Below are 66,624 nucleotides of genomic sequence, written 5' to 3' on the forward strand. Positions count from 1 at the left end.
GCAACATTACGAGTCGATAATAAAGAGATATTAGACCATCTGCTGGATGCGTCTATTAAGACCATGAAGTATCTAAATGGTCCACATGGTGGATGAATTGGTCCACATATGTCACCTTGAATTCTTTCAAGAAACATTGGTGTTTCTTTATCGACTTTTAATGGCGAAGGCCTTGTAATTAATTTTCCAAGAGAACAAGATGTACATTGAGGCATTTTATCTATTTTGTGGATCTTTTGACCTTTCAGTGGATGCCCATGTGTATTTTCAATGATCCTTTTCATCATTGTGGATCCTGGATGGCCTAATCTGTCATGCCATAAGTTTATGATACCAGAATCGCAACAATTTTCTTTGACTGCCATATGTGCTTGAGGCACATTTATATATGTATAATGCAAACCAGAATGGAGCATTGGCAATTTTTCCAATATTTGATCTTTGCTTATGATATGCAAATATTTTTCATTACTAACAGTCCTTGACTGAGTATCATATCCATTATGATATATGTTCCTGAAACTCAACAAATTTCTTGTTGATTTTGGGGAAAATAAAGCATTTTCTATTTTGAGCTTTGTGCCATTTGGTAATGCTAAATTAGCTTTTCCCACTCCTTCTATCAAGTTTGTAGGACCTGATATTGTATTGATGATCCCTTTTGTTGGTTTCAGTTCATAAAAATATTTTTTAGATCTAAGTATAGTATGCGTGGCTCCACTATCCGCTATACATATATCTTCTTCATTTGTTTGATCTTGTGCTCCGGTGATTTTCATTTTAAATCTTGAAAAATATTAAGAGAAAAAAAATAAGTGTATAACGAAGACATATGATATTTTAATAAGAACTTTAATTGAAACACAAGTAGTACATGGAAGAGAAACTACATAATTAAAGATAATGAGAACACACTTAATAATTGCATCTAATTATAGTAGTCAAGCAACTTTGTTTCAAAGTTCCATCCCAAAGTCTTCAACGCTCAGCTCAGCATTGATATTATTAAAGTTATCAACATGGTTCACTTCTTTCTCTTTTCCTTTTAGAGAGGCTTGGTACAGTTCACACAGATGTGGAGCTGTGCGACAAGCCTTTGCCCAGTGGTTTGTACTTCCACATCTAAAACATGAAGTGCCATTGTTTTCGGACCTACTAGCTTCATTCCATTTATTTTGGTGGTTGGAATTGGTATTGTGTGGGACATGATAACTATTGGCTCTCTGGTTACGACCACGGCCACGACCACGACCGTAAGAGTTATTGTTCCATTTGAATGGATGCTTACGATCATTAAAATGCCTTTTGTCAAAATGACCACGTCCACGTCCACGGCCTCGTCCTCGACTTTGTTCCCATTTATGATCAGAATTTTTATGAGAACTTTTGTGAGCAACATGTGCTTCTGGTATTGCTAATGAACCCGTGGGACGAGATTGATGATTTTTCATCAATAATTCATTATTTTTCTCGGCTACAAGGAGTAATGCATTTAGATCAGAGTATCTCTTAAAATTCTGCAAACGATAATGTGTTTGCAAGTTTATATTTGATGCATGAAACGTGGAGAAAGTTTTCTCTAACTTTTCTTCCTCTGTTACGGGATACCCACAAAATTCTAGCTTTGAACAAATTCGGTATAAAGCAGAGGTGTAATCATTTACCCTCTTAAAATCTTGGAACCTAAGACTGTTCCATTCATCTCTAGAAGTAGGAAGTAAAACTTCCTTTAGATGACCGAATCTGCTTTTAAATCTTTCCATATCATATATGGGTTATCATAATTAAAATATTCATGCTGTAGCAATTCATCAATATGTTTATGGATGAAAACATCAGCTCTTGCTTTATCCTGGTCAGAGCAATCATTGTATTCTTGGATTGCGTCTAACACATCCATAGATTTTAAATGTCTTTTGACATTTGCTGTCCAAGACATATAATTTTCTCCAGAAATGTTGAGTGCTGGGAATTCGAGTTTTGCTATATTTGACATTTTGTTGCTAAACATAATAGAGCAAATAATAAGATAAATATTAGAATCCATATATATCAATCAACAATGAGATACAATACATTGGTAGAGCTATAAACATATAAAAGATAAAGAACATGCCAAACTCTTCAGATGGGAGATTAAAAATTAGAATGAGAAGTAGTATAAGCATTATAGTGACCAACATCAAAACCGGGTGAATCATTTTGAGAATTTTATCTTGGATAAATTTAATAAGAAGAATGTTTGTTGTAAATGAAATGGGGTTAATGATTGGTTATTTATAGTGGAGGTTTATAACCCATTTATAACGGTTATATTACCGTTTATAACGGTAATATTACCGTTTGTGTGTGTGTATATATATAATATATAATATTAATTATTTTAAAGTAAGATAATAATTAAGATATTAAATACAGTTTATTTTATAAAATATATATAATTAGTATGCACAATAATAAGAATAGAATTGTTAGTGTAAGTAAATCTAACTTCTAAATGAGATATTAGTGTGCATATATAAATAAAAGTTAGAATAGTTATCAAATTTTAATAACAATGTTTATACACATTATTGCTATTACTCAGTATATTAGTTAGTATATGTATATGCATAGATATATATCTAATGTACATAATTAAAGAAGTGTTTATGATGCTTATGTAGATACCTTTGTGTCTATTACCTTTCTTGGTTAGGATATAAGCGGCTCGTGCTGATAACGTGTTATAATTTTAAGAATTAACACAAGATTAGTGCTAAAACTTGAGAACTTTAGAAAATTTAGTAAAGAGAGAAAGTAGTGAAATGTATCACTTATGAATTTGTATGTATGAGGTGCATCTTCTCCTTTACATTGAGCTAGTATTTATACTACAAAAGATTAACCTTTTCTCTAGACAAGATTAACTATTTGATGGTCATGTAGTATGGGACATTATCAATAAGTTTGACAAAGAGCTCATCCACTTGCTTAGTAGATCTAGATGGGTAAATCTTGATCTTGAATAATAGATATTCATAACAAAAATAAAAATATTATTTTTCCCAAGAAACACATTGAATCTATGCTTAGACTTGGTCTATTTCCATCATCCAAAAGAGAAAAAGAAGTTTATGAGAAACCATACCTTTCATTCATATCACTTTCACCAACAAAGAAAAAAGAAACCCTCTTTCTCTCTCTACTCTCTCTCTAGTTCTCTTTCAGACAAGTAACTTCCGGCGGATAAGACCACCGATCTGGGCCCCCAAATTATTCATCTTTTTTTCATCTTAATCACTCAAAACACATCAATCTTGACAAATTTTGATCAATCTTGCATTACCCATTTGTTAAAACCTGATAAAGTTTCAATATTTGGATAAAAAATGTCTTCTTCTTCAACTTCAACTTCTTCACAACCCACCAAACCCCCAATCTTGAAGAAACCCATAACCCCACAACCCTCAAATTCAAAACCCTTTTGGGTTCTTAAACACAGAACCCCAAACCTGCAACACTTGTACACAATTGGTAGAAAATTAGGGCAAGGGCAGTTTGGTACAACCCATCTATGCACAGAGAAATCAACAGGTGTTGCATATGCATGTAAGTCTATTCCTAAGAAGAAACTGATCTGCAGGGAGGATTATGAGGATGTGTTGAAGGAGATTCAGATAATGCACCATTTGTCTGAACACAATAATGTGGTGAGGATTAAAGGGACTTATGAAGATGCTTTGTATGTGCATATTGTCATGGAGTTGTGTGCTGGTGGTGAGTTGTTTGATAGGATTGTGCAGAAGGGGCATTATAGTGAAAGGGAGGCTGCAAAGTTGATTAAGACAATTGTTGGTGTGGTTGAGGCTTGTCATTCTTTGGGTGTTGTGCATAGGGATCTTAAGCCTGAAAACTTCTTGTTTTCAACCACTCATGAAGATGCTACACTTAAAGCCACTGATTTTGGGTTGTCTGTGTTCTACAAACCAGGTTTATTTTATTTATTTATTTTTATATATTTTCTTTTACTAAAGTTTGGATTTTTATTTATTGGGTTAATTGATGTTTTAATTCATCTTTTTTGACATATGATGAGTTGTATTTGTTATTTAGATGTAAATGTGTAATGATATGTTTTGGTGGTTAGAAATATGGGAAATTTAGATTTTGGGTTGCCTGTGTTCTACAAACCAGGTTTTTTTTTGTTTTTTTTTAATAAAGTTTGGATTTTTATTTATTTGGTTGTTTGATGTTTTAAATGCCTTAATAATCTCATATGGGTTCATCTCATCTTTATATGTTTTGGTTGTAGATTGTTTTTTCTGTTCTTGGATCATATATATGATGTGTTGTTGTGTGTGATATGATTCATCTTTTTTATTTTTTATTTTTTTTATTTTAACATGTGATGAGTTGCATTTGTTATTTAGATATAAATGTGTAATGATATGCATTAGTTGTTAGAAATATAGGAAAAAAATTGAATTTTGGGTTGTCTGTATTCTACAAACCAGGTTTGATTTCTGGTATTTTTTAGTAATGTTTGGATTTTTATTTCTTGGGTTGTTTGATGTTTTAAATACCTAAATATATAAACTCATGTGGGTTCATCTCATCTTTATATGTTTTGGGGTTTAGTATGTTTTGGTTTTAGATTGTCTTTTCTGTTCTTGGATCATTTATGATGTGTTGTTGTGTGTGATATAATTTATCATTTTTTTAACATATGATGAGTTGTATTGGTATTTTAGATGTAAATGTGTAATGATATGCATTAGTGGTTGGAAATATAGCAATTTTAGATTTTGGGTTGTCTGTGTCCTACTGTCCTACAAACCATGTTTGATTTCTTGATATTTTTATTAATAAAGTTTGGATTTTTTTTTCTTGGGTTATCTGATGTTATAAATACCTAAATAATTTCATGTGGGTTCATCTCATCTCTATATGTTTTGGGGTTTTGTATGTTTTGGATTTAGGTTGTCTTTTCTGTCTTGAGTCATTTTTAAACCACCCTTCTTTATGAATTATTTGTTACTGTGGGTGATATAATTCATTAATTCTGAGTTTTATTTTGTTTAATTGAATCTTGTAATATAGATGTAAATATGTAAAAAATGTGCAGCACACTTTCATCTCATTGGTTGAGTAAATATGAATGAAAATGCATTTAATTTTCTGTGCTGTTCTTGTTGTATCTTTAATTTCATATTTTGCTAGAAATAGGTGACATTGATATATCTTACTTTAAAATGCAAAAATTGAAGAAGTAATTGCACTTTGTACGTGTAATGGTACTTCTTCCTGAATAATATGATGATTTCTACTTTTTTTTAATAACCTGTATTCTTCAAGTTCTTCTTGATCTTGTAATTCTTGTGAATTCTTTCTAAGAACCATGCTTATTATAATCATGTTTTTGTTCCAAACTTAGGTGAAACGTTTCGGGATGTTGTGGGGAGCCCTTATTATGTTGCACCCGAGGTTTTACGCAAGCATTACGGGCCTGAATCTGATGTTTGGAGCGCAGGGGTTATTCTGTACATTTTACTGAGTGGTGTTCCTCCCTTTTGGGCTGGTATATTTCTAATCTTTGCTATAATTTGTAGGCTTGTAAACAAACCGAATGTTCAGAGAACCGTTCTGCATGAAGTTCCTTTATTTAATAAACGGACGAGCATGGAAATTTTTTTTTGTTCTATTGGTTAAACGAACGAATGAAACATGTCTCGTCTGTTCATGAGCGTATGTTCGTTTACGCTTGCTTATTTTCATTTGTTTACGTTCTTTACTTTAATTTTTATAAGTTCATTTGTTCATATAATTATAATTTCTTTTGGTCCATTACAACTTAGTCTTGTCCTATGAAAATAAAATATCACCCATTACAATTTAGTGTAGTTTTACGCCCTGCTTGCGGTGCGCGCATATAATGTATATACGTGTGAACCCTCGGGTGGGCAAAAGTAAAATTGCACTAATATTGACGTTATTTTACTAATCTCGTGAAAATAACGTTAAAAGTGGCGGAAGGTTAATCAGGCATCATGTGGTGGCGTTGATAGCCGAAAGACTAAGGGCACATGCACCAATCAGCCGGTGTCCCGATGATTGAGTGCTATGTGCCTTATGTCCAAGGCTTGATGCAAAACTACTATCGAGCCGGGGGTCTCACCGGAAGCAGCCTCTCTATCCCTATGGGATAGAGGTAAGGCTGTCTACATCTTACCCTCCTCAGACCCTACCATAGCATTGCTATTGGTGGGATATACTGAGTACGATGATGATGATGATGATGACAATTTAGTGTAGTTTTATTATTTTTTAGGCCTAATAAATTGATGCTCTCATTTACTTTTAATTGGTATTCACTCGATTATGTTTGTTCATCGTTGTTCAGTTAGTCCATTCGTTTGTGTTCATTTACATCCGTGAACCGTTCGTTTATGCTATTAACAAACAAACATGAATACCTCGTTTGTTTAATCGTTTCTTCTTTTTTTTAAACATAATTCGTTTAATTTAGTAAATTATAATCTTTTTTTTAAACACGTGATTTTATCTACAGAAACTGAAATGGGCATCTTCCGTCAGATACTACAAGCAAAACTAGATTTTGAATCGGAGCCATGGCCTGCAATCACAGACAGTGCTAAAGATCTTATAAGGAAAATGCTTGATAGAAACCCTAAGAAAAGGCTTACTGCTCATGAAGTTCTATGTGAGTAACCTTGGCTCCTAAAAAGTTATAAAAAAAGTCATTTATATCGATAATATTGATATTCTTTTTTGAACAGGCCATCCGTGGATCGTTGATGACAAAATGGCACCCGATAAGCCTGTTGATTCTGCAGTATTGTCACGCTTGAAACAGTTTTCTGCAATGAACAAGCTCAAGAAGATGGCTTTGCGGGTAAGCTTCTTTTCATGTTTTGGTAAAGTAGTTAGATTTAAGATCTTGTTTAACTTTCTTTGAGAACTGATTGGTTTCACAGTCGGGTTCAGGTTCTCTCTTTTTTTAAAAAAAAAGATAAATTGTGGAAAATGATAGGATTCCGTGGTCCATTTGGTATGATAGGTTGAAGTGGGATATATTTTGATGGGCCAAAAGGATTCGGAGTGTTTCCCTAAAGTTCCCTTTTTAGATAAAGTTGCTTAGTTGCTGATACATTATATAAATTATCATATATGTTTCTTTTCAAAATGATAAAGACTACAAGGCCCTATTGGTATGATGGGTCGAAATGGATAACGTGCCAAAAAGATCTAGGCCAATTGATATAAAAGGGAATCTGTTATAGATTCATTAAAATTGTGGGTCTTTTTTGTTAAAATTTGTTAGTTATGATTATAAAAATATATTATTTAATAGTGATCCGATGATGTTAAATATAAAACACTTGAGAATGCAACGGAATATTTCTTATATTGTTTGAATCACTTCCTTTTTACTAAGTTTGTTAATAGTATTTTACATATTAATACTTTTTGGCCCGCAGTAAAACTACGCATTATGACATGTTATGGTAAACAAGTTGGAAGTATCGCTGACTCAGTATAATTATGCACAGGTGATTGCGGAAAGGCTTTCAGAAGAAGAAATTGGTGGATTGAAGGAGTTATTCAAAATGATAGATACAGACAACAGTGGTTCAATTACTTTTGATGAACTGAAAGATGGTCTGAAACGAGTCGGTTCAGAACTTATGGAGTCAGAGATAAAGGACTTGATGGAGGCAGTAAGTGCATATTATTAGAGATCTTTGATGTTTTAAATGACTGGAAATCTTTGACTTCTATCTTTGACCTTGCAGGCGGATATTGACAACAGTGGAACAATCGACTACGGTGAATTCATTGCTGCAACTGTACACTTGAACAAACTGGAGAGAGAAGAGAACCTCTTGTCCGCATTTTCATTCTTTGACAAAGATGGAAGCGGTTACATTACAATTGATGAGCTCCAACAAGCGTGCCAAGAAATGGGATTAGGTGATGTTCGTCTCGATGAAACAATCAAGGAAATCGACCAAGATAATGTAAGTTTTAATTCACCAGTTTTCTTGATTTCATTCACAAGGTTAAAATAGTAATTTGTCACCCTGAACACTTATCAATTGACAATGTTTATAATTTGCTAAAAAACGATTAACTCATTCTGAAACTATAAATGATAAAAAAATTATTCTCGGGTCGTTTCAATCTGTTTTGACCTAAAACCTAACCTCATTTAGTTTTTTTTTCTTTACTATTATTTATATGCGACAGTTTTAATCAATTTACTTAGTTATGATTCAATTTTGGTTGTGTTTTATCTTGGTTTAATTAAGAAATATTGCTAAAGAGGATGCCTCCCAAATGGGTTAAATATGGGTCAACGGTTCAAAGGTGTATACTTAATGCATACACCCTCTTATTTTATTTTATTCAAAACAAAAAAAATTGTATCATATTATACTAAAGTCACTATAGAGTATCTAATAAGGTGAAATTGCACAAAAATGGATTTTTGCCATATTTTAGTTAAAAAAAATTTGGAAAATATGTTTATATTTTTTAAAATTTATTACAATAAACTAACAATAATTTATTTTTTTTATTTTTTATGTTTTTTGTAGTTTGCCCTTTTATATAATCACTTCTTAAAAACATGAAACTTATAAAAAGTCCTAAAATTCACGCAAAAAACGAATGGGTCAACACAATCCAACCCGTACTAAGAAAAACGAATGACTCATTACAAAACTCAATTTTGCCACCTTACTTTGACCGGTCGATGTATTATTAATATAATATAATAACCCAAATTGACATAAATTAAACATGTTTGATGCAGGATGGACAGATTGATTATGGGGAATTTGCTGCGATGATGAGGAAGGGTAACGGTGGAATCGGGAGGCGAACAATGAGGAGCAATCTAAATCTGGGTGAAGCGTTGGGAGTCATACCGCCGCCGACTGAAGAAAAAAGTCCCTAACAAATTCATATTATTACTAATCAATCAGTCAGTTGGATGATGTTGGTTTTGGTCAGATTGAAGAACTAACTATGGATTTAAACTTATATATTAAGCCTTTGACTTTGAACTATGACTTGGTCTTTTTTGGTTTTGGCTGCTGCACTGTTTTGTCACTTTGTGTTCATATTTATTTTTTTTATAAGATGGAGGGTCAACGGTCAACTGTTTTTAAAGTCTAAATTAGGGTGTCATTATAGTGTGTTGTGTTATTTTTTTTTTTTAAAGATGGAGGGTCAACGGTCAACTGTTTTTAAAGTCACAATTAGGATGTCATTATTGTCAACATAAGATGGTTTGACATATTATCCGCCTCTTTAACATAAGAGAGTTGAGTCGTAAGTAGTTGTTTAAGCTCGAGCTCTTATACTAAATATATTTCAACGGGGACTTAAACATCTTGGCTTGGTTTTTAAGCTTTTAGCAAGCCAATTTCAGATTTCGAGTTGCTCATTGTTTACACCCCTAAGTTGGGTTGACGTGGTAGACTTGCCACCTTTTTTTTGGAGTTTAAAATATTATCAAGTTTGATTGTCTAAATATTGTACTTTAAAAATGTTTAATCTATTTGACCCATTTTCTTTTTTAGATAATATTTTTTAAATTATATATGATCATTTATTACCAAATAATATGCATGAGTATGACTTGTCTTGGAACTTATTCTATCCTCACACATTGATTGAAATAAACAACTTGATTATTTGTGATGGATAATGTTACTTTGGTCTCCAATATCTCATTTCATGTCACACAAGTGCACAACCACTTGTTATCCAATGAGCAATAAAATAATGACAAGTGACATGAGTGTGTATTGATAATTTGCTTATTAACCACAACAAGTATATTTATTCGCGTGTTTCATCCGAGCATGTTAAATATATTACATGCTCACTAGCTACTTTGCATTACGGTGGGCATGAAATTAAATTATATTTTTTCCTCACTTTCTTATAAAATCTCCCCTTCTATCTTTCTTTAAAAATTCTACAATTTCTTTTCCTTTCTCAAACTCTAAAATACGGAAATTAAATTATACTCTTCCCCTTATTATATTTTTCTCTCATTCCTTCATTTATTAAAATCGGGAGGAGAAGGACAGGGAGAGGGAGAGAGAGGTTGAGTTGGTCAATATGATATGATTGATATCTGATGTCTCTAAAGTTACCTAAGTTTTAATAAAAATATAGGTTCGGGTTTGATTTTACAATTATATTTTTGGATTCATTATTTATTACAAATGATAAAAATAGATCAAATAATACATTACAATATTGAGAAGTTACTGAAATTAAAAGTTGATAAGAATCTTGAGACAATCTTGTTTCTTCAATATCTCGAAGGCTTCTTTTATGTTTTCCAATTTTACTTCATGTGTTAAAAGCTTATCCACCTCTAGCTCCTGACAAAATGCAAACGTAAACTAAGTTATAAGAATGATTCATATTTTTAAAACTTAATAAAAGTATGACAAGCAAGGAATTAAACACTAGGATTAGAATAACATTGTAGGGGCTGCTTGGCAATCTTGTGTTAAGTCAATAACAGGTCTAACTGATTAAAAGTTAGCCTCTAAATCATTCAGCATGTTTCTAAAACATAACCGTTAAGATGCTTCATGGCCGATTCATGTTACTATTATAATAATGGAATTGTGTATGTGTGTCACCTTATTAATACATTTGTCGAGTATAATAGGGAGATCAGAATGGGTTTTGACACCACCCATTACCGAACCCTTCAAAGTCAGCCCCCTCATTAAGGCCCTGGTTCTTATGGCCCAACTCGAATCAGGCCCAGCTCCAATTGCTACAGTTGTACCTATTCCCTACCATTATAGTTACATTTGTTAAATAAATTTATAGAGGTAATTAAGAAACAATCAAAATTAATAAGCTTTGGTTGTGTTTAGTGAGTGTACAATTTTAGAAGCCTCAAGGGCTTCATTCAACAAGGATGTGACTCCGGAGCACTCGAAGGAGTAGTCGACACCTAGCCCATTTGTCATATCTTTCACCAAATCCGAGACTGGTCTGCCAGGATGGTTTTGAGGGTTGATGAAATCCATCATCCCAAAAACCTCTCCTATAGCTGCTTTCTTTTCGTTTATGTCAATTCCTATTATCGTCGACGCCCCTTGCATTTGTGCTCCTTTTATTACCTAAAACATGACATAACAAAAACTTGTTTTTACAAAATAAAAGATTGTACAATTATAATATTAAAGTATATGTACCCCAAGACCAACAACCCCAAGGCCAAAAACCGCAACGGAAGAACCCTTAGAGACCGCGGCTTCCTTCCATGGTGCACCAAGGCCAGTTGTAAAGCCACACGAGAGAAAACTGGCTTGGGGAAGAGGCATCCTAGGGTCAACCTTGATCACATAGTTGACATCAATGACCGTGTACTCGGACCATGTGGAGCAACTAAAGTGATGGTACAAGGTTTCCCCAGTCGATGCAACCGACATTCTTGATGTGCCATCACGCATGAGACCATTAAAGCGAATAGGGTAAACATGACAAATATTAGTCTTTCCCGATTTGCAATTCAAGCATTCACCACATTCACCTAGGTAGAGTGGCATCACCACGTCCCCGGGTTTGACCCGTGTCCCCACGCCTTCTCCTATGCTCTCGACCATCCTGCACCGAGTGGCCCAACCATGTTACATATTAATTCAGAATAGCTAGCCGATTCGTTGTTAGCATATACAAGATACATACCCGACACCTTCATGTCCAGGAATACGTGGAAACAATGACTGCAACATTAACAAATACACATGAATCCAAAACAACTGTTTTCAAAACTAGACACTATCGATTTGTCAGACTGAATACTCAGGCCCGGCCCAAGAGGAGGGCGACAAACTCAGGCCTATTCTTTCAAGAGACCCATAATTGTTAAAAAAATAAAATTTATATTATATATATAGTTTTGTTTTAACACCAAAGCCTACAAAATGACTCGTTGGTTGAATGGAAAGTTTTCTGGACTATGGAAACAAAGGTATTCCGTATTCCACCATTAATGTTCTTTTTTTTATGTTTAAAAAAAAACTTTCATTTGTTTCATATAAGCAATTTTAGTAACATGTTTATTATTACTTGTTTGTTTTGGGTTTTTGAAAGGCAACCTAATTGGTAAAATTGTCAAATTATCCTTTACATAATTCTTTTAGATGCCAGTTTTTTTTATTCGTCCCAACCCCAAAAGTTTAAGAGGTTCTCAGAGACGGCCCTGCGAATACTAGCTACATAGCCGGTCCCGATAGAGTGAATTGTAACGTAATTCAATAAATTTTACTTTTTAAATATCATTATTTAGTCATTTTGCTCTTAGGACATTTTTTATGAGACTTCATAAATAGTTAACGTATAAATTTTGTACCAAAATATAGAAGTACTTATGTGTTTTGTTTTAACTTTACATGTGTCAATGTCATCCGGTTTTAAATAATGTTTACGCCGGTTTCTAACACTAACAAGGCAACTAGTTTGGTCTGGTTATTAGAACACTGTTCTAAAATCTTTGTAGATAGTTGAAAGATTAAGGTAATGGACATACAATAGGTACCCCATTGCAACATAAAATGTCAGTGTGGCAAATACTCGCACACAACATCTTTATCCTGACTTCCATTGCTTTTGGTGGATCAACCCGTATCTCCTCCGCCGTGATTGCTCCACCCGCCCTTACCACGACAGCTACACCGCACAACTTTGTTAACATTGTTTTCAAGTATTCAAGAACTATGAAAATATAATAGTAACGTACCTTTGCAAGTAATATCATGTGGGATATTTTGTGACATAGTGTTGAAGAATATAGAGATTGGTTTGTGGGAAGATATACAAATTAAAAATGAAATTTGATGGTATATATTAGGTTGTAATGCCAGCAGTTGAAATCATATTTATAGCTTAATAACTATTAAAATACTTTTTGGAAGCAGGCCATGAAAACTTAGCAAGCCATTTGTCAAGCCCAAAATTCTTCAATGGAGAAGACCTAAGCCCAGTCAAGTCATGTTAGTTTTATGTTATTAACTTGCATATATTATAAGGTGATATTTTATAAACGCATCCATGCATTCATAGAACATTTCTCATACGAGTCATATCATAGAACCAAATTTGAGACCGGTTTGTCGGGATGGTTATGAGGGTTGATGAAATCTGTCATCCCCAAAACCACTCCTATTTGTGCTTTCTTTTTGTCTATGTGCACACCTATTATCGTCGACGCCCCTTGCAACATGGCTTTAAAATATTCAAGAATATGAAAAGATAACAATGACGTGCCTTTAAAAGTAATAGCATGTGGGGTATGTGTCATAATGTTGAAGATTGGTTTGTGAGAAGATATACAAAAATTGAAATGCGGCGGTATCAATTTATAATGTAGCAGTCGGAATCATATTTATAGTTATTAGAGGCACGTTAATCGTATATTTTGTACATGTATTATCTAGTCAAAAGTCTTAGTCAAAGTCATGGTCAAATTTATTATCAGTATTAATTAAGGGTATATGTTTTAGATAAATGTAGTGTCACTGATAGGAAAACTTCATTTTTTAGATATAGGACTTAATTATTCCAGTGTTATGATTCATCCAATCAAGTAACTACGAACTTCGAATTCTACATACGACTAAGCAAGTTTTTGTTTGGACACCCGTATGACACACAATAAGTTTTTTTTTTCAACTATTATGAAGTCACGGTCTATAGCGTTAATCCTCTCCAATATTCACAAGTACACTTGACTATAATTTGCATTTGAATTCGCCACAACACGCAACAACATCTAGTTCCATATTTAACAACCAATTATTATCTAATGATGAAAGTAATACCAATGACATGAATTTGCAACATCATTAATTTGTTTATAAATCGTAACATAACTTTCAACATTTTATTTGTAGAGTAGAAGTGTAGAACTATACTCATATTGTTATACATGTTATTAAAATATACACAACATTTTATTTGTAGAACTATACTCATATTGTTATACATATTATTAAAATATACACAGATCCCAGAACTTTGTTTAGACCATTTTCTGCCTAGGGGATCTTCGGCACGCTTGTGTGACCGAAGAAACGCTTTGAAAGGGTTGCAATGGATATGAAAGCCGTGAAGAGTATCTTCAAGAGCGTTGAAGAGTGGGTGGTTTTGAGGGGGCGAGGAAGGAGGATACAACTGGTCGACCAGGACAACCGATGTGCAGGTCGTCAAGATATCTCGTTGTTTCTCTAAACTCTTATTAAATGTTCACATGTTATGAAACTTTTAATAAGTTCTAAAAGGAATATTATACTTGAGTGACATGAATTAAATATATATGAAAGTTAATTAATATTTAGTGATTACTTATTTAATGTTCAAAATACCTTGAAGAATGAAGTGGAAATCAAATCACCAAATAGCTTCATATTTATTAAAAAAGAAGGCAATTGAAAATATTATTGAAGATAAATAAATTGGACATCACAATATTGAGGATTTATTGTGACTAAAAGTTAATTAAAATCTTGAGGCAGTCTTGTTTCTTCAATATCTCGAAGGCTTCTTTTATGTTTTCCAATTTTATTTCATGTGTCACAAGCTTATCCACTTCAAACTCCTGATAAAATACAAAGCGTCAACTACATTATAAGAATAATACATATTTTTAAAACTAAACATTGTCTTTGTTTCAAAATAAAAAAATATTGTTACTATTATAATAAAAAAGAATTATTATGGTGTAATAAAAACTTTAAAGCTTATATCACATCTTGGGGCTAGTGACTTAGTGGTAAAGACAATGTTTATTAAACAATCAAAAGTCTCGGCCAGGTTTAAGTCCCAAAAGTGCCCCGTAATTTATCTTTAAAAAATTCACTTTTACTTTTTAATTAAATTTAAAATATTACTATAATAAACCAATCAATAAAATAAAATAAAAATATTAAATGTGTATATATAAATGAGTCGTTTGTGTCACCTTATTAATATATTGACAAAATGGCAAAGACGTCATTTATGTTTGAACGGTTTTTTAATGGACGTCTTTTGACAAACGTAATGACAGAAAACACTCTTTATATTTGAAAATTCTATCACGTTTTGCCCTTTGACTCTAACCAAGTCAAGTATTTTTATTAAATTTGGTCATCTGCAATGCACGTAAGGGTATATTTGTAAAATAAAAATGTAAAATATGTAAAATAAACTCATTCTCTCTCTCTCTCTCTCTCTCTCTCTCAATCATCCATTTCGCCACCACCGGTTAACCACCGCCGCCGGCTAACCATCACCGTAATTAACTAGATTGGATGTTGCCCCCATTTATACACCCAATTTCTTACGAATCACTGGATCACCGCCATCGTCACCGGCAGTCGGAATGTAGGGTTTCATCAGTAAACTCTAGCCGCCACCATCATTCCCCTCTTCTACAACAATAACATCACCAGCGACCACCACCCTACCCAACCCCGTATCTACAAAATTCGACAACCAGTAGAAGAATACTTAATCGAACGAACATCAATTGTAGAAGAAATTGTGAGATGCAATTTGGGGGAAATAAAATTTTAGGGTTTTGTTGTTTAAGGTTTGTAGGATACGGAGAGAATGAAAGACGACTGTGGTCTTAGCGGAGAGCAGTCGCCGGAGAGTTGGGGTGGGGTAGCGGTGATGTTTGTTGTTAGTTGTGGATGAGAAAGAAAGTATAGACGGAGATGTGGTGTTGGTTGGTTGTGGTGGTGGCAGGTGGTTGGGTTTGATGGCTTGTCAGTGACGGTTCTAGTCCAGGTAAAATGATGGGCTGGTTGGAAGCTCTAAAGGTTCAAAATCAGAAGAAAAAAATAATACTTGATTGGGTTAATTATATTTGTCACTCGGTGGATTCTATGGAAATACAAGAATGATACGGTTAACAATAACATTTGACACAACAAGTTTATGTTAACGTAAGAGTCTATTATTGTACTTGTAACTTATTTTTTTCATGCTCTAGGTTTTTGTTAGGAGTGTTTTAATAATAATAAACGACCTTTCAAACAAAATTTGTCGGTACTGATGGTTTTTCGATTTTTTTATAGTGTTCTTTTATTCTTCGAAATATTGTACTTCTTTTCCTTGTTTATACGTAACAAGGGCGGTCGATACTGATCTAATTTGTGTTGACTCGCTACCATAATGCCCAGGTTTTGCTAACATTGTTTATACCATAATCAATGTACCAATATTGACACAATCTGTGTCGACTCACCGTCGTAACGCTTGTGTTTTACTGACCAAATAAGCGTCGTTTTAGATATTATATGTTAAAGTGAATAACTAATGAACTTATATTTACGTTTACTTCTGGCACCGTAACGAATGTAATTTGATGAACTTATATTTAGGTTTACTAACACCTAGGTTTATTTTTTATTTGTTTATTTGGTTTTTTGTTTTAAAATAAGTTAATTTAACAAATTTATTTTTTAGGTTTAAATTTGGCATGTAACGAACATAGCTGATACCAATCAAATTCACGATAACTTGTTGATGCAATGCCTGGGTTTTATCTTTTTAAATTTGCCGCAAAACATGCGCGAGGAAATCACTTATAAATAACAAAAAAAATAAAGAAAACCGTCAAATATTTGCCATGCTTTGTGATAGACTGATAACCCAACCAATAAATACATGCACGAATTAGTGAAGACCTGAAAGCTAGAGGCGTGAATTAGAGACTGAAAATATCTATTTCACCAAACTATGGATGTGAATGGCTTGGTTGGGTTTGGTTCGGCTACGAGGCAAACCAAACTTATAATCAATATTTAGGTCTTTAATATGGGTCTATGGGATAACTTTATATATGTTGTGAAATAATCATAATAGCTAAAGAATATAAAAAAAATGTAGGGAGAAAGTTGGAGATTCAATAATTAGATGTGTATTACAATGAGTTACAATAAGATGTATATATAGAACAAGAAAACTTGGAGAGGAAATTAACATATATTAGGTGTTGATCAAGGGCGGATCCACCAAACAAATAGGTGGTTTCTCGGAACCACATGAATTTCTAAATAATAATGTATTGATATATAAAAGATAATAGAGTAAACAACCTTATATATCATATCAGGAGGAAACCATGCTATTTATAAAACGTGTGCTGGTCTGGTTGGTAAGTTGCTGGTTTTACAATATTGAGGATTTATTGAATTATTGTGATTAAAAGTTGATAAGAATCTTGAGGCAGTCTTGTTTCTTCAATATCTCGAAGGCTTCTTTTATGTTTTCCAATTTTATTTCATGTGCCAAAAGCTTATCCACCTCTAACCCCTGATTAATGCATTTGTCGAGTATAATAGGGAGATCAGATTTGGTTTTGACACCACCCATTAAGGAACCCTTCAAAGTCCGACCCCTCATTAGGGCTGAGGTTCTTATGGCCCAGTTCGAATCTAGCCCAGCTCCAATTGCTACAGCTGTACCTATTCCCTATCATTATAATTATAAACTTACATTTGTTAATTACTTAAACATGTTTTTAAAGGTAATTAAGAATCAATCAAAATTAATAAGTTTGGGTTGTGTTGAGTGAGAGTACAATTTTAGAAGCCTCAAGGGCTTCATTCAACAAGGATGTGACTCCGGAACACTCGAAGGAGTAGTCGACACCTAGCCCATTTGTCATATCTTTCACCAAATCCGAGACTGGCATGTCGGGATGGTTTTGAGGGTTGATGAAATCCGTCATCCCAAAAACCTCTCCTATTGCTGCTTTCTTTTCGTTTATGTCAATGCCTATTATCTTTGACGCCCCTTGCATTTGTGCTCCTTTTATAACCTAAACATGACATAACAAAAACTTTTATCTACAATATAAAAGATTGTACAATTATAATATTAAAGTATATGTACCCCAAGACCAACAACCCCCAGGCCAAAAACCGCAACCGAAGAACCCTTAGAGACCGCGACTTCCTTCCATGGTGCACCAAGGCCGGTTGTTAAGCCACACGAGAGAAAACTGGCTTGGGGAAGAGGCACCCTAGGGTCAACCTTGATCACATAGTTGACATCAATGACCGTGTACTCGGACCATGTGGAGCAACTAAATTGTTGGTACACGGTTTCCCAGTCGATGCAACCGACATTCTTGATGTGCGATGGCACATGAGACCATCAAAGCGAACAGGGTAAACATGACAAATATTAGTCTTTCCCGATTTGCAATTCAAGCATTCACCCCATTCACCTAAGTAGAGTGGCATCACCACGTCCCCGGGTTTTACTCGAGCCCCTACATCTTTTCCCATGCTCTCAACCATCCTGTAACCGAGTCCTAACCGTGTTATGTATTTAATAAAAGTAGTTAATTCAAAAGTTTTTTCGTATATAAACTTGCGTACCCGGCGCCTTCATGTCCAGGAATACGTGGAAACAGAGGCTGCAAAGTTAACAAAACTGTTAATAGCACGTGAATTCAAAACCATTGCTCTCAAAACTAGACCCAATCGACTGATTGGAGCAGAAACTGGCTACATATTAATGATTGGACTAGTTGAATCAGCGAACAATCCGGATGGTTGGATCATATTAAAGAAACAAAATATTTTCAAAATTCGTTTGTTGGTTCATCGGCGCTTTCGACTTCATATTTTGTTAATATTACAAGTTCATAACCAGCTAGTCTTGTCACCTAAAACTCCTAAGTTCTTCGGAAATAATTTTTCATCTTTAACGCATGTTCTCTCTCGATTCATCTTTTCTTCAACCGATCTGAGTGTTATAGCTGCTATCCGTGTTAAACTTTAGGCAAGTGAATCAAGAACACAAACTTTTATTAGGAAAACGACTAACAAGTAAAACTTAATGATAACTAACACACTGAACCTATGGTATATATATACCCAAAGTTCCTAATCCTAACTTATTTCAAATACATAATTTGAAACCAAATACAATTAAGATTAAAGATAAGACTAACTTATCTCTAATTATAAACTTATTATTATTATTATTATATTAAATACTCTCCAAGATTCTAGGAGTCTTCAATCCGAGTAGGTGTGGACACGTTTAACACTCCCTCTCAACACCAACCTTCATCTAATCGTGACACACACGAAAAACCTCAATTCGAAACAACCCACAATTCAATGCAACAAGTTGTGTCTTCTAGCTTCGACTCAAGTGTTGAATTCCAGCACTCCTCTTAGATTCATACTTGTTCTTCCAAGGTCTTTCAGGCCCCGCAACACTCGTATCTCTTTGGGCTTGATTCTTGGATCTGCGTTGATCACAATACTACTAGGTTGCTCTTCCCCTGTTATGCGCGCTACAAACGTTTTTTTCCTTCTCGACTTATTGGCAAAACATCATGGCATCCACATTAACACGCCCATCCAAGTTTAACGTGGTTAAGCTAGCAACCACAAGTGGCTTATCCACTCTGATACAAATCGGGTTGGTTCCAAAGAGTTACTTGTATATTCTCGAATGGGCAAAGTGAAAAGTGGCTAATAGTTATCTTGAGGAGAAAGCATTATAAATAGGAGGGGAATATTATGATTAGTCATTCATGAATTTTGTTAAGATTGAGTAGGCTCTGGCACGTGTCAAGAGAGAGGGTGTGACCCTGGAAATTGTTATCTGTCCTTATCACTTTTTTTCTCTTTCCTTGTAATTCCTTTACTTTCAATTAAACAATTCCCTTCCTGTTATCTATCAATCTAATTTCAATCCTATTTACATTCAATATATACAATCTGTTCATCTCGTTCCTTATTATTGGTTATTATTGTTTATCTTTCATCTCCGTTTTTTCTCTTTTCCATGGAAACTCGAACAAATTCTCGATTGGATAATCAAGATGCTCAAATCAAACAGTTGCAAACTGATGTAGCTGATATGCGTACTTCATTAGCGGCTCTAGAGACAGATCGACTGGAATCTGGTGAATTTCGTAAGGTCGTTCTCGCCTGGATGTCAAAGCAAGAGAAGAAGACTGTGGGTGAGTCGTCGGGATCTGGCACCTCTGGTGGAGAATTCACGTTTTCCGGCTCCCATCCTAGATCTGATCTGTTGGATACCTCTGATTCTGTTTCGTGGGCTGTCAAAAAGGTAAAACTCCCTGAATTTTCTGGTTTTGATCCACAGGCGTGGATTCAGAAAGCCAATTTGTATTTTGATATGAATCACATAACTGAGGATGCTCGATTGCGTTTGGTTCGTTTGAGTATGATTGGGGTAGCGCATCATTGGTTTACGATTATAACGCAAATCCGTCCTACCATTTCTTGGATTGATTTCCAATCAGAATTGCTTCAGCGTTTCAGTGGTTTAGTAATACAAAACCCATTTGAGCAATTAGCTACAATCAATCAGGGCGATTCCATTTATGATTATATAGATGATTTTGAATATCTTCTCTCTTTGGTTCCACGACTGCTGAATCACAGTCGATTGGGTATTTTGTTGCGGGTTTAAAAGATGATGTGAAAAAGTGGGTTCATCTCCACCGCCCTCAATCACGTCTGGACGCCATGTACTTGGCTAAAGACGTTGAGTTGATGCTTCGCCCGGAGTCGGGTCAGTCTTCTTTGGGTCGTTTTCGATATCTCAACCCAACGGGTAGTCGAACGTTCGGGCTTAAGGAGGGGCCACAAGGCCGATCTGAATCTCGGTCTTTCTTTTCTCCCAAAGTTGGTGAGCGGGTCTCTTCTCCTAAGTTGGAATCTCCCCGATCTGTGTTAAGCCCTAAACTTCCTTTTCCAATGACTGATAGTGGGCAGGGCTCTCCACGTGATCGTGGGGTTCGATCTCTTTCACGAACGGAATGGGAAGACCGTCGAAAGAAAGGGTTGTGTTTCCGATGTGGCCAACAGTATGGGCCCACACATAAGTGTCTAGAGGGTAGATTGCGGGTGTTGTTGTTAGGGGACGATGAGGACGACATCCCACTTGGAGATCAATGTTTGTTACAAGCTGAATCGTCTTCACCTTCTGATGTTGATACGGATGGTGTTGTGGGTACATGTAATGCGTTAGAATTTGTAGGTTCATTGGCTTCTATTGCACTCTCTGCGACAATGAAATTGGAAGGTACTTTGATGGGTTTTTCCATTTGTTTATTGGTGGATAGTGGAGCTTCCCACAATTTTATTTCTAGACGTTTAGTGGAGGCATTGGGTTTATCTTCTCAGAAGTTTAGTGGCATCAAAATTAAATTGGGGGATGGTCATTTTGTGTTTGTCTCGGAGCGGTGTGTCTCTCTTCACGTTACTATATGCCCGTGTTCTTTCACTATCAATGCGTTGGTCTTTGATACTATTTCTTTGGATTTCATATTGGGTTTAGAATGGTTAAAATATTTGGGGGAAGTTGTCCACGATTGACAACACTCTTGGATGTGTTTTACTTATGAGGGTGTTTCGGTTCAGTTACACGGCCTGCAAACCGGTTCTTCGGCTTTCACAGCACTACATCAGTGGCTCTTTATGGAGGGTACTTTGGTCTCTTCTTCAGATAACCAACTTTCTTCGGCTCCACCTCCACTCACCACCTCTCAACAATCTGCTTTATCTTCACTCATTCAACAATTTGCTGAGATTTTTCTTCCACCTACTTCTCTTCCCCCGGTCCGCTCTCACGATCATAACATTCAATTATCCACCTCTGACCCGATTTGTGTATGCCCTTATCACTATCCACATGTCCAGAAAACATAAATTGAAAGACAAGTCCAGGAGTTGCTGGGTATGGGAATGATTAGACCAAGCAAAAGTGCTTTTTCTAGCCCGGTTATTTTGGTACGCAAGAAGGATAATTCTTGGCGAATGTGTGTTGATTACCGTGCTTTAAACACCGCAACCATTCCTAACAAATATCCTATTCCGGTTGTTGATGAACTACTCGATGAGCTTCATGGGTCAACCTAATTTTCTAAACTAGATCTTAAATCTGGTTATAATCAGATTCGTATGCGGCCTGATAGTATTGAGAAAACTGCTTTTCGTACTCATGACGGTCACTACGAGTACCTAGTCATGCCGTTTGGTCTTATGAACGCTCCGGCTACCTTCCAAGCGGTGATGAATGACATTTTTCGTCCACTTTTACGGCACAAAGTGGTTATATTTTTTGATGATATTATTGTTCACAGTTCCTCTTGGGAGGATCATTTGAAGGACGTGATGGAGGTTTTTCAGATTTTACTTGTGCATCAGTTTAAAGCGAATCCGGAAAAGTGCAGTTTTGGTCAACGTTCTATAGACTATTTGGGTCACATCATTGATGTCAAGGGAGTTGCCATGGATCCCAAGAAGGTGTCTGCTGTTTTGGATTGGCCGGTTCCACAAACCTTGAAAGCTCTACGTGGTTTTTTGGGATTAACCGGTTATTATCGTAAATTTGTCAAGAATTACGGTGCCATCGCTCGGCCTTTAACCGATTTAACAAAAAAAGATTCATTTTTATGGTCTTCATCAGCTCAACATGCTTTCGAATTCCTCAAGCAGGTTTTAGTCTCGGCTCCGGTTCTTCTCTTCCTGATTTCTCTCTTCCTTTTGTAGTAGAATGTGATGCTTCGGGCTGTGGTATTGGGGCTGTTTTAATGCAGCATAAAAGGCCGATCGCCTACTTTAGCAAGGCCTTGAGCGATCGTAATCTGTCCAAATCAGCTTATGAACGGGAGCTCATGGCGTTGGTTTTGGCTGTCCAACATTGGCGGCCATACTTATTGGGTTCTACGTTCACGGTGTGCACCGATCAGAAGAGTTTAAAGTTCCTCCTCCAACAACGTGTGTCATCCTATGATCAACAGAATTGGGTGGTGAAACTGTTGGGTTACGATTTCGACATTCAATATAAACCGGGCCGCGAAAATCGTGCAGCTGATGCTTTATCTCGTCGAGCAGAGTCGGGACAACTTCTTCAAGCTATCTCCTCTCCAGTTTGGCTACAGGGGGCCTTATTATTGGATGAGGCTAAACAAGATGCTGAAATTCAAAAGTTACTTGCTAAATGTTTGGCTACACCGGATACTTGTGTGGGATATTCAGTAAAAAACAATGTGTTATGTTATCAAGATCGGGTGGTCATTTCCCGTAACTCTAAGTTCATTCCTGCTCTTCTTCATGAGTTTCATGTTACTGCCTCAGGTGGTCATTTGGGTTTTTATCGTACGTATTGACGCTTAGCTGCAAATGTTTATTGGCCGGGAATGACAACCACTATTAAGCAGTTTATTCGGGAATGTGACACGTGTCAGCGGTGTAAAGCTAGTTCTGTGCTACCCGGGGGCCTTTTACAACCGTTGCCTATTCCCGATGTCGTCTGGGAAGATCTCTCCATGGATTTTTTTTGTGGGGCTGCCACCTTCGAAAGGTTACACGGTTATTCTCGTAGTGGTGGATCGTTTATCGAAATATGCTCATTTTATCCTTTTTAAAACATCCATATACTGCCAAATCTGTGGCTGAGGTTTTTATTAAGGAAATCATTCGTCTTCATGGAATTCCTAAATCTATTGTGAGTGATCGGGACCCTTTATTTTTAAGTAAATTTTAGCAAGAAATCTTTCGGTCCATGGGTACTCAACTTCAAATGAGTTCCGCTTATCACCCGGAATCGGACGGTCAAACTGAAGTTATCAACTGTTGTGTGGAATCTTATTTGCGGTGCTTTGCAGTTGATCAGCCTAAAACGTGGTCAGGTTGGTTGCCATGGGCGGAATTTTGGTATAACACAACATTTCATGCGTCCACGGGTACGACCCCTTTTGAGACGGTCTATGGCAGGCGTCCTCCTTCGGTGTTCCAATGTATTCCGGGTGTCATTCGTGTTGAATCTGTTGCAAGGGAACTACAAGACTGTGACGAAGCTTTAAGACAACTTAAACTTCATCTTTCTAACGCTCAAGGGTCTATGAAGCTTCAGGCGGAAAAAAAACGGCGTGATGTGCAATTCGCTACAGGTGAATGGGTGTATGTTAAATTGAAACCGTATCGACAACTTTCAATTGCTAGTCGAATTCACCAGAAGTTAGCAGCAAAGTTTTTTGGGCCATTTCAGATTGTGGACAAGGTTGGGCCTGTGGCCTATAAATTGCTTCTTCCTGTTACTTCTAAAATCCACCCTGTTTTCCATGTTTCTCTGTTAAAAAAGGCGGTCTCGGGTCCAGTTGAGGTTGTTCTTCCTCCTGAATTAGATATGACAGATTCTCCGCATATGCTACCTCATTCTGTGTTGCCCACTCGTGATGTTCGGGATGGATCAGATTTGGTAGAGCAATGGTTAGTGCGGTGGCAGGGTCATACGGTGGACGATGCTTCGTGGGAGGATGCTGAATGGGTTAAAGCTCAATTTCCTGATTTCAGTCTTGGGGACAAGACTGATTTTGAAGGGGTGGGAAATGATACAAATCGGGTTGGTTCCAAAGAGTTACTTGTCTATTCTCGAAGGGGCAAAGTGAAAAGTGGCTAATAGTTATCTTGAGGAGAAAGCATTATAAATAGGAGGGGAATATTATGATTAGTCATTCATGAATTTTGTTAAGATTGAGTAGGCTCTGGCACGTGCCAAGAGAGAGGGTGTGACCCTGGAAATTGTTATCTGTCCTTATCACTTTTTTTCTCTTTCCTTGTAATTCCTTTACTTTCAATTAAACAATTCCCTTCCTATTATCTATCAATCTAATTTCAATCCTATTTACATTCAATATATACAATCTGTTCATCTCGTTCCTTATTACACTCCTTGTCCATTGTCATTTGCTGGAATCATATAAAAATTAACATGCCAGACGCTTAGCTCATCAATGGTAGTAAAACCTCCTTAAACATCAGCCCAACAAACAACAAACAGGCATTGATCATCTTCGACGCTCTCCTGTGAATACACGTCGAATCAACACCAATATCACACCCGATCTCACCGAACGTGTTCTCCTATTTGTGGTCCTAATTGGATGCCCAAAACCGCCACTATTTGGTACCACTCGACCACTGATTTCAGCATCGTATACTCCAATGCAGCTTCCAAACACCTCGAATTGTTGCAACTCCGTACTCTATGACTTCGTCATGGAAACGAACCAGGACATCTGATGTTGTTGTCTCTTTTAAACAGCCTGACAACGCTACCACACGGTAATGTTGGGTCATAGATCCAACACACTAAACTACCTTACACACTGAGATTTAATCATTCTAACACACGGGGATCTTACCACCCCGACACACGGTGGTGACACAACATCATTGCCCGACATATGGAGATTTAACCATCTCGGCATATGGTGATGGCACATCACAACTAAAACCTTCAACTCGATGAACACCAACACAACAACCAGATGAACACCAACACAACGGTTGACTTTTTTTTATCATCTTGCAAACAGTAAGGAATTAATTGTAAACAAGAATTATTTATAACTTTGCACCAACCCCCGCACACAACTTCTGGTTTGATAAACAAAAAAAAAACCCTTCTTTTATTAATAAGAAACCTACTAATCACCTTTTCAGTTAACTTTAGATCATTCTCCTCCTAACTGGGTTATCAATAGATGACTCTTGTTCTCGATCACCGCCCTAACTAACACTGTGTCATTTCATTTCATGTTCCCGAGTTTAATGAAAATGAAAAGAAAGGAAAGAAAATTTAGGAGTTAATAGGTAGTTAATGTTATACACACACGTTTTCTCTTATAATTTTTCCAATTTGGAAGGATGAGTATGGACTTAAATTTTCTAGCATTTTCTCTCCCCTCCCCTCCTTAAAAAATCTACGGAACATGAATCCTTCACATTTTCTTCTCATTTCCTTCCCCTCCCCTCTTTAAATGAGACTCGGGAACACAGCCAACTGTTGTGTTCCCTACTCCACGTTATAACTCTCAAAACTGCTTTCTCTTTCACGCTTGTCCTCCACCGACAAACACACCCGCCGGCGGAGGCTGCCTTTGATCTTCAAACCGCTTGTCAGTACAAGCCCGAGGCTCTGATACCACTTGTTAAACTTTAGGCAAGTGAATCAAGAACAAGAAATTTTATTAAGAAAACGACTAACGAGAAAAAAATTAATTATAACTAACACATTGAACCTATGGTACACACACACACATATATATATAGGTATTGGATCATTTCAGAAGTTTTTTTACAGCGAGAAGTGCGAGAAGTGAATGTGTAACTCCATTAATCCCTAATTTCACTCCCTTTCTTATGTGTAGGTGCGTTGTGTAGGTGCATATGTATGTTTGTTGTAACAACTCGGGTTTCGAACTTGTACCTTTACCCGACTCGGTTCGATGTTCGGGTTATTTTTGTTAAACATATCACGCTTATCAAACTAAATTGAGTATTAAATTAATATTTAATTATTTATAAATAAATCTTTAGTGTATTTACCCTTTTAGTCCAAAATATATAGTTTAAACCATTTTGTTTCCACCTTAAATTTCAAGGGACTAAACTACAATTTTGTTATAACCCTTATTGCATTCTGAATAATCCATTTATCAAACCCGACCCGTATTCTTGTTTCTTGTACCCGAATTCAAGAATTATAGCTTGGACCTTAATTCTCGTCAACAACATGGAATCAAATCAAAATCTATGTTATATATATTAAAATCGGCCTAACTATTCATGTAATTATGAAAACTCGATCTCGTTGATTCGTTGTACCATAAACATCTTAGTCAACCCTAAACCCTAAAATCGTTTCCTATATAAACGATGTTATCATTCCAATTAAACTCACAGTTTCAACCTCATAGCCATCGCCTATGTTTCCCCCAACTCTAATTGGACTTATGCAGCCTCTGGATAGTCGTTCATACACCCACAGCGTCGGCGCCTATTCTGTCTAATTAGCCCTCTTCAGATCATTGTTCGAGGTAATTGTTTACATGGTTTTGATCGCGATTTCATGATGATCATAAGCCCTATGGATGATTTAATCAATTGTGTCGGGTTTGATCAATTAATTTTTCTAGGGTTCTTGGATCATATGAGATCTAAACCTGCATATGTTACAAATTAACGAACTTTTGCTTTTGGTTGTGTCCATTGGTGGTCTGCTGGTTAAAACACTTGGTTGTGGGGGTGCAGGTCGCGGGTTCGACCCCCTGCCACCCCGCATTTTTAGTGTTTATTGTTATTTTCATTTAATAACTATACAATATTAATAATAGTATTTAATTAAAACCATTTTTATTAAAAACCAACTTAATGATACTCGTTTAACTCATGTTTCGTTCATGTATATGCGTATTAACATATAAGTATAATTATATATATATATAAAGTATATTATAAATTAAATATTAATGTTTTAATATATATAAAATCAAGTACACTAATTTTATATATATTTATAAAAAAACTACAAATAATAATTATTAAGTTGTGTTTCTTTAATCAAAATAACGACGTTATGCAATAAAACCTTATAAATATTATTATATTATATAACTGGTTGTCGTAATAAATGTCGTACTTTACTTAGCGTATTCATTTGCTTTATTTCTCATTAGGTGTTATCGTTCGCGCTGACCTTTCTTGTCTTCTCATTATCTTAATCATCTTTTGTTCATCTATCGAGGTAAGTACCACATTCCCCTATTTTACCGCTTTCAATGTTTTGGAGACATATGCGTAAATATACTTTTCATATATACATATACACAAAACTGCAACCTTGTCTTATGTGTTAACAACTTATACCTTACTTGTTTATATGCTTATTTGCTTTGTATGCTTCCGCATTCGGAGAGGTCCAACATAATCTCAGTCTAGTATGATTATATGCCAGTCGTTAGCCTTTGTGCTTCTCGACATCTCAGTTATGCTTGCTCATTTGGTTAATTTGTTATTCTCATATGACTTGTAGCAAATACTTATTTTTATATATACTATATGTACAACTAAACTGGTGTGTTGCTCACTCAACCTTGTGTTGACAAAACTGTTTTATTTTCAACGTATATGCAGGTTATCGTGTGACGTGATTATCAAGATTGTTTGAAGCAACTTATGATGCATGTTAGAGAAAAGATACAATAATTTAATTTTGGATGTTTAATGTAATTGTTTATTTATAAATTTGATGTACATGATTATTTGTTTGAAATTATTAAATATATATTAAAACTTTTAATGTTGCATGATAGTAACCTTGAGAGCTGTGACAATCAGTTCGTGCCCCAGCATTTCCGCCTTAGGTTGTGGTGTGACATGTGTAGGTACGTATGTTTGTATATGTGTATGTATGTTTGTATGTGTGTAGGTACATAGGTTTGAGTGTGTCTTGGTATATTTATATGTTTGTAGGTAGGTTTGAATGTGTAATTAAGACATAAATACAACCAACCTACATATATGTATGTAACATCATATGAAAGGGTGTCAAATTAGGGATTAATGGAGTTATACCTTCACTTCTCGCTGTAATATCACTTCTCGCATATATATATATACATACTACTTTTAGGCTCGTGTACTACACGGGTAGTTCTTGAAAATACAATATTTAATAAATAATCAATATACAAGAAACAATAAACTCGTTAAAAACTATTAACACAGTTGTTGTATAATAGTATTTAAAACAATTTTAAAGTAAAAGATAATTATAAATATCAAATGTTTGAAAACAAAAACATGAAGTAAATATTAAATTAATAAATTTTGAAGCATAAATTTTATGAATGGTAACTACTATTTTACTATTATAAATTTCTTAAAAAAGGTAAGGCTTAATGTAGGAGTCACAACTGACAAAACTTGTAACTTTTTATAAGAGAGTATATATATATGTGTGTGTGTGTGTGTGGTGGGGTTAAAATAAGAAGTTGAGTGTGTCTAAGAAGTGTAAGAACTAATCTGGTGCGTTAGATATGTGGATCTGATGGTGGATATGGAAAATGTGTTTATTGTGCGGTGTGTTCTATTAAATATAATAGTGAAAACACAATTTCTACACTTCTTAGGAAACATCTACTTCTTATTATAACCGTGATGTGTATATATATATATATATATATATATGATCAGGATCATGAAAGAACCTTTTTGAAATTGAGAACTATGAGAACCATTTTAGACCATAAAAAACCCAAAAATAAAAAAAAAATCATAAAATAAAAAAAACACAAAAATCAAAAAAGTAAAAAAAACCAAAATTCTTTTTTTATCATCCCGGTTTCATAAAAAAAACTCGGTTTAGCTAAATTATATACACATATGTATAATATATACATATATGTACATTTACATGTTTTTTTTGTACACATGTATATAATTCAAGATAAATGATACTGTACATTTGTGTATATTACGTAACTAAAGATTAAATAAAATTATACATATGTGTATAATATGACGTTTTTTTTTATTTTTTTTAATGAAATCGGAATGAAATATAAGAATTTTGGTTTTTTTAATTTTTTAAAATTTTTATTATTTTTTGTTTTATGATTTTTTTAAATATTTTTTTAAAGGTGGTTTTAGTGGTTCAAAATGGTTCTCAAAGTTCTCAATTTGCAAAGGGTTCTCTTAGGATCCTTACCATATATATATATATATATATAGAGAGAGAGAGAGAGAGAGTTGATTTCTTTTGAGAACCATTTTGAGTTTCAAGAACTCGAAAGAACTCAACGTAACAAAAAAAAATTATTTTTTTTTACATATAGTAGGTTAAATATATTTAGAAAAATTACAACATTTTTTATGCACCGAGTCGATTAATTACCTAGGTGTAACGGATGTTTAAATTGATGTCATCATTGTACATCTTTATTCTATCTCCTACTACCAATTTAATTAAATGTGTGGTTAAGAATAAAATTCTTAAATTCTTAAACTCAACAAGTTCTCAAATATGATTGATTTCTTTTGAGAACCACTTTGAGTTTTAAGAACTCGAAAGAACTCTACGTAACAATTTTTTTATTAATTTTTTTACACGTATATAATATGTAAGTGTAAGTAACGTAAAAAAGCTACAATATTTTTTATACACCGAATCGATTTATTACACATGTGTAACTAACATTTAAACTTGTATAATCATCAAAAATTTTTATTCTCTCTCCTGACTAATTTTTTAGTCAGATTTATTCTCAACCACATATTCAATACTCATTTAATTGACTGTGTGGTCCATATTGAGTTCTTACAACTCATCAAGTTCTCAAAAGATCTTTCCCCTATATATACATACACACACACGGTTTCTAATCCTAACCTATTTCAAATACATAATTTGAAACAGATATAGTTGGGATTAAAGATAAGACTAACTTATCTATAATAATAAACTTATTACTATAATACTCTCCAAGATTCTATGAGTCTTCAGTCTGACTTACAAGTTTCGCATTATGCTTTAAAATAATTACTAAATATATTAATGACGTTTTCCACTTTTTCTAAATTGTAAACCAATTATTCAGATTTGATTAGTGAACCAATAAGACAACTAGTTAGGCAACCAGTCTGGTTATAAAAATAGGGTTATAAACTTTATGCGAATAGACGTACGGTAGGTATCCCATTGCAACAAAAAAGGATATCAGTATGGCAAATACTTGCACACAACATCTTGATCCTAACTTTCGTGGCTTTTGGTGGGTCCACACGTATCTCCTCCACCGTGATTGCCCCGCCCACTTCCCTTACCACGGCGGCTGCACCACCATTTTGTTACCCGTAAGTTTGTTAAATTAATATTGTTTCAAATATATAAGAATGTGAAAAGATTACAAGTATGTACCTTTGCAAGTAATAACATGTGGGATCTTGTGTGCCATATTTGTTGAAGATTGGATTGTGAGAATCTATATAAAAAGATTGAAGTTATTCGATGGTGTCAATTTATATATCCAACGTACTGACGTCATGTACGTGCCATATTTATAGTTTTTTAACTTTCAAATTAATATTTGGTACTTTTTCTCAATTGTTATAACATATTGTACACGGTATACCTTGTGTGTGGCTATTTATAAGTCAAATTAACCCGCATCAATAATATGCGGCCATTAGTCAATGAATAAAGCCTAGCATGCAACATGTCTTCTTCAATGCCCATACGACCAAAAATAGTAGTAGACCGAACCCATTTGAGACATCAATTATTAATTGGCGGTGCCAATGCATGATGGCAAGTCCATCGAGTCGAATTTGGTGTAGAACCACCGTTTACAAAATTAAAGCATAACAACAAATTTCAAATTTAATATTGATTACAAGACAAGTGCGGAAGAAACCAAAACAACCTTACATGAATAAAATTACATAACTGAATCAAGAAAACAGTATAACAGAAATAAACGAAAGAAACATAAAACGGGTGTTTGATGAGGATTTTTGTTTAATAGAGGTCACCTAAAACAGATTTCGGGCCACCCAAGTGAACCCATCCTTCTCCCAGGGTACAACAGCCGCAAGAGTGTGTACTCTTGGTATTAACCCAACACTCGAACTATACCCGAAACGAGGGTGACTAGTTATACAGATGGATAAACAAACTAAAATGTATGTATTTTGTAACTGGTGTGGTGATGTATGGTGTGTCCCTTCATCTCCTCAACACCCTTGCTATTTATAGGAAGTTCAAGATGAGTCATCATGACACTTTTCGCATACACAAGATAGGTAGTGGACACTTGGTGGCATGCTACTTACGAGACAACAACACTTGCCAACCCTCTTTATGCGCACGCGACACATTCTAAACACTTTGGCACACAAGATGCGGGTTAATTTGGCTTATACATAATACATCAAACCCCTCTATCAATTTCATGAATCAAAAGGGTTCTGATGATTAATTGTAAACCGACCCGTTTAGGATTTTTAAAGACTAAAAACCGGTATTTTATCAATTAAACTCTCTTTCGGTTAAATTTCGCTTTTGCTCCAGAATAGTTTTGTGTTTGTTATTAAATTTCACATCTAAGGGTGTCGGACATGACTTTTCAATTCTGATCCGACTCGGCTAGTTTAAAACACTCATTTAACTTGTTTTATAATATCTTTTGAATCGTAAGGCCGTTTGACGCAATTCCAACGGCTAAATGTTTGATTTTATTAATATTAACTACTATAAATTTGTAGGATTTTTTGGTTGAATTTGGATCGGCAACTATTTTATTATTATTTTTTTAACAATCGATCGCTTTAATTGCTAAGGTGAGTTACTGAGTTAATCACTACCCTTTTTTCATATTTCACTTTGGGGGTAGTATGCATACAAAAATTCACTTATTTCTATCAAAACTCTATGTAAATCACAAATCATGTATTGCGTATGGTGTTGTATGCAAGCTGATTGTTATGTATAATGTGTATTATTTGTTTATTTTATCGCATCAAAGAGGTCCATCACAGTTTATCTCATTAAGTATAACCATACACCGTAGTGGTAGCCATCGATTGTGTTCGATTAATCATGGTCAAACGACGCCTACTTGTTATATCAATTGTATTACATTAACGCATATGGTATGTTTTGTTTTATTATTATTATATATGAATTTGTGGTTATCTCATTCAACATATTGATGACAAACTATATTATTTTTACGCATATTGCAAGTGCTTGCACCGGATGATTGAAAGTTGATGAAGACATTTAGTTATCAGACTTTAGGTTATTAAATAAAAGAGAGAACTGTATTGTTTTGTTTTATTTATATATTGTAATTTCTTTGGATGATTCGTGTATTTGATTTAAATTTTAATAAAGTAATGTTAGATATTGTCATCAATTATTGTATGATAGTGTCTTGTGTGTTGTGAACAACCTGTTGCACCCCGGAATTTCCACCTTAGGTTTGGCTAAACGTGGCTTCGAGCTAGTCCCATGCCTACAAAATTACTAAGGCGTCACTCAAACAACGATGCGAGCGTGCGAAGTACAAAGTGTGTCATCAAAACGTCACATTTTGCCCATCGCCCGAACCCTTGCTAATGTCACAAAATGTGTCTTGTCATACAAGAATATAATCTTGTGAGTCATCCTCTTTACAAGGAGCTCACAAGTTTGTTATTCTATCAATGTGGAACAATACCAATTTCTCATTTCACCAATGTGGAACAGACCCATTTTTCATAGTTAAAGTTGTAGTTAAAGTTCTTTATCCACTCATTTTAGATGATCGATATCGCAATCATTTCTATTATTTGGACCCGTTAATAATCAGTTTACCAGTATCCTCGAACTAATAATTGTTATTAGTCCAAAATTTGTCCAATATTTGGCTTCTTATTGTGTCGTGGGTCGGTTTCTTTGGTGACGGTTCTAGTCCGAGTAAAATGATGAATTATGAAGAAGCATTGAAAGTTCAAAATCAGAAAAGGTACATTTATCTCAATGTTTATTGAATTCACGTTGACTCACCGCCATAACGCTCAGGTATTGCTAACATTGTTTACACCATAATGAACGTAACAATATTGGCACAATCTTCGGCGACTCACCGTGTACCACTAGGATTTTACCAACGCTAGGATTTTACTAACCGAATAAACGCCGTTTTAATATTATATGTTAATTCTTTTTATATGTTAATTTGATAAACTTACTTTCAGGTTTACTTCTGGTACCGTACCGAACGTAATCGATACCAACAAATAGATTCGCCGCCGTAATGCTTGGGTTTTGCTAACACCTAGATTTATTTTTTATTTCTTTGTTTGTTTTTTTTTGTTATAGAATATGTTAATTTGACAAATTTATTTTTAGGTTTAGTTTCGACACGTAACAAATATAGTTGATATCAATCAGATTCACGTTGACTCGTCGCTGTAACGCCTGAGTTTTATCTTATTGAATTCGCCGGGTAAGGTGCACGAGGAAATCACTTATAAATAAAGATGAAGCAAAGAAAACCGTCAAATATATAGATGAAACAAAGAATACCGTCAAATATTTGCCATACTTTGTGATAAACTGATAACTAAATAAATAAATACATGCACGAATTAGTGAGAATTTGAAAGCTAGACGTGTGAAATATTAGACTGGAAATATCTATTTGGAATTTAATATTTTCACCATGGGTGTGAATGACTTGGGTTTGGTTCGGCTTATAATCAATATTTAGGTCTTTAAAATGGGTCTATGCGAGAACTTTAAATATACCTTTCTAGCCTCCTTAAATATAATTTTTTTTTTCAAACTAAGACCATCCGTAGTGCCACTTTGTGGGTAGCGTTTTGGATGATAACGCCGGGGACACACTGCCCCCCTCGGCGTTTGTGCCATGAGAAATGGCACAAACTTTCAAAAACTATTTTTCATTTGGTAATACTTGGTTGTCCAGCAATGGCTATTTTGTACAGTGGGTGAGTTGCAGCAATGGTAGAAATATGGGGATACAACAATGGTAGAAATATGGGTGAGTTACAGTGGCTAGTTCAAGATCAAGAAGATAATGTAGGTGGAGGGCAAAATTGTCATTTTGAGTGAGAGGATACATCATCCGATTAATAAAATATGGGTGAGTGCTTGCTTTTTGTTTCTTGATGTTTAATAAAATATTATTATTATTTGATTTTTATTATAGAAAATAAAAAAAAATAAAAAAGTGTAAATGTGACTGGGCGCCACGTGACGCATAATGCCCAGGGTTGGGGCTTTATGACTACACCCTGTTTTTGTAATAAACCATAATGCCTAGGGGTGAGGCTTTATGACTACTCATGGTTTAATAGGTTTACTAAAAGAAAGTGGTTTTAGTCTTTAGGTGCCTAACAAGAGTGTTAATGAGTTTTAGATGTTTCTCTTTTTGAGATGAAGAAAGTGATTTAATGGCATGCCAAATCAATGGGGACGTGTAAGTTGGAGATGATTGGATCCGCCAACTAAGATGGTTGGATCCAAGATTCCTCCATTACGCCACATGACAACCTAATATGAAATCCTCCATTTGAGATGGAGAGATTAAACACCATATTTTTATTTTTACAAACTTATGTATAATATAATAAAAAAATATGAAATCTCATAAGGGGTTAACTTGAAAATGAGTGAAAATCTCCTTATGAGATGTAGCGATTGAACTCCAAATTTTCAGTGTTGACACCCGAAAGTACAACTCGAATAGCACCCCTAAACAAACATGAATATGCATAATGACTAATTAGCGTTAAGTTGGTTAAGTTTGACCATAATACTTGTACTAAATTGGTTTGTGTTTGAAGTTGACATCAAGCAATATGACCATCTATAGAAAAGGCTCGTTTTATTGTGAGAGCATCCGCCAGCTCTTGATCCAGAGGTCACAGGAAAGATGATGCAAGTGACCCAGGACCACATTTGTGGTTTGGAAACCATATTCGGGCCCTCCTCACCGAACAATTAGAGCTCATTGTGCGGGTAAATAAATAGTATAGCCATCTCTTTGTGCCAAAACAGAACATTTGGAGTTCAATCATCGAGGGTTTCACTCATTTTCAAGCTAACCACTTATGAGATTTCATATCTTTTTTAATTATACGTAAGTTTGTTAAAAATGGAATTATGGAGTTCAATCTCTCCATCTCAGATGGAGGATTTTATATTAAGTTGCCATGTGGCGCAAGCGGATCCGGTCATCTCCAACTTGTACGTCATCGCTAACTTGGCATGTCATTAGATTAGTCCTCCATTTCAGATAGAGAAACACCTAAAACCCATTAACACTGTTATCAGACACCTAGAACTAGGGATGAGCAAAATCGGTACCGGTACCGATTGGTACCGGTATCGGTACCGATCCCGAAATCGGTACCGATTTGGGACCGTCGGTACCGAATCGGTACCCTGGTTTTAAGTTTCGGGATCGGTACGGTACGGTATCGGTATTTCCCGATTTTTTACCCTCGGTACCGGTACTATCCTGATACCGAACCCGAATATTTCGGTACCGGTACCAAGAATTTCCAATTTTCGGGATCAGGAAAATCGGGATCGGTACCGGTCGGTACCGGTACCATCCCATGCTCATCCCAACCTAGAACCCACTTTCTTTTAGTATAATCTACTAGTTTGAAAAAAAAAATTCCCTTAAATATCATAGTATTGTCACTTCAAAACTACTTAATTCAAATGGGTATTGTATCCAAGCACTCACTCAACAATTAAGTAGTATGATAATATCACCTTAAGTCAACTAAAGTCATCCCGACTACAATCCATATGTTCACCCGAATACTACAAACTCGTTCTCAACTACTCGGCTAGCCACTCAATACATCAGGGGTAGTGTACTTGGCCAAAGTATCAGAGCCCTTCGAGTAACCCCCCCCCCCCCCCCCCGCGGTGGGGGGGGGGGTGTCGGCTATGAGGGGGTCGACCGTCCCGACTCGATCACCCTGTAGGTATGATTTTTTTTTTAAAATATATTTTATTGAAAAAATATGTATTTTTAATGTTTAAATCTAACTACTAACTCATTTGAGCCCATTTTCATGTATATAAAAAAATTGCACAACCCAAAACATAACAAAGTAAGCTCATTTGAAAGTTAACTGTTTAAACCCAACAAAAAACAATTTTACATAGGGCCAGTATTTTTGCCTTTTGCCAAAAACACTTAACGATTCTTGGAGACGGTCATGCTCACCCTCCACACTAATGCATAATCAAATTTTTTTTAAATACCAACTATACTCTTTTCCAATTATATTTAACTTTTTTTACATCCTTTGAACTACCTTCAATATTTGAATTAGCCTTCCTTAGCGAGATATCAACCATCCATACTGATTTTGGCATTCCAGAACTGACTCAGCCATGAACATCATCATGGAGAAAACCCACTACTATGGGAAAAAAAAAACCCTTGAGTCAGGTTTCGAACCAAAGACATTAAGATCCTAAGCATTAATCATCAGTTCATCACCATCATGCAGTTGAACCAAATAGCCACATGATAACTTTACTTTTTCTCTTTTTTCAGTATTCAATTTAATTTGAAGAAAGATTCGTCTTTGAGTCAAAATAAGTATAAACAGGTTGATGGCAAAACCGCCCACATGTCATTTATGGATATTATCAAGGGAGCCCTAAAAACTCGAGCTCTAAGGAATTCAAAACTCGCATACCTAGTAATGAATGTATGGTATTCTTACCATATACAATGGTTAGCAATCACGGCAGATTTTGGTAGTTCCGAAAATAGAACAATGGTGGTTGGTGGCCGGAGGTGATTTTCGGCATGAAACAATACATATATGAGGATGGTGAGACAGTGGCGGTACATGGTGGTGGAATATGTTTTTCTAGGTTTTTGGGATGATTTGGTATGTTTTGGGTCTCGGTCAAAAAGGGTCAAATTTTGATAAATTTTGTCAACACGAATAGCGACGAAATTTGAGAACATGTTTGTTTACAACCCGAGTATTCGGAAGATATAAACATATGCATAAACTTTTTTATATAAAAGAATATAACATTTTATAATAAACAGTATAGTAATAATATTACGCATGTGGGGCATTAAATTAATCGTGTGTGTACCGTGATAATTGAGAGTTGGGGCAAACACGGATATATTATAAAAATATAATTGAGTTATTCTACAGATGAGCATACAACGAGAATGACTTGTAGAAAAAAAAACTAATAAACAATGTTAAAAAAATCACAACTCAAATATGTAAATCAAAAACGGAAAAAGTAAAAAAAAAAATAAAAGTTAAAATGTTTCTCTTGTCTTCCTCGTTAAAAAAATGACGAGATCATTTTGTCTTTTTTATTTATCATTGTGTTTTTTGCTTATTTTAATCATTATGCATTTTTTTTTCTTGGCATTGTGTCCTCGATATTGTGTTATATTGCTCAACATTGTGTCATATTTTGCGATATATTTGTGTCTTTATATATTTATTATTGTGTTTTTTGTTTATTTTCGTCATTGTGTCTTTCTTCTTCGACAATGTTCCTTTTTTTAGCGGGAATGACGTGGAAACATTTTAGTTTATTTTTACTTTTTTCGTTTTTTATTTTTATTTTGAGTTATAATTTTATTATTAATTTTCTTAAACTTGTTTATTTTTAGACTACAAATCCTCATCATTCTTTCGATTTGTCTCCCCCTTATATTTTAATATGCACCTATAAAAATAATAAAAATAATAAAGAGAAAGTGAATATAGGGTTGTTAAGCACCCAAGCTTGCATACGAAACCATCAAAACTATGTAGTTTTGATTAAAAGTTTCTAAAAAAAACTAATTTTACTATTTTCTTAATTCTCTTTCGTCTCCACTAATTTAGCAAATTCAGTGTAAACCCCAAATTCATAATTCATTACCGTTGATGAAACAATTAAAAACAAAACCCTATATCAACTGTAAATATGTGGGATTATTCAAATCTAATTTGTCGATTAGTTTGTGCTTTTGATACCTGAGGGACCTGCGTTTGAACCTTGTATGCAAATCATGGTCCAACCATTTTAGAGACCTAAAACGAAACAAGAATTCAAGGCCTTCAAATTTTATTGTTACAAACTAAAACAACTAATCACAAGTATGTTTATCTTTTCAAATAATCAGATAAACGGAGCTATGTTATTGGATAGTCGAGTTATATAATCAAACATATTACAAAATTCATACTCGTATCAAGTCCAATAAAAATTTAAAAAGTAAGGGTATGTTTGGTTGAAAGTAATGAAATGAATGTGGAATGAAATGGGAGAAGGAATGGAATGAACAAGGTAATGAAATGGATCATTACCATTCCTTTGTCGTGTTTGGTTAACTATGGGAATAAAATGAATTATTAGTTAATGTTGTTTGGTATCAAAAAACAATTTGTAAGAATAAAATAGAAATAATAAAAACACTCTTATCTCAAAGTAATTTTTTTACCAAAAAAAAAGTAAAAAATAAAAAAAAATAACTGTAATGGAGACGGTGGTAGTGGTAACTCCGGCGAAGAAAATGGTGGTAGCGACGGTGGTGGTAGTGGTTATCAGGTGGTAAGGGCGGTAGTAGGAGGGGTGACGATGGTCAAGAGATGTAGAATTGGTAGTGATGGCGATGTTAGGATGGTGGAGGTCACGTGGTGGTGGCGGTGAAGGTCAGGCGGCGACGGAGACAATGGTTGTGGTGGTTACGGTGACAATGGTTACAGTGAGAATGGTTGTGATGTTACGGTGACAATGGTTGTGACGTTACGGTGACAATGGTGGCGGCGGTGGTAGCGCTAGTGGTGGTGGCGGCGATGACGGTGGTGGCGGCGGTGGCGACGGTGGTGGCGGAGGTGGTGGTGGAGACGATGACAGTGGCGGTGGGGTGGTGGGGGTGGTGGTAGTAGTTGTGGTTAATGTTGTTAGGTGGTGGTGTTGTTGAGAAAGTAGAGTGAATGATGAATGTAATGAAAAAAATAAAGGGGTGAGAAGGAATGGTTTTGATGGAATGAGATTACATGTGTAATGGATTATTCAATTCCATTGAGCAACCAAACACTATTTTTTTCATTCCCAAGCAATGAATCATTCCATTCCCCGTATGATTATTGCATACCAAACGCTACCTAACCTCAAACCTGTCCAACATCTTAACCCATCTCAAATATTTCACATATTTTTCCATCAGGTGGGGGTTTCACGACAATAGACCCAATTAGCCTAACCCAATCCAAACCATGGTTAGCACCAAGTCATGATATTTGTCAATGATGCTTTCCACTTTACTATAGCAACAATAGTCCAATAGCAATAGAACCCTGAACGAAACCCTAGCTACTAACGTTACACCGAATCTCTTCAACAACGTCTTAGCGGCTCGGTGATTCTTCACACAAAAAGGTTATATTTTTTCTTGGATTTTGATTTCTTGATTTAGGGTTTTGTTAATTTTCAATCAAGATTGTATTTTTAGTTCATTTTATGTGTTCTTGATGAATAAAAGATCTGACCCACTTGCTAATTGATTCAGTTTGTGTGGTTAATTTAGGGTTTGTGTTTGGAATAGTGTGAATTTTGTTAAGGACAGTGAATATGGCTCGGAAAGGTTTAATGGAGCAGGATTTGAGTAAGCTGGATGTAGCTACGCTGCATCCGCTTTCGCCGGAGGTCATTTCTCGCCAGGCAACGATTAATATTGGTAAAGATTTTTGTTTGCTTTGCTCTTGTGCATAGGGCTGTTAATGAGCTAAATTATCTTGTTCGTGTTCGTCCGTTAAGCTTATATCGGATAAGCGGACGGTCACAAACAGCTAACCGAATGAACTTTTTTGTTTGTGTTCGAACAGAAATGAATTTTTACAAAGAATGTTTTATTTAATTTGGCTTAAGCTAGAGTGGTCAGTGTTGACGGTTCAGTCTAGCTATCAAGTTTGTGTTGATGTTTTTTTTATCATTCATGTTCATATGTTAATGTACATATAAAATAATCACATAATTCTCGTATATACTTTTGTTTTATAGTTAATGGTTTTGCTTAAATATGTATGATAAGATTAGAAAAGGTTATTAGAAGTACTAAAAACTTTTAACGAATAAACAAAATCAAAAAAATATTAACGGACGTAAACGAACACATTATTGAACGTTCACAAACACAATTGAACGAGCATGACCTTTGTTTGTGTTCGTTCATATAGTTAATCGAACGAAACTAATATAAATGAACTTCCTGCCGAACAGTTCAGGAACATTTCACTAAATGTTCTGTTCGTTTACAATCCTACCTGAAATTGGTGTTATTTGTGTGTATAAACAGGAACCATTGGTCATGTGGCTCATGGCAAGTCAACAGTTGTAAAAGCTATATCTGGTGTACAGGTACTTCTTCTTTTCTTGTTTATTGTTACTGAAAGCTATTCAAATCATTTGTAGGACGAAGAATAGTGAGCTTGATTATTAATTATAGTTAGTGTAGATGAATCGAAAGTTTTCATGTTTTTCTTGCATTGTTTCTAGAGAACCTTTTTAATAACCTCGTACTGTTATCATTTATATCTAGACTGTTCGGTTCAAAAACGAGTTGGAGCGTAACATTACTATTAAGCTTGGGTATGCTAATGCAAAGATATACAAATGTGAAGATGAAAAGTGCCCTCGTCCCATGTGTTACAAGTACGTGTACTGTTAAAGCTATATTTTTGTATCTTAGCATTTAACATCGCGTTTATGTTATTAAAGAATTTAAAAAATATTTGAAGGGCCTATGGAAGTGGGAAAGAAGATAGCCCTCCTTGTGATGTGCCTGGATTTGAGAACAGCAAGATGAAATTGATGAGGCATGTATCGTTTGTTGACTGTCCTGTAAGTATTCACTGTTTATATAATTTATACCATTTATCTTCTCCTGTTAATTGTTTGTTTAATAACTTATCATTATTTTTTATAGGGACACGATATTCTCATGGCTACTATGCTTAATGGAGCAGCTATCATGGACGGAGCGTTACTTCTCATAGCAGCAAACGAAAGTTGTCCTCAACCTCAGACTTCTGAGCACTTGGCCGCTGTTGAGATTATGAGGCTTCAACATATCATAATTCTCCAAAATAAGGTTGATCTAATTCAAGAAAACGTAGCCATTAACCAACACGAGGCAATTCAGCAATTCATCCAGGTTATTTACGACTCCCTTTTGTTCATTAATGTGAATTGGCGATAATTCGTTCTGACCCGAAATTGTTTTAACCGTTTTGTCATATGGTAACCTTTTTGATAAAACAATGATGATAACAGGGGACAGTTGCTGACGGTGCACCAGTGATCCCGGTGTCAGCTCAGCTTAGGTATAATATCGATGTGGTGTGCGAATACATAATTAAGCGAATTCCCATTCCAGAGAGGAACTTCATATCACCTCCGAATATGATAGTAATCCGTTCGTTTGATGTTAACAAACCTGGATCCGAAGTTGATGAGATTAAAGGTGGTGTTGCTGGTGGAAGTATTCTCAAGGTTTGTTCTTTTCTGTTTTTATTGCTTTTATTTTTTGTTCTAAAATGTCAAAAAAATTAAAAAAGGTTTAAATAGAAATCTAACATGGGTATTTATTGTTTTATGCAGGGTGTGTTGAAGGTGAACCAGCATATTGAGGTCCGTCCCGGGATTGTTGTTAAAGATGAGAGCGGTAACATCAAGTGCACCCCGATTTACTCGAGAATCGTGTCACTATATGCAGAGCAGAATGAACTTCAATTTGCTGTACCTGGTGGTCTTATCGGTGTTGGAACTACAATGGACCCTATGTTGACTCGTGCTGATAGGTTGGTGGGTCAAGTTCTTGGAGAGGTCGGATCTCTTCCAGATGTATATGTCGAGCTAGAGGTAAGCGTGAGGTCAACTAAACTCTTTGTCTTGATAAGAATGATCATTTTGTGGGTTCTAATTATATGAATGGTCTTTGTAGGTGAACTTTTTTCTGTTGCGTCGGTTGTTGGGTGTGAAGACAAAAGGAACCGAAAAGCAAGGGAAGGTATCTAAGTTGTCAAAGGCGGAAATACTTATGTTGAACATAGGGTCCATGTCGACTGGGGCTCGTGTGTTGGCAGTTAAGAATGATTTGGCAAAACTGCAGCTGACATCGCCCGTGTGTACGAGCAAAGGTGAGAAGATTGCTTTGAGCAGGAGAGTGGAGAAGCATTGGCGGTTAATTGGTTGGGGACAAATTCAAGCTGGTTCGACTCTTGAGATCCCACCCTGTCCAATTTAGAGTGTTAAGACGCCTGTTTGATCGCCAGTTTTGCCTGCTGCTTTCGTTTCCGACTTTTGATTCTTGGTTATCTGGTTTAGCTTTTGTAGCGTTTGTGAACTTGTTTTGAACAAATACTTTTGAACAAATACTTGTTGTGAACTTGGTTTAGCTTTTGGTTATCTGGTTTAGCTTTTGTAGCGTTTGTGAACTTGTAATCCACGCAAGCAATGCTGCACCAACAGCAGGTTCCACTTGATAAAATCCATGTCGCCAAACAAAACAAACTTTTCATAATAAGAAAATAAGACATAAAAATGGTTAATAGAAACAATATCTGTTTTGACCTATACGTTAACCAAGTATGATATCCTTACCTTTGGCCGGATTGGAAGCATCCCAGGGAACTCCTTCGAAATGCAGCTTGTCGAAGCACGAAATGAATCTGACCTGATCCATGACGATGTTTCCACGGATTTTGCAGGGAGGATCATAAGACATGTACTGTATACCTTTAAATGTTTTAATTATTGGTTATTTTTTATTGACATGTAATCCATAATAAAAACTAGACGCATTTCACGTTTCACAACGCCCGACCTAAAAAGTTTTTACTCGAACTACACGTGACAATTTAGTAACTTTTCATGAGGGTTGAATGTTACCAAACTAAGACTCCGTCAACCTGTTTAAACTTGGACCTCGTTCAAGAGGCCGCATCATGTAATCGTCCTTTTTAAAGCCAAGCCATACGCAATTATCCAAATAAAAGATTGAAATGATTAGTTTTATGAATGTATGATCATGAAAGAAAGTAATGATATAGACAGTTGTAAAATGAAAAATCATGTTTACTTTCTCAGTTTTGTTTATCCTCCTTCCTTTGCAACTATATAATCTGAAAATCACGTTCACATCATATTTCTCTTTATTTTTATTAACCTAAGCAAACTGTTTGTCAACTTCCAGATTGGGATTGTTTCTTTAGAACGTTCCACGCAAGCAATGCTGCACCAACAGCAGGTTCCACTTGATAAAATCCATGTCGCCAAACAAAACAAACTTTTCATAATAAGAAAATAAGACATAAAAATGGTTAATAGAAACAATATCTGTTTTGACCTATACGTTAACCAAGTATGATATCCTTACCTTTGGCCGGATTGGAAGCATCCCAGGGAACTCCTTCGAAATGCAGCTTGTCGAAGCACGAAATGAATCTGACCTGATCCATGACGATGTTTCCACGGATTTTCGAGATGAACAAACCACGTCTTGATCTTCTTCTACGGTTGCTTGAGACCTGCAATGGTTTTTTCGGGGGTGTGGAGGTGACTGCTAAGAAATCTCAAAGATCTCTTGTTTACAGACACAAAAAAGTGGTGGTGGCTCTTATTGAGCATGACCCCTTAATAAGGAGGTGGAGACCTCCTTATATAGAGAGCCTCATGGCCACCATCATGGTACCCTAATGGGCCTAGCCCAGTTAGGGTTACCTCCACAAAACCCCCTCAGGCCAATAACATTGTATTAGTCCATATAATAAAATAAGCCAAACATAATAGATTTAGGGTCGTAAAACCGGGTTTAGTACCATACCCCTACAAGCCCCCCAAGTCCAGCGTTGCTCCTGGGCGCGCAAGCGTCTAGGTGGAGCGCTGGACTTTATGAGGTGTGTTAGGTCATGAGGCGGTTTTTTCCTTTTTCTTCGGCCTTATCTTTATTGTCTTTGAGTTTTGGGAGGTTTTCCTCATGATGGTGACATGTTGTGGTCTTTATGATAATGATGGTGCCCTGGCATGAATAAGATATAGCACGCATCATAACAATAGTGGCGCGAGGCCTGATAAAATAATAATAATAAAGCCTGCGCGCGTGGCGGCTTACGAGCTATAAGAATAATAAAGCCTGCGCGCGTGGCGGCTTACGAGCTATAATAATAATAAAGCCTGCGCGCGTGGCGGCTTACGAGCTATAAGAATAATAAAAGCTTGCGCGAGTGGCGGCTTACGAGCTATAATAATAATAAAGCCTGCGCGCGTGGCGACTTACGAGCTATAAGAATAATAAAGCCTGCGCGCGTGGCGTCTTACGAGCTATAAGAATAATAACAGCTTGCGCGCGAGGCGTCTTACGAGCTGTAAGAATAATAACAGCTTGCGCGCGAGGCGTCTTATGAGCTGTATGAATAATAAAAGCTTGCGCGCGAGGCGGCTTACGAGCTATAATAATAATAAAGCCTGCGCGCGAGGCGGCTTACGAGCTATAAGAATAATAAAGCCTGCGCGCGTGGCGGCTTACGAGCTATAAGAATAATAAAGCCTGCGCGCGCGGCGGCTTACGAGCTATAAGAATAATAACAGCTTGCGCGCGAGGCGTCTTATGAGCTGTATGAATAATAAAGCTTGCGCGCGAGGCGTCTTACGAGCTATAAGAATAATAACAGCTTGCGCGCGAGGCGTCTTATGAGCTGTATGAATAATAAAAGCTTGCGCGCGTGGCGTCTTACGAGCTATAAGAATAATAAAGCCTGCGCGCGTGGCGACTTACGAGCTATAATAATAATGAAGCTTGCGTGTGCGCGTAGACTGCGCGTCATGCGACGCGCGCAGATGTTGCATGCGCGTGCGCATAGGCTCTGGCTTTGTGTTATACGCCACGCGCAGATGTTGCATGCGCGTGCGCGTAGACTTTATGTCCCGCGCCACGCGCAGATGTTGCGTGCGCGTGCGCGTAGACTGTGTGATATGTGTGAGCATGTGGCGCGAAGCCGTATGGGTTTATGAGGATTCCCAACCTTTAAGTTTGGCGCTTGGCCTGATGGGTTTATGAGGATTCCCAACCTTAAGTATGGCGCGTAGCCATATGGGATATTATGAGGATTCCCGACCTTTAAGTATGGCGTTTGGCCTGATAGGTTTATGAGGATTCCCAACCTTAAGTATGGCGCGTAGCCATATGGGATATTATGAGGATTCCCAACCTTTAAGTATGGCGTGTAGCCATATGGGATATTATGAGGATTCCCAACCTTTAAGTATGGCGCTTGGCCTGGTGGGTTTATGAGGATTCCCAACCTTAAGTATGGCGCGTAGCCATATGGGATATTATGAGGATTCCCAACCTTTAAGTATGGCGCGTAGCCATATGAGATATTATGAGGATTCCCAACCTTTAAGTATGGCGTGTAGCCATATGGGATATTATGAGGATTCCCAACCTTTGAGTATGGCGCGTAGCCATATGGGATATTATGAGGATTCCCAACCTTAAGTATGGCGCGTAGCCATATGGGATATTATGAGGATTCCCAACCTTTAAATATGGCGTGTAGCCATATGGGATATTATGAGGATTCCCAACCTTTAAGTATGGCGCGTAGCCATATGGGATATTATGAGGATTCCCGACCTTAAGTATGGCGCGTAGTCATATGGGATATTATGAGGATTCCCAACCTTTAGATATGGCGCGTAGCCATATGGGATATTATGAGGATTCCCAACCTTTAGATATGGCGTGTAGCCATATGGGATATTATGAGGATTCCCGACCTTAAAGTTTGGCGCGTGGCCTGATGCGCGCATGCACGGCGATGGAGTGGTGACTCGCGAGCGCGCGTGCGTGGCGGAGGTCTCTTGCGCAAAACCCACATGGTGGTTTCCGCGGTGGTTTCCACGGGCGCTCACGCATATCGGCGGAATGGTGACCCGCTGGCGAGCATGCGTGGTGGCAGTCTTTTGCGCAAAACCCACATGGTGGAGGTCTTTTGCGCGAAACCCACATGGTGGTTCCCGCGGCGGCACATGCATGGCTGCGGAGTGAGAATCCGCGGGCGCGCGTACATGGCGGCGGGAGTCTGGTAATTTTTGGATCTGCAATTTAAGAGTTAGATCTGCAATTTTAAACCTAAAATCCAGGTCTGTAATCTAGATCTAGATCTGTAAATCAGAACTAGATAGATCTGAAGCTCGGAGCAGATTTAGAACCATCACAGATCCGGAGACTTGATCATTCGAGTCAGGCAGTTTCTTTTTGCACAGATCTGGAAGCCTCTTTTAGATCTATGGATCTTTTTGAGCTTTAATAGAACAAGCCTTGAAGCTTTTTTCTGTAAACTTCCAGATCTGGGTTTTTCCTGGGCGAGATCTGACAGCCGAGATGAAGATCGAAGGGTAGTTCGTTGCCGTCCCACGGATGGCGCCAATGTCGAAGCACGAAATGAATCTGACCTGATCCATGACGATGTTTCCACGGATTTTCGAGATGAACAAACCACGTCTTGATCTTCTTCTACGGTTGCTTGAGACCTGCAATGGTTTTTCGGGGGTGTGGAGGTGACTGCTAAGAAATCTCAAAGATCTCTTGTTTACAGACACAAAAAAGTGGTGGTGGCTCTTATTGAGCATGACCCCTTAATAAGGAGGTGGAGACCTCCTTATATAGAGAGCCTCATGGCCACCATCATGGTACCCTAATGGGCCTAGCCCAGTTAGGGTTACCTCCACAAAACCCCCTCAGGCCAATAACATTGTATTAGTCCATATAATAAAATAAGCCAAACATAATAGATTTAGGGTCGTAAAACCGGGTTTAGTACCATACCCCTACACAGCTAATTACTTCTTTCCCAATATCCCACTTCCTATTGGCTTGAAGAACACCACCAACCATCACAAGAGGACAACTGCCCTTTCCGTCTGTCAAGTAAGTCACACGTGTAAATCGTTCAAACTATCTAAAAATAGAAAGAAAAAAAAGCTAAACTTCTTTTTTTGGTTTTAATTATGCACCTTCACCACACAACCCGAGTCTGCAAACAACAGCTTTGACACTTGAGGCCAACTCCTGAACTGCATCAAGCAATATTCCATTCGCCACCTCATCACCTGCTTCAGCACAAGATACAACAACCGAGACCAAAGCTGCGATTCGAGCCCATGATGGATCAGAATAGGTCCACCTATATTCACACAAAAGCAAGACACTTATATGATTGCATTTGTAAGCCAATAACATTGTTCTTGAAAACCAACAAACTAGAAAACAAAAATTCATAGACAGCTGGCACCTAGTGAGTAGTGGCCCACATTGTTATAACTAGTAGTGTTGTAAACAAAAACACAAACAGTAAACATCATAAGTTTCAAGAAACAAATACCCAATCAATTCATCTGGGGAAGAAAGTTCGAGTTCGTGCAGAATTCTTGATGTAAGCATTGTTTGTGGACCACGACCATCATAAGCCCTTATTACCGATGTCAATGCCATTGCAGCTATGCCATATCCACTGCATGCAACCAACACACATCTCTCAAACTGTTCACATTTCTCATAATACACACACACACATGGTTACATAATGTCTTAGTATATTACCTTCCCCAATCACCTAAGACAGGTCCTGCACCAGAAGCCCGCGCTTCTCTTCCATCTTCAGTATAGCCATAAGCAATGGTCCCCGTGCCAGCAATTAACACACACCCATGAAGCTTTCCCATGGTTCCACTAGCCATAGCAGCCACAGCATCATTGTGGACAAAACACTTAACATCATCATTGGGAAATATCTCTCTGCGTATGGAAAGAAGAGATTAACACAAGTATGGATGCGAGAAAGAAATTTACATGTAATGTATGCAAATGTATATATAGGCAGCTGACTGCTGACCTAAGCCAACTTAATATCCTTTCCTGGTCTGTTGGATGGTTAACCCAACAGATGGTTACATAATGTCTTAGTATATTACCTTCCCCAATCACCTAAGACAGGTCCTGCACCAGAAGCCCGCGCTTCTCTTCCATCTTCAGTATAGCCATAAGCAATGGTCCCCGTGCCAGCAATTAACACACACCCATGAAGCTTTCCCATGGTTCCACTAGCCATAGCAGCCACAGCATCATTGTGGACAAAACACTTAACATCATCATTGGGAAATATCTCTCTGCGTATGGAAAGAAGAGATTAACACAAGTATGGATGCGAGAAAGAAATTTACATGTAATGTATGCAAATGTATATATAGGCAGCTGACTGCTGACCTAAGCCAACTTAATATCCTTTCCTGGTCTGTTGGATGGTTAACCCCTGATACAGCTAAACACACTGCACGAACAGATGATCGAGTAGAACCTGACTTGAAAAGAGCATCTGCCATAACATTTTCTAGCGTCTCTTTCGCAGCAGTTTCTGTAAAGTATATGTAGAAAAGTAATCATCACATGACACATTGCTCATCTAAGGTTGGTTAACAAGTTTTCACTAGTAATTTAACTGTAAATGTTTAAAATGTACCACTACCAAAGGTCTAAGTCTAACATTGAAGTATTTAATTCTCTATTACTGAGCTCATGGTTTAAAAAAACCGCGATGTATTGCATACGTGAGGCATTGCTCTATGTACAAACAAATTAGCTTTATTTACAACCAGAAGTCACGTCTCTCTAATCTATTTTATATATCAACCTTTTTATCAAGCAAACCTTTCATAAATTTTTCATCCCTTTTGTTGTTTTAACACTAAGTCACCTACAACCCTACTTTTGACCAATTTTAACACGGAACTACATAATGAATATTGCAGCAATAATTTTTGGCTTACAACTTTAGGAACTTCATTGTGTGTGTATGTGTGTGAAGTTATTAAGAGAAACAAGAAACTATAACCTCCAACACTATTATGATTGGAGCAGCCAGCAACAGCATGAGCTAAGACAGGGGGAGGGTCAGGAGGAAGACATTCATCAGTAAACGAAAACACAGGCATGCATATACACACGGTGGAAGTAGTCCCGCCATCTAAACCCAGAATCAGATCCTGAACGCCACCCTGTGATATTATTCCTTGCTCAAAATCCCAAATTCCCTCATTTCTCCCCCTTTTCATGGCTTCCTTCATTTACTTCCCACTGCCTTCACTATCAAAACAGATCACAATCCACAAATCAAAGTATAAAACCCTCTCAAATCTTCAATAATTATAGGGCTGTAAACGAACGGAACATTCAACGAGCCATTCGGCCGGAAGCTCGTTTACTTTCGTTCTTTTAACAAATGGACAAGCATGAACAATATACGCTGAAATGAACGAACATGAATAAAGATCGTGCTTGTTCATTTATGTTTGTGAGTGTTCGGTCACGTGTTCGTTCATTTACATTCGTTAATGTCCGTCCGCTTACATCATTCATCTTCGTTTGTTTAATGTTCCTTCATTAAAATCTTCTTATACTCACATATTTTATATTTTTTAGTTAATTATCCAAACATCTAAACTTTGGGGAACTTAGACCTTTTACACCTTTTTAAAAAGCAATGATCATGATTATTATGTTTTAAGTATTTTTAAGTTAAACTAGATTCATCTTTTTGATCATTATGCCTACTATTTAGAATTAACAATGTGTTGTTTAATATTTTCAAATTAACATTTGTCCGTTTGTGTTCGTTTACATTAGTTTAGAAAGTTAACGAACGAACACAAACACAAAATTTCGTTCAGTTATGTGTTCGTAAACCGTACGTTTGTCCGATTAGCTCTTAACGAACGATAACGAACAAGGCTTCATTCAGTTCGGTTACAGCCCCAATATTTAATTCCATACACCACACAGTGACACAGACATACACAGATTATATACCGAACAACATTAATGAACTAGATAAGAGTGTGAAATGATACTACTACTACTATAACTTGCTTTAACTGTATATAATAATAATAATAATAATAATAATAATATCACTTAGGTCAAAACACTAACATCCGTGATCAATTACTGCATTATTTTATTTTGAACTTAACAAATTGCGTACCAAATTGAACAGAAACTGACTACAATTTCAAGTTTGCAGAAATTAATAAGCAACAATTACAGTTTTAAACAGTGATCGGATGAACAATTAAACTTCAAATAACAAAACTTCAAATAATCAGTATACATACATGCATACATATATCGATCGGTGTAGAGATTTGAAAATAGAAATTTATACCAGCTAGTAACGAATCAAAAGCTCAATCTACTACTGTAGATTCATTTTCAATTCAACTGTTCGTTGGTGATTGTTTTCTTCAGTGAAGGCCGTTTATGTATTTTGTTTCTTTCCGTTTGGAGTCTTATTTTTACGAATAATAATTAGTTTGGACAAATAAATAAATATATTTCTTTTTATATTACCATGTCTTAAATAAAGTTTTAATTAAAAATTACATACCTAACCTATACATAAATTAACAATGGCATCTAAACCCTAAGGCGTCTGATACAAGTGTGAATCGAATATTTAACATTTAACTCTAATAATTTTTATATATAACTCTTGTAAGGATGCTTCTTTTTTTGTAAATTGTTATATCATTTTCTTATCTGAGTGTGGTTTCATTGTTTGAAACTTTTGATTTTTAATTCTTATATGTTATAGAGACTTCAAACGGGTAATAATAACTACCAACAACATAAAATCCTTTGAGATAGTCTTGACAATCTAATTGAGGTACTCCTCGTCATATCGGTTAGTCTACAAGCATCACTAAGAACTCATTAGAACATGTCCAAAGGTTTTAGCCTCGAAGAACGCTACCTCACATTTAAGTTATATATAACTAGGTGAGTTACTCAGCGCGTTGCGCCAGGCTGATGATGTTTGGTTGTTTATATGTCAACGCGAATTCAATCGGCATCGGGTTATGTAACCGGAACTAAGCAAAATAAAATTAATTCGTCAACACCTGGCCAGATACATCAGATTAACATATTTAAAGCGAAAAAAAACACGTTCAGGCGGAGAACCGACGTGAATATGGTATATTAAATGTATGTTAAAAATGTACCCGATTTGTGCACGTCTATGTGTGTGTGTGATAAGTGAAAGAAAAAGGGATTAATTAAATGTATGTAACATACAACAGTTAGACGGGGGGACGCCAACTGATGTAGCCCGTCAACCACAGGACCTCACCATGCTCATTTTTTGAAAATATTATCGCCAGTGTGTCACGCCTGTAAACCACAGGGATGCAAACTCCCTAAAACTGCATAGGGCCTCACCACGCTCAATTTTTGAAAATATTATCGCTAGTGTGTCACGCCTATAAAAAAACATAGACGTAAACTGCAGTTTACTCTAAGAATAGCATTAAGAATGACTAAACACTCTCATGTGTAAGGCACGTGAAGTCTTTTTGTTAAGAATAAACATTCCGTTAATGACCAGTATTATCATGTATTAATAATAAACATTCTTAACAGATGTTAAGAATATATGTACCCGGTGATTGATTTAGAGGTGTGCTAGATATACATGTGCGCAAATGGCATTAACACCAGTTAAAACTAAACTACCCAGACATCAAGGCCAAATGAGTATCAAATTAAAACCAAAATGTGGCATACATATAATGAGCTAGTAACTTAAACAAACTACATCATAACGATACATTACTTGTCTAGATTTTGCTTATACTGCAGCCAAGCCAACCTTCCAACATCATCCCTCAGACTCATAAACAATTCTCTTTTCACATCATCTTCAAACAAGTTAACAGCAAAGCACCACAACTCACTACATGCCGTCATTAACCCATCATCAACCATACGGTTAATCACACCTACCGACGCTCTAATACTAGAATCGCAAACTTGATTTACATTAGACGTATTTAGTACTTTCAAAGCACTTACTTGAGTAGCATTTTGTGGGGTTACAAACCCCTCTGGCTCAGTCGTTTTACACTTAATCCCAGTAGGTTTACATTTAGCACTCGTCTTAATAATCTTTTCAGACGGTCCACACCCATCACCTTCTTTTGGTGTTAAACCACTTTCTCGTCTCACCTCGACAAGATTTGAAAAGGAAGTGGCCTCTTCAATTTCCTTGCTTCCATACTGAGAAGACTTTGGCGTGTGTTCTAGAGAATCCTCTACGCGGTCATCATCATCGTTGTCATCATCGTCGTCATCATCTACATCCCCGTCCTCAATATTCACATGATCTACCTGATTTGACTTATTTACCCCGTCCTCAATATTCACATGATCTACCTGATTCGACTTATTTAGGTCTACACAAGGTTCCACGCATTCTAGTCCACCGTCAACTATATTCTCAAAAAACAGATCCCACGCCACCTGCAACTCTCTAGATGGTTGGTTTCTCCTGAGTTTTGTAAAATTCGGGTTTTCCTGCAAAAATATTGAATTAATTACATTTTAAATTAATAAAACTATTGTGAGATTTAGAAAATATTACTTGAATTTTCTTTTCCCACCAATCATCTGAGCAATCCAGCTTCCCTGTACTTAGATTCCAACGAAGGCTTGTTTCACCGTTCTTCAATGACTTCCAAAGACTATATCTTGCTCGCATGGCCTCGTACTTACTTCTAATAGCTTTAACAGATTTAAATTTGTGGTGATAAAGGCTTTCCAACTCCAACTTAAGATTAGCCCAATCATATGAACGGCCGTTCTTTGCAATGTGTTTGTTTAAGACATCATACATAGCACAAAGATCCTGATCCGTCCACTTAAAATTCTCGCTCTACCAACACAACACAACACAACACAACATAATTAATTATAAGAACAGTTAAATAAAAATATTCAAAAGGAAAACAAATAGGTTAATGTAGTGAGTAGTTACGCGCGGTGACTGAGGGGAGATTGGAGAACCGTGTGCCAACGAAGGAGATGATGGCCTGCAATGTCGAAAAGATAACATTAATTTAAAGTTTGGATGAGAAAAAGGGTGAAGTTAATTATCGTAAAAGTAAAAAATGTAATTTAGGGAAACATTAGCCTCTAATTGAAACAAACAACGATGGAGGTGAACGAGTGTTCATTTATGGATGAATCATCTACTAGATGTTTTATATTTGTTCGTCTATGTTTATTTAAGTGAGTTCATTTATGTTGTTTGTGTTCGCTCATTTAAAATCTAGATGAACAATTCACAAGGACAGAATTACAGAAACTGTCCTTTATATTTACCCCAAATTTCACTCGTGGTTCTTTATCTTCTAAATTGATGTTTATTGTCCTTTACGTTGTTTCAGAATCATACAGTGTTTGTCCTTTAGGCCGAACCCCTTTAAAAATCTTCGTTAAGTTGTGTCACGTGCTGCTCACGTGGGAGTATAACCGTAATTTCAGACCCCCTTCACATTTCCCCCCATTTTAAACCCAATCCAACCCCTATCGTTCAATAAATTATAACAAAAAAATTACGGTTATACCCCTACGTCACACAACTTAACGAAGATTTTTAACTGGGTTAGGCTTAAAGGACAAACACTTTAAGAATCGGAAAAGTAAAAGACAATAAACATCAGTTTAGAAAATAAAGAATCACGAGTGAAATTTAGGGTAAACATACCGGAAACCGTCGAGAAATTTAGCGGCGTTAACGGGGCCGCTGTTATCTTTTCCTTCGGTTGCGATAGTCAGCGTGTCACTCTTTCTTTTCCGGACGGTTGACTTGTCGGGTGAAGTCCCGATGTCAAGAGGGAAATTAAGATTGGCCTTGCATCCATGCATTTGAAAAGCGGCGTTATCATAGGCTTTAGCAGCTTCAATGGCGGAATCAAAGGTGCCCAACCAAACCCTGGCAGCCTTTATGGGATCTCGGATCTCGGCGGCGAACTTTCCCGAAGGCCGGCGCCGTACTCCTCTGTACTTTACCAGATCCACCTCCTGAGGTGTACTGCCCATCAAATTGGATTGTTATTAGGGTTAATATAACCTCAAATTTGATCGGAATGATATTCTACGGTGGTGCAAGATAGGAAAAGGGGGGTTTTGAGAGGAGTGAAAAATAATTATTTATATTTATTGTTGCAATCATGGAGTGCCTTTCCTTTGGGTTTGGGTGGTGGGTTTGTGTTCGTCTCAGAATCACTCTTTGGGTTTGGGTGGTGGGTTTGTGTTCGTCTCAGAATCACTCTTTTGTGTTTCTCGGGCGCATCTGACCAAATAATTATTTTTACTAAGCCCTCCGCTATGGGCGATCAAGGGGTGCCTTCGGGCATCACACCGTCGAGGAGCGCTCCAAGAGGGGCGGTCAAGGTGGTGGCCTCGTGAAGACCCGCGTCATAGTGGTTTAGTTTGTGGACCCTCCTCTTTTTCAACGGTAATGTTACCGTCTGAAAAAAATAAAAAAAAATCCAAACTTATATATATATAGGAAGAATTAAGAGATAACTCCTTCTTAGAGAGGGAACTAGATAACTAGTAAATAAATATTTTAAATGTAATTAAAAAAAATTATTTTTTTTTCTTTCATCCTTCTTATATGTTGTTATTTTTTATTAAGAAAAAAAAACTAATTGTAGTGCACATATGTAATACATCGACTTTTTTTATTGAATATAAGCAATAGTGTGTATTTTTATATGTGCAATAGTGTTTAATAACATATATGCAATTGTTTGTATTGTATGTGTGCAATACTCTTATATTATATGAAAAAAAAATTCGATATAGTGTGTATGTGTATTAGTGTTGTAATAGATATATGCATTAGTGTGCATTGCATACAACAAATAGTGTTATATTTGCGTATATTCAATTATGTGGATTATATAATGCAATTATGTTGTATTATGTACAATAAAACTCTATTTTATATATGCCATACATATTATTACGCATATCTAATGTAGATTTATCTTCAATTCAACTGTTCGTTGGTGATTAATTTCTTCTCTTTCTTTACATTTGCATCAAGTGTGAAGGCCGTTTATGTATTTTGTTTCTTCCCTTTTGGAGTCTTATTTTATTAAGAATAATTATTAGTTTGGACAAATAAATATATTTCTTTTTATATTACCATGTCTTAAATAAAGTTTTTTAATTAAAAATTTAATACCTAACCTATACATAAGAGGCTATTTTTTCATATTAGGTGTTATGCTCATATATTGAATTTGGTGGTGTAAGACGGTTTAGCAACTATTGATTCGTGTATTGTTAAAATTAGGGAATGTGTAAAATATTTAAAAAAGTCTCCAGATCGTTTATTGAAATTTGGTGAAGTAGCAACAACACTTGGTATCAATACTCGTCGGTCTTTATGTACCGACGTAAAAACTAGGTGGAACTCAACACACCACATGTTTGAATAGGCTATTTACTACAAAAGAGCATTTCAAGGTTTTGCGTTGAGAGTTCAAAATTTTGAATGGACCCCCACAATTGCCTAGTGGACTAGAGCCGAGAAAGTTTGTAAGGTGCTTAAAGTGTTTTTACATGCTACTAATCTATTTTCGTGCACTTCATATCCAACATCAGATTTATTTCTTATCGAATTTTTCAAAGTGAAAACAAAATAAGTAGTTTATTTGCATCCGATGATGTGTTTTTGAAAAAAATGAGTGTGCCGATGTATGAGAAGTTTGAGAAGTATTGGGGGGGGGGGGGATCGGGATGCTTATGTCTATTGCATCTATTTTAGATCCACGCTTTAAAATGATGTCAATTAATTTGACTTTTAAGCAATTGTATCCATCTATAGAGTTGAATAGTCGAGTTAAAGATGTGACTGAACAGTTAAATTTTCTTTTTGAGAAGTATGCTAACACATTCATGGTGGCTAGGGCTACCATAATTTGCTCAATGAACCCTTCATCCTCTAACCATGAAGCTAGCCAATAAGATGACTTTTTTGCTTATCTCAATTCTAAGCCCGTTGAGAGTTCACAAAAACTTGAACTTGATGTGTATTTAGAAGAACCCAATTACATAGGTTTGGAGAAAGAATTTGATGTGCTGATTTGGTGGAGCCAAAGTTCCTCTAAGTTTCCTATTTTAAGCAAAATGGCTCGTGATATTTTTTCCATTCCAAATACCACTGTCGCATCAGAATATGCTTTTAGTGTCGGGGGTCGTATTTTGGATGATTATCACAACTCTCTCAAAAAAGATACGGTGGAATCACTTGTATGTGGAGGTGATTGGATAAAGGGGGCCTCAAAAGTAACATTGCAAACACTATACGTAAGCTTATATTCACATTTTTGTGCATTGACACCTATTTAATTTTTATAATAACAGTTGTATTATTTTTATTTGTAGTAATTGGCAAAAGAGGAAGAAAATTTGGAAATAGAGATACCAACGAAAATCTTACAACCAAGTGACGATTATGTAGCAATTCTAAAAATTGGTTATGTAGCATTGCTTTTGTGAAAATGTGAAAATTTGTAAAAAGTTTTTATATTTATGTGCTTATATATATGTATTCAATCTAGTTTTGAGAAAACAGTTTTGTTATACATTAGTTAGCAATTCTAAGCTTATCCCTTTCTTATTTTTAGTTTATTTTTTAACAGAAAACTAGACGTTTAATGCGGGAGCTGTGAAAGTTTGGAACCGTGGAAGTGCGAGTTTGGCCTTGCTTTTGAACTTGTATTTTGTTGAACTTTGAACATGTTTAACTTATTTTGTGTTTGGTTTGATTTAGACGTGTTGAACTTATTTTGTTTTCGATGGTGTTATTAGACATATGGTACTTACTTTGTATTTGGTTGGTGTTGATCTCAACGTCTTACTTATTTAGTTTAACTTAATGGTTGAATATAATAATAATTATTATTACAGGTAAAATCGAGCTAAATCGAGTCGAGCCGTCTCGATTTAAAATCGAGCTGAGCTTGAGCTCATATTTTTAGCTCGATTAAGAGTTCGAGCTCGAGCCGAGCCAGCTTGATTATTAATCGAGCTGGCTTTGGCTCGGGCTCAGCTCGGCTCATGAACAGCCCTATAAGAGGGGCAAAATTAACAATGTCACCTAAATCCTAATGCGTCTTGATACAAGTGTAGATCGAATGTAAGTACACATGACATTTTACTCTGGTATTTTATATCATAGAAATCTGACTGCTATCTGAATGGTTCTTATATATTGTTTCTATATAACTTGGTGATTCTTTTATATTGGCATATAACCATTGACAAATGACAAGTTCACCTGTATGAGCATGTTGTCTTAAAAAATAAATCAAATCAATAGGGGGTTGATTAGTAAAGTACGATGTGTGCGAAAAGTCGCCATTTTTTAGTTATGTAGTGTTGCAAATACTTAACCTCAATGATTTCTATGAGCCTTAACAGTTGAACCACCATTACAAAATTAAAATATAACAATAAACTTTAAACTTCTATTAATATTGATTACAATACAAGTGCTAAGGGAACCAAAACAACCGTACAAAATAAAATTACATAATGGAATAAAGGAAACATAAGTACAGAAATAAATGAAAGCAACATAAAACGGGTGTTGGCTGAGGAATTTTGTTTAACCGAGGTCCCTTAAACATATTTCGGGCCACCCAGGTGAACCTCTCTGTCTCCCAGGGTACGACAGCTGCAACAGTGTGTACTGCCGGGGTTAACCTAGCACCCAAACTATACTTGTACTAGAGTATACGAGATCTCTAGTGAAACGAAATTAGATCGAACTTCTAGTCATGGTGAACTGAACTAGTGGGTGTTTGTGTGTGTTTTTTGTGGTTGTGTTTTTCAAATGCTCCCCCCCCCCACCTATTTATAGCAAGGAAGTGTGATGTGTCATCGGACACGTGTCAGTCATAGAATCGAGGTGAGTTCATGCTTTGACACGTGGTGTGCTGACTCACCTCAATTATTGACACATGGCAGCTTGTGGCACTCAACTCTCCAGAAGGCGACACGCAGGCTGCTGACTCATTATCCGGCCCAACCACACAAAAATATTAAGGCAACTCACAAGCGTTCTATTAATGTGGGACAAACCCATTTCCCTTTTTACCAATGTTCAAGTTATCAACTACACATTTTAGAGTATCGATATCGCATTCATCTTTACTCTTTGGACTCGTTAATAATTAGTTTATTAGTGATATTTACTAATAATAATTATTATTCCAAAATATTTCCAACATTAACATCATAGTGTTTTAATGAGTCGAAGGATGCTTGTTCTTTGGTATATCATTTTACATATGGTTGTGTTCTCATTATTTGAAAAACTAAATAATTTTGAAATCTCATAGTCAGAGACTAGTAAAACCTTATATGCTATAAAGACTTCAAATGGAAAGTGATAACCAGCAGCAACATAAATCCTGATGATGGTCTTGGCAATCTAATTGAGTTATCATCATATCGTTTGGTCTATAAACATCACTAAGAACTTATTAGAATGTGTCCAAAGATTTTTGCCTTGAAGAACAATTCCTCACATCTAAATCATATATAATATATGCGTGTCAGATTAAAAGAGAGGGAATCAAGAGAAGAAGGTTGTAGGTCCGACCTAGGAGATGCACATAGAGTTGAGTGCACATATACCCATCTCTTTATTAATGTCATGTAACACTCGGTTACAAAGTTTGTCACGTTTTTTTTAAGAATTGTTAAGTAGTGAACATCGGTGACATTGACGATTTTAAAACTGGTAATTAAAATATTCTTTACATTCGCACGCAAGGTAGTACTCAAAACCATAATTTGATTTCGAAACCAACAAGTATTCATACAATACAAACAATTGTAACTCAAAAATTTAGTTTGATTTTTCGTCCCGACACTCGCCCCTCTCCCTAGTTTATGAAAATTTTTATACAAATTGAGTCCCACAAACCAACATTAAGTCTCAATTTTGTAAGAATTACATCCTCACTTTGCTTCCCTTCATTCCCGACGTTCGCTCACCACAAAACACACACACACACACTTTTTTTAATTTTGAAAACTACGTGTCTTCAATCTTGCTTTCCTCCATAAATCAAGTTTCAATCACCAATGAGGTGGTGATTCATTGGTAAATACAAAACCTTTAAACACTTGGGTTTGGAAGGAGGAGATCTTGAGTTCAAGTCCTACAAATTACAAAGATTAAAAGAAATTCACCATTTAAAAATAATCAAGTTTCAGCATATTAACTATTTTAGTCCCTCTAATTCTTTATTTACTATATAAACACTAAACTTAAGTTTAGTTATTCACACTTAACAAACCTAAGTTTATTATAGTTCCAACAAACTTAAAGCTAATATCCCAATATATACAATATATCAACTAGTATAATAAATATAATATATCAACTAGTATAATAAATATATAACTAAATGTAACTATACTACTTCAACATTTATTTACTTAAACAAGTCGGAATCTTTAGTGGTGCCTTTTCAATAACTATTCCAAATAGAAGTCATCAAATTTGGGATATTACATCCCGGACATCAACATTATATGGATCTATATATATCCAATGGTTTGCAATTTCACAAATTTGATCAGTTCTTCATGTAAGTAATATAAAACATGATAAATATTAAACCTATGAACCTGTTACAGCATGAAGAGTAGTAACCGCAGTAGGGTATGATGTAATCGACATGCTTGTCATCTTGATCGAGTTCCCCTTTGATGACCGTCGTTTAAGTCAATCAAAAACCTAATTATTCTAAATAGTTAGAGCAAGTAGGGTACCGTATCACAAGGAGTATGTGGTCAATGTATTCGTGTAACAGATTTCTAATTATGAATTGACTGATTTTTAGTGCTGATCACACAAGCAATTTTAGTAAATGTAGAGAACTAAGCAACGAACAAATAAACGAGTTGTAAGCAGTTAACAAAGCAAATCACACCCGGGAATTCAAGTAAGCAACCAACAGTATCTCATGCAACCTAACAGATTAATTATTAACGATTAAGTAAAAACTGATCAATCAGACAAAACCTTAGACATCAACAATTACTTTACACACGGCACTGGTTATCAAACAGTCCTTGCCAGTGTGACTCAGTTAAGGGCAATTGTATGTATTATCGTATTCAATCTAACCAAACAGTTATATGACTAATTATCTAGCAGCTGGTAACAGATCGTTCAGACCAACGTAAACCTAAATCGACCGAACACACAGAAATACCAAACATCAATAATCATATATCAATCATCAATAACAATACACAAGTATTCTTAATCACATGAGAAAAACTGTAAAAGGTTACAAACTATACATCCCAAGTATGATTCGGAGAAGACTAGCCGAGCATCGTCATCGATAGATCTTCAATTATGATGAGGAAGGCCATTAGGATTGATCAAGAGATGATTGGTAGCCCTAGAATTCACCCAAAATCACCTAATAGCTGCTGCTGGTCGTCAATCTTGATTAGGGTTCGGAAAATAGAAGATATGGGTCAAAATCCGTTTTTTCACGTTTTTTAAGACCATCGCGTATCGCGATGGCCATAGACCCTACCCGTCGCGTACCGCGACCTAAGAAAACCTCATATTTGGATTCCTCACGTCGAGAAACCCAAAGTTCATATATTATAGGTCCCGTAACTCATTTTCTAGCTCAGGATATGCTCGTTTTACTTCATGGTCGCATTTTGTCAACCAATCTTGTTCAGTTTTAGCATCGGCTTATGATTTCTCATCCATGCTCTTCCCGAATCCTTGTAACACTTTCCAAGACATCAAATCATGATTCGGTTTTCCCGAGATATCATTCCATGCTCGTACATGTCTCCCATTTAGCATCTTTAACGATCAATTACCTGAAATACAAAAGCACGTATGAAGTACCAAATTTCTAACAATATACTCAATAAAACTACATAATTAATACACTAATATATATACAAAATACCCGAACATCACCCTTTAGGATGTATAGTTAAGGATGGTTAGGGTTCTTGAGAGGAACCCGGTTTAGGAGAGAGGAGGCACACAAAATTATAATGTGTGTGTGTGATTAGGTTATGATGTTAATATTTATCTCTCTTTATATATGCACCCAAGGGGAAACCCTTTATTAGTTAATTATAGGTAATATAACCCATCAACAATTACCAAACTAATATATAATAAGGTATAGTTAATATTTTGATTTATTATAATATAAATGATTATAATGGCCATATATAAATATATATAATTATATATATATATATAATCTTACATTCTCCCACTTGGCCGAGTAATCATTTATTATGAGTATTAGATAAGCCTGATCAGGAGTTAACACTCATTTTAGCTTTAAACTTAAACTGAAGCAGAGAAATACAGTCATTGAATTGAACATCAGCTCAAAACCCCCATTAATCATACTGCAGTCCTTATTTAAAACCTAAGTAGTTATGATCAAAATTTTCAAGTAAGCCCTTCAGAACGTTTGATTTATATATTTAATTCGTCTATATGTCATTATGCATGCAGAACATATTAAGAGACGTACAAAATCAAAACTGATGAGGAAATTTAATAGTTAATCATTCATAGTACGATATGCAGTTGTACGTGGTCATTAATAAACCCGTCATGATTATAAGCGCTTTCATAATAATTATGGGTAATAGACCTTTAGTTATAGGATCCTTAAGCATATCATGAATGTATTCGATATGAAAATTTAGATTCCTCAATTCGTTCATAAACGAATAATTAATTTCATATCAAAATTTAATGCAGCACCTATCAAACTGTTGCTATTTGAGAAAACATGGTAGCTGACGTTATCACAATTAGTCTTTAATATATAAGTTATTTGGAGTTTAATAAAACTTATGAGTTCACTAATAAATATTCAACAACATTTATTGACAACAACGTTCTAATTAATCAACACATTATGTCATTATAACTTAGATTGTTGTTATCAGTTCATTATGACTCCTCCATGAGATAGATTTATCTGCTAACATAAGAATATATCCCGAAAATTACATTTTCTTATCTCTGAATGTGACAAAGTTTAGAGAAATCTACCGGTTTGAATTCTCACTTCTTCTTTTTAAATTATAGTCTTTCGTTTCTGTTAAAGATATTTTAATACTCTTTTAGATGCTTCACGTCAACACTAGACAAATCTAGTGTGTTGCAATTTTGAGTAATATCTAAACGATTATAGACTTGAACTTATATAAGGCTTCTACTTAATGAAGCATAAAGTAATAATCTCAATGATCCTATTATCCTCTAAATAGAGCAATATTGTTTGTTACATGTATAAGGACCCATTTAAGATAAAAATTATAGAACAAAACTAACGTCCCTTTGGGTCTATCTCAGAATGTTATGATATCTATTATGTAAGGGATATCTTTGAGATCTATCACATAAAAGTATGTACGAACAATGCTTTGACTTATGTAACATATACTTGTCAGAAGAATATCATCTATATAAGGACAAGTTTGTTTTTAGTTGCTCCCACTCATCTTGAGGTAGGTACATTATTAATCCACTAGGTTTTTGATGAAAATAAGTGTATAAAGATTTCATCACATTTTGATGTTTGCCTTAACTCATATATGGATTTAATGACTTATAGACTAAATGTTCTTTAACCTTCAGTTTATAACTTTTAGGTTGTATTATGAACATATAAATATGTAAGTCAATTGTTAGAGAAAGTTGTTTTAATATTCATCTAATGTAGCTCTTAACTATTATAAGCTACTAGAACAATAATGATACTTAAAGAGATATTTTGTAATATAGGTAAGAAGATTCTTTGATAATTGATTTCTCCTTGAATATAACCTTTAACAAACAATCATGCTTCTTTGTGTCTTAACGTTTGTGTTAGGATTTAATTTAGTTATGAACACCCTTAGGTGTTTCAACAAAATCTTAAACCTTATTCTGACTTATGAAGTTTAGTTTAATTTGCTAATAATAGATTTATTCCATTTAGAATATTGATTGATTTAATGGTTTAAGGGGTATGATCATTAAACTTTCCAACATCCATTTCAACTTTAGTTAGGGAGCTTACATAATCATCAAAGTTAGTAGGTTTTAAAACCTAGATGACCTCCTGAGTTGATTATTGGGTTTATTTGAAGTTTCAGTTTTATGAATTAGCTCTTGGTTAGGTTGCTACCATTTTCAGGATTCTAAATGTGTAAGAGTTGGTACAGTATGGTGTACAATAGGTGTAATTGGAGTTAAATTTGGAGTAAAATTTAATGACTCTCTTCCCCTGCCTCTTGTACTTTTGCAAAGTCATTATAAGGACTTTTACTGCTCCCACTGACCTTAGAAACCGTTAGAAAATTAGCATGGTTATGGTCAATATTTATAGACCAATAGATTCTAACAGAGAAACAAGTTAATAATATAAGTTGTTGGAGTTTCTCTTGTTGAGGATTAGTTTAGTAAGAAATCCGAATTTGCCCACTTTAAGCAACAATGAAATTTTTGTAAGAGATTGTAAATTCTAAAGAGATAAGTTTTGATAGAATGGTGTTGTGATTGAGCAGTGTCTTGTACAAGAGTTGTAATTGAGATAATATAAAGTTTTCACTCCCCCACATCTTGCAAATCTTGTAAGTTATGATTGAGACACTTAAGACTCTCACTGATATTTAATATCTCTATGAAAAATACAAGAGAAGTTTCAATGATGTACGTGGCATGGGAATCTGTTATATATATGTTAGACTTGATTTGATTTCATTAACGTCCAGATGCCATAGTAAACTTAGGGACATATTAGAAGAAATCGTATGAAGTATATATGAATGGATCTCTTTAAGACCGCGGACCATAGAATACTGATTAGATACAAGTAAATAGCATTTTAAATGATAAAAGAATTATGTCTGAATATTCCGTTTGAATAAGTTTCACGAATGTCAGTGAAATATAACTTTTGGTGGACCCATACTTATTCCTTAAGCCAAGTAATGTTTAGGGCATTTAACACATGATTTAAAATCACTAAGAATGAGATTATATGAAAAATCACCCTCATCAACCATGTCATGATTTCTCATGAAATTTGGTTTTAATAAATGAATATTATAGGTCTCATTTGTCTTTCCTTAAATTTTTATTTGCATTATAACAAAAGTTGTGAAAGTATACATTATCATCTAGTTCTATATTATAAATGTTTCAATCCAGATATTGATAACAAATAATATAAGAGTTTAAGGTAAGAGTGACTTTATGTTGGCTATGCAAACCTTATAACTGTCATAATGTAACTTAAGTATTGATACTAAATTCTGATTAATCTTCAGAATATTTAAGGTATCATAAAGTGTAATTAAAAGACAGTTTATCATGGTTCTAATAACTTTAACATTTAAATTTGTCACTAACACTCATGTTAGTTATTTGTTGATTTCGGGTAAACATATAGAACTAGACTCAACAAATCATGTGTTAATGGGAATATTAGGATTAGCAGACTTATATATCATTATTATACAACTATCAATTTTAGCCAGTTGTTCTTTTGAATTATGGATAGTCTTGTAATGTCTATGCCTAATCTAATGGCATATTTTTGCAATGGGACTTCTCCTTAAGAAACCTAAAGCTGGAAGTAATAATTGTATTTTGTCTATGAACCTTAGAATTATCCTCTTTTAGGTTTTAGTGGTAGTGAGTTGAATAACATCTTATTTCTAGCACCAAACATTTCTTTTCATGTACATATGTTGCTGATCAACACACTCATTTTCCTTTGGTACTTCTGAGTATTATAGTTGATTCGTAAGGCACCAAATTGTACTGCTGAAAATTTTAGTATGTAATATACTGTAGGTTCCCAGCCGGATCTACGCGGAAGTATCTCGTACTACGTAGATGCGGAATCCCTACGTAAGACGATACGAGCGTAAGATGTAACCTATGTTAATACCGAACACGAACACACGTTACAATACCCAAAAGACACATTGTATTGCAACCTTTCAACACGTGATGTTCAATCACAATTACACGTTCTAGAAATCTATCTAAAAACAAGCCGTAGCCAAGGCTTATAAAGCATTCGACAACTTCACCTAACAGACTAGGCGAAGTTGTCAATAACTTCGCTTGTCCACAAGTTCGCTTATATTAGGCGAACTTGTGAGACAACCTATACAAATCAAAACAAAACCAACTAACACGATTACAGACACTAGATACTGAACTACTGACATAATGCACCAACAGACTCCCCCTTGGCAGTAGCTTCATATCTCTATCTTCAATCACTTGTCTTGTAATCCCAAAAATCTCGAGTCACTCGTCTTCAAGCATGAACGCATTCTCTGACACAAACGGAAACTACTCTCTGATATTTCTTGGCTTCATCTTTCCATGCAGGAATATAGAATATCTTTTTCTCGTCTAGCACCTGCAAGTCAGCTTGAGACAAATTTACCAAGTGCATAGGATCATACACTCTCAGCACCTCTTGTTCATCTTCATCCTCCATAACCGCTTCAGCTGTTTGACTATCGACATACCACCATTTCAGATTCTTTTTGACATCCTTGGGCATTTGTTTCATCGGCACTTCTTTTAAACACCGGATAGGCTTATACTTCATTACCATCCAAGGTTTGCCATCAGCTCTCATTCCTCTGTCTTTATCTTCAACAAGATTCCCTTTCTGCGGCTTTAACAACTCGAACTTTTTCTCTTTTATGCTTTCTTTCCACACGATCTTCCCAATAATCCTAGCCATATTATCATCACTCCTGTTTATCAACCCCAACTTGGCCAAATCCTTCACCTCACACTCAGGCAAGGTATTCAATGATCTCAACAACCTCTTGAAGTACTGAATCCCATCGTAACGTTTAATCACAAATAGCCACAACTTCTCATCATATAACCAGCATATAATCCCCTTCTTTGATTCAGCATACCCTTTGATATTATAACTCTTTTTAAACATAGTTGGAACCGCTGGCTTCTTTGTCTTTACGAACCATTGAGCGTAGCCTTCTTTCCATCTCGGCTGCTCTTCCCATTCAGATTCATCACTTCCCATATCTTGACCCACATTTGTCTTATCAACTTCTGGAACTTCATGCTCAACATTTTCCTCCACAATCTCTCCCTCTTCAATCTCACTATCAATCACAATCTCGGCTCCTATCTTCTCAATCTCTTCAACCGGTAACACATCGTCGTCACCTACAATATCGTC

General features: G+C 35.7%; 5 protein-coding genes across 6 annotated transcripts; 2 read left to right on the forward strand and 3 right to left on the reverse strand.

Annotated features, from left to right (window-relative positions):
* The first annotated feature begins 3,112 nt into the window (after positions 1-3,112).
* LOC143576256 (calcium-dependent protein kinase SK5-like) lies at positions 3,113-9,095 on the forward strand. Its single transcript, XM_077060390.1, has 7 exons — positions 3,113-3,972; positions 5,417-5,560; positions 6,551-6,703; positions 6,780-6,895; positions 7,554-7,721; positions 7,797-8,021; positions 8,819-9,095. Exons 1-7 carry the CDS (start codon positions 3,372-3,374, stop codon positions 8,960-8,962), a joined length of 1,551 nt encoding a protein of 516 aa, XP_076916505.1. The 5' UTR covers positions 3,113-3,371; the 3' UTR covers positions 8,963-9,095.
* A 1,181-nt stretch (positions 9,096-10,276) lies between these two features.
* LOC143576271 (alcohol dehydrogenase 2-like) lies at positions 10,277-13,296 on the reverse strand. The gene is made up of 6 exons (XM_077060401.1): positions 12,578-13,296; positions 11,734-11,771; positions 11,241-11,652; positions 10,926-11,165; positions 10,674-10,832; positions 10,277-10,406 (listed from the first exon to the last, which is right to left on the reverse strand). Exons 1-6 carry the CDS (start codon positions 12,803-12,805, stop codon positions 10,296-10,298), a joined length of 1,188 nt encoding a protein of 395 aa, XP_076916516.1. The 5' UTR covers positions 12,806-13,296; the 3' UTR covers positions 10,277-10,295.
* A 26,349-nt stretch (positions 13,297-39,645) lies between these two features.
* Positions 39,646-42,817, forward strand: LOC143576257 (eukaryotic translation initiation factor 2 subunit gamma-like). 2 transcript variants are annotated; one of them, XM_077060391.1, is made up of 9 exons: positions 39,646-39,834; positions 39,965-40,132; positions 40,751-40,812; positions 40,994-41,106; positions 41,193-41,295; positions 41,381-41,608; positions 41,728-41,946; positions 42,055-42,315; positions 42,398-42,817. In XM_077060391.1, exons 2-9 carry the CDS (start codon positions 40,027-40,029, stop codon positions 42,698-42,700), a joined length of 1,395 nt encoding a protein of 464 aa, XP_076916506.1. In that variant the 5' UTR covers positions 39,646-39,834; positions 39,965-40,026; the 3' UTR covers positions 42,701-42,817. The 2 variants fall into 2 exon arrangements, with proteins under 2 accessions (XP_076916506.1, XP_076916507.1); XM_077060392.1 differs by having other exon boundaries at positions 39,647-39,834; positions 39,983-40,132.
* Positions 42,818-43,478: 661 nt separating this feature from the next.
* LOC143576258 (uncharacterized) lies at positions 43,479-50,811 on the reverse strand. The gene is made up of 8 exons (XM_077060393.1): positions 50,676-50,811; positions 49,347-49,597; positions 48,722-48,869; positions 48,430-48,624; positions 47,841-47,969; positions 47,473-47,642; positions 47,292-47,379; positions 43,479-43,874 (listed from the first exon to the last, which is right to left on the reverse strand). Exons 2-8 carry the CDS (start codon positions 49,576-49,578, stop codon positions 43,802-43,804), a joined length of 1,035 nt encoding a protein of 344 aa, XP_076916508.1. The 5' UTR covers positions 49,579-49,597; positions 50,676-50,811; the 3' UTR covers positions 43,479-43,801.
* A 1,125-nt stretch (positions 50,812-51,936) lies between these two features.
* LOC143576262 (uncharacterized) lies at positions 51,937-54,391 on the reverse strand. The gene is made up of 5 exons (XM_077060397.1): positions 54,057-54,391; positions 53,325-53,379; positions 52,932-53,222; positions 52,724-52,864; positions 51,937-52,678 (listed from the first exon to the last, which is right to left on the reverse strand). Exons 1-5 carry the CDS (start codon positions 54,389-54,391, stop codon positions 52,121-52,123), a joined length of 1,380 nt encoding a protein of 459 aa, XP_076916512.1. The 3' UTR covers positions 51,937-52,120.
* Positions 54,392-66,624: the final 12,233 nt, after the last annotated feature.

This window comes from Bidens hawaiensis, unplaced genomic scaffold (genome assembly GCF_021521415.1).
Source record: "Bidens hawaiensis isolate Kalapana, Puna unplaced genomic scaffold, B.hawaiensis_p1.1 tig00028038_1, whole genome shotgun sequence".
Taxonomy (NCBI): domain Eukaryota; kingdom Viridiplantae; phylum Streptophyta; class Magnoliopsida; order Asterales; family Asteraceae; genus Bidens; species Bidens hawaiensis.

Excerpts from the sequence above, each read along its gene's own strand:
- LOC143576262 (XM_077060397.1), bottom strand. The coding sequence starts at position 54,391 with ATGGGCAGTACACCTCAGGAGGTGGATCTGGTAAAGTACAGAGGAGTA. Across the intron at positions 52,865-52,931 it reads GGTGGGAAAAGAAAATTCAA|GAAAACCCGAATTTTACAAA; the intron begins GTAATATTTTCT and ends ATATTTTTGCAG. Across the intron at positions 52,679-52,723 it reads ACCTAAATAAGTCGAATCAG|GTAGATCATGTGAATATTGA; the intron begins GTAGATCATGTG and ends AAGTCAAATCAG.
- LOC143576256 (XM_077060390.1), top strand. The coding sequence starts at position 3,372 with ATGTCTTCTTCTTCAACTTCAACTTCTTCACAACCCACCAAACCCCCA. Across the intron at positions 3,973-5,416 it reads GTCTGTGTTCTACAAACCAG|GTGAAACGTTTCGGGATGTT; the intron begins GTTTATTTTATT and ends TTCCAAACTTAG. Across the intron at positions 5,561-6,550 it reads TGTTCCTCCCTTTTGGGCTG|AAACTGAAATGGGCATCTTC; the intron begins GTATATTTCTAA and ends TTTTATCTACAG.
- LOC143576257 (XM_077060391.1), top strand. The coding sequence starts at position 40,027 with ATGGCTCGGAAAGGTTTAATGGAGCAGGATTTGAGTAAGCTGGATGTA. Across the intron at positions 41,609-41,727 it reads CAATTCAGCAATTCATCCAG|GGGACAGTTGCTGACGGTGC; the intron begins GTTATTTACGAC and ends TGATGATAACAG. Across the intron at positions 42,316-42,397 it reads ATGTATATGTCGAGCTAGAG|GTGAACTTTTTTCTGTTGCG; the intron begins GTAAGCGTGAGG and ends TGGTCTTTGTAG.
- LOC143576271 (XM_077060401.1), bottom strand. The coding sequence starts at position 12,805 with ATGATATTACTTGCAAAGGTACGTTACTATTATATTTTCATAGTTCTT. Across the intron at positions 10,833-10,925 it reads CCCTTGAGGCTTCTAAAATT|GGAATAGGTACAACTGTAGC; the intron begins GTACACTCACTA and ends CTATAATGGTAG. Across the intron at positions 10,407-10,673 it reads TCGACAAATGTATTAATAAG|GAGCTAGAGGTGGATAAGCT; the intron begins GTGACACACATA and ends GCATTTTGTCAG.
- LOC143576258 (XM_077060393.1), bottom strand. The coding sequence starts at position 49,578 with ATGAAGGAAGCCATGAAAAGGGGGAGAAATGAGGGAATTTGGGATTTT. Across the intron at positions 47,970-48,429 it reads GTCTTAGGTGATTGGGGAAG|TGGATATGGCATAGCTGCAA; the intron begins GTAATATACTAA and ends GGTTGCATGCAG. Across the intron at positions 43,875-47,291 it reads GGGAAAGAAGTAATTAGCTG|CATTTCGAAGGAGTTCCCTG; the intron begins TGTAGGGGTATG and ends TTCGACAAGCTG.